General features: G+C 30.8%; 3 protein-coding genes across 3 annotated transcripts in view; 2 read left to right on the forward strand and 1 right to left on the reverse strand.

Annotated features, from left to right (window-relative positions):
- Positions 1–1,256, forward strand: part of Mtl (Rac family small GTPase Mtl) — a 10,564-nt gene extending 9,308 nt beyond the window's left edge. The window contains exon 5 of the mRNA XM_067267968.1: positions 1–1,256. This exon is cut by the window's left edge and continues 2,071 nt beyond it. The gene's annotated coding sequence lies outside the window, so the exon portion shown is untranslated.
- Positions 1,257–8,637: 7,381 nt separating this feature from the next.
- Positions 8,638–9,603, reverse strand: LOC136973236 (uncharacterized). The gene has a single exon (XM_067267943.1). The coding sequence runs from the start codon at positions 9,601–9,603 to the stop codon at positions 8,638–8,640; it is 966 nt and encodes a 321-aa protein (XP_067124044.1).
- A 7,141-nt stretch (positions 9,604–16,744) lies between these two features.
- On the forward strand, positions 16,745–48,852 carry LOC136973240 (mannose-P-dolichol utilization defect 1 protein-like). Its single transcript, XM_067267947.1, has 5 exons — positions 16,745–16,883; positions 20,869–20,934; positions 25,846–25,978; positions 44,156–44,360; positions 47,848–48,852. The coding sequence occupies exons 1-5, from the start codon at positions 16,799–16,801 to the stop codon at positions 48,082–48,084; spliced, it is 726 nt and encodes a 241-aa protein (XP_067124048.1). The 5' UTR covers positions 16,745–16,798; the 3' UTR covers positions 48,085–48,852.
- Positions 48,853–72,089: the final 23,237 nt, after the last annotated feature.

Here is a 72,089-nt window from a genome sequence, read left to right on the forward strand (position 1 = left end):
TTTCTTTTTGTTTTTTAATGGTAAAAAGAAAAATATGCAGTAATTATTTGCCTACATCTGTTTCACTGATATTTTATACGACAATGAAGTGACCTTGCAATTTTTCTCCTTTTAACGTATTTTATTAAAGGCATCATTTTAGAAATTATCCTTTCAAAAACATTGTAATTAGTTAGTTGTTGGAAATAAATTAGTAGTGTGTCAAATTTAATTGCCTTTAATATTAATATATAAATAGTAAAATCACAGCTTAAATTTGAAAGAAAAAAGTTGTGATTTTATTAATAATTATCAAAATATTGGCAAAATAAATCATCAGAGGTGGAAATAATAGATTTACAGTAAAACAAATTTATAGAACAACTACCATCGCTTTCATAGTTTAGAAATTATTTTGTAAATTATTGGCTGTTGATGGAATATTTTGTTAACTGCACTTGCATATTTGCCTTTGATCTCATTGTTCAAAATGTCACAATACAGCCAGTATCTTTGCCCTTCCAATCAAGTGTTTTCAGCTCTAGTTGATGCCAATGGCAGTAAAAATCTAAGTTTAGCATCTGTTATAAACAGCAATAAGTGTTTTATGTATAATACAACTTTATAACTATAGAATTTGATATGTGACATTTTAGTGTATCATCATTTTTTGCCAATATGTAGAATTCATGAATCATTAAAATTCTCAGGAATTTTAATTGAAATGTAATTTCATTTAGTAACTTTTGTGTCATTCGTGTATTATTATACTATATTTATATGGTATTTTGCAGAAAATGTACTTAAATGTAAAAAAAAATGAAAATTTAAAATTTTGTATATTTCAAAAAAAAAGAAGAAGAAACTTTTTTAATCTTTATTTAAATTTATCCAATTGGTTTATTTTCTATCATGTATAATGCTAATTATATCCTTGTTGCAATCTATCAAAACACTTAAAAAGAAAAAATTTGTTACATTTTCTATGTTGTGCAATAGAAAATTTAAAAGAAATCACTTGTTCTCTCGAATTTGTAAAATGAAATTTGTTTCTTTTTGAATCCATGAACTGTAATTCATCTCTAGCAGAAAAAAAAAGAGAAAAATTGACTATTTTTTGAAGTAATCTAGTTGAGCCATTAATATGCAGTGCAACTGATTAAAAAGATGCCATGAATGGATGCCATGAAAATATATCTTTGTAGCAATTTTTAATTTATACTGTTCATTTGCACAATCATTAATGAATAAATTTGTATGCTGACAGTTTTGAGAAATTTTCTGGTTTGTTAACTTTCACATTTTAATTCACATACAGTAATAAATATTTAATAGTGCTATAAGTTTGGAATTAGAATAATGTACAAGGTGTACCTTAAAAAAGAATGTTAATAGTTATAGTGTGCGTGCAGTCGCTACATTAGGGATTGTACTTTTTTTGAGAACTCCACATTTGGGTCACGACTTTTTGCAGATAAAAGTTGAATACTTTTATATTCAATAATAATAATAATAATAATAATAACTCTCCCGTGGTCACCACCTGGTCGTGGTGGGAGAGCCCAGTAATTTTACTGATCCATAGGGCAATGCAGGCTGGAGCATAAGCTCCTGGTATGGACACCCATGCCAGTAAGGTCTATGGGGAGAAATGAAGCTAAGAGTGACCACGCCCACATTCTGTGGAGATATTCATCATGGTAATAACTAGATCAAAGTGTGATACCGGCTCGGACGTCGCCCGGGTTAACAAGGTCCGCGTTCGTGGGTTAGGCAGAGGCTCACGTTCGAAAAATAGGTCACAGTCTCCCTTGGTTACCGGTGGCGAAAGCAGCACCGGCCCAAGCATGGCTACTGCAATGCCCTCAACAGATGTGAGGAACCAACCCAGCCTTGGTGTTTCTGTGGCAATGCATCCACAGACCACAAAGGCTGGAAAACCACGCCAACGGATGAAATGGACAGTAGAAATGAACGAGTTTATCATCCGTACTTATTACACCATCACAAAACTCGAAACAAACATGACAGCATACAGACAACAACTACACCATAGATTCACACAACAGTATCCTCACCTCACTGTCACGGAACAAAGGGTTGTTGATCAAAAAAGAACAATTATACACAACAACCTTATTCCACAAACAACACTTGAACTTATCAAACAACAGGTTGCTGATCAAATACATCAACAGACAGAAACATCTAACATTAATGAAGATCATGTAACCTGTCAGGATAATCCAGCAACAAGCATTGATAATAACACACATACAACAATTACCACTAATGATACTACAGACACTTCCTCATCCATCACTGATAACATAGACTTGGATTTAGTTAATACGCTCTCACTTATATTTCAGGAAACACTCACTAAATATACAGGTACAGATCCCACACAACGACCACGAATACCAAAAATCAACACGTCAAAGGAAGTAGGAAAAACACTAAATTATGTAAACACTCACTTACTACCACACTACATTCATTCAATTTCTACACTTGCAGACATTCATACATTAGTTTATGCTGGGGCAGTCACAGTAGTGACACACCATGGACTGAAAGTACAATCACAGACAAATACACAGAAAACACAATTCTATCACAAGCCTGCCTGGCAGAGAAGAATAGAAACACAAATAAATGACATTAGACAGCAATTAGGCAGGCTAACACAATACACTAAAAACAACATAACACCCAAATTAAGGAAACAGCTCAAAAACATTTTCAAGAAAATAAAAACACACACAAAACATGAACATCACAACACACGCATTACAGAATACATTGATACACTAAAACAAAAACTTGCTGCCAAAGCACGTAGACTCAAACGATACAAAACATGTACACTACGAAAACAACAAAATAAATTATTTACAAACAATGAAAAACTCTTTTACAGACAAATTAATAACAAAGCAAACACTGATACACAGCACAGTGGCACACCAACAGAAGAAGAACTCACAACATATTGGTCTTCTCTTTGGTCCAGTGCTGTCACGCACAATGCTGATGCAGGCTGGATCGAGGAGGAGAACAGAAACTTGCACAACATACCAACTATGCCCTGTGTTGAAATAAACATACATGATTTCCAATACACTGTTAACAGAACACACAACTGGAAGACACCTGGTGTAGACAACATTCACAATTTCTGGTACAAAAAGTTTACATCACTGCACCAGGAACTAGCTAAACATCTAACACACATCATCATCAATCCACAAGACATGCCAAATTTTCTTACTCAGGGCATCACCTACATGAAACCTAAAAACAACAATACCACAGACTCTACACAATACAGACCAATTACATGTCTTCCAACACTCTACAAATTATTGACATCCTGTATTGCAAACAAAATATACAAACATGTTGAAGAACACGACATTCTAACAGAACAACAAAAAGGTGGTCGTAGAAACCACAGGGGATGCAAAGAACAGTTACTCGTAGATTCAGTCATTCTACGGCAAGCACACAGACAACACAGAAACATACACATGGCATATATAGACTACAGAAAAGCATTCGACAGTGTTCCACACAGTTGGCTGCTACATATCCTACACATGTACAAAATACATCCATCACTCATTGCATTCTTTCAAAACACTATGCAGCACTGGAGAACAACACTACATCTCAGGGCCCATAACACTTCCATACAAACAAACCAAATTTTTATTAGGCGAGGAATTTTTCAAGGAGATTCCTTCAGTCCTCTCTGGTTCTGCTTAGCCCTGAACCCATTATCCAACATGTTAAACAACACGCAATATGGTTACAATATCAGACACGAAAAAACAACACAGTATACACTGTCACATCTCATGTACATGGATGACATAAAACTTTATGCATCCACACAAAAACAACTTCATCAACTCCTACAAATCACACATTCATACACCAAGGACATACAAATGGAATTTGGCCTAGATAAATGCAAAACAGTTCACATAGAAAAAGGAATCCTGAAGAAAGAAGATTTTGCACTTGGAAATGGAGACATTATTGAATCCATGGAAGAAGGCGAGTTCTACAAGTATTTAGGATTCCAACAGGCCAAACTAACAGAACATACACAAATAAAGCAAAGATTAATTAAAGAATACCAAAGTAGGTTAAATGCTATTCTCAGAACACAATTAAATGCAAAACACACAGTTAAAGCAATAAACACATATGTCATCCCAGTACTCACATATTCTTTTGGAGTTATACATTGGACTCACACTGATCTTGAGCAACTCCAAAGGAAAACAAGAACAACACTTACTAAGCATAAACAACATCATCCTAAATCCGCCACAGAAAGATTAACCCTTCCACGTAAAGATGGCGGACGTGGCCTGATTGACATAGTTAACCTTCACTACAAACAAATACAGTCACTGCGAGAGTTTTTCTACAAAAAACAAGAAACATCACAATTACATAAAGCAGTAACTCTAGCAGACTCGAATAACACACCATTAAACTTACACTCACATCATATGGACACAACACAACATATAAAAAGCATAGACACCATTAAGCAATCGTGGGCTCGAAAGGCACTCCATGGCAGGCATCCTTACGATCTGGCCCAGGATTTTGTTGACAAAACTGCGTCAAACAGCTGGTTAGCTCGGGGATGCCTCTTTGGGGAGACGGAAGGATTCATGATTGCCATACAGGATCAGGTCATAAATACTAAAAACTACAGAAAACACATACTCAAAGATGCAACACTCACAAATGACACATGCAGAAAATGTCACATCATGCCAGAAACTATACAACACATCACCTCTGGTTGCAAGCTCTTGGCACAGACAGATTATTTACACAGACATAACCAAGTAGCAAATATAATACACCAAGAGCTTGCAAAGAAACACAAATTAGCAGACATCCACGAACCATACTACAAATACATTCCACAGACAGTATTGGAAAACAACATGCACAAAATGTACTACGACAGAGCCATAATCACAGATAAAACAATTTACCACAACAGACCAGACATCACACTCATTGACAAACACAATAAAATCACATACATTATAGACATATCCATTCCAAACACTCACAATATACAAAACGCATGCACTGAAAAAATTAGCAAGTACACAGAACTCGCCCAGGAAATAAGGCATCTGTGGAGGATGGATAAGGTGCTTATTGTACCTGTTGTTCTCTCCTCTACAGGTGTCATACCACACACACTACACAAAAGCCTGGGCACATTACAATTGAATAGAAACACATACATCACACTACAGAAGGCCACTATATTGAATACATGTCATATTGTGAGAAAATTCCTGAATACAGACACACACACTGATACACTTCTTTAATTTCTGTTTTGGTTACTATGCCTTGACTTTGGTCCGGCATAGTACACAGCCACCGGTGTTAACCGAGTATATCTCACTTAACCCAACAAAATAATAATAATAATGAATGACTCCTCCCAAATTTATTAAGTTAAATGTAGGAAAACAAAATTGCAAAAGAAAATGGGTCGATTCACTTGATTTTTAACAAACAGCTCCAGAGAGATGTGTCATTCTGTAGTTAATAATTTTTATGATTCTAATAATATGAATGAAAACAACTCCATGAATACATTGATTGTGAAAACTAAATTAATTTATGTAAAATATTCTTGCTGAAATACATTATGATAACACCTGCTTTCAATTTTCATTATTATAAAGAATACTTTTAAAAAAGAGCCGTTTGTTCTGAAGTTTTAGGAATTTATATAAAAGACTTATGCAAATAATAAAGTTTCACCCGTGATATTCAAATTTATGTAAGAAAGATATTGTTTAAATTAGAATTGATTGTAGTCTCCATGTGATCGAATGCGGGTTTTGATTCTCTTATGCATTATTTCACAAAATTGCACTTTTATTCTAAAGATGTTATTCTGAGCTTTGTCAGTCAAACTTGCAACTGAGGCACTTGTAAGTGCAGAATCGAAAGAAAGCTGACATGTCATGATAATGATAATGCTTTTAATCATGCTCCAGATATACTCACACGGAGACAAGTTAGTGATCTAGCAGGTCATGAGAGAACATTTACATCCTAGGCTTCTAGTCTCCAGTTATGTGAGTAGAAAAAAAACACCTTTTTAATGGAACGAGCATTTTGAACGTTCGTTCCATTTTTATTAAGGAAATTCATTCATTCACTGTAGAGCATACTCTACAGTGAATGAATGAATTTCCTTGATGAAACTTTTTAATAATTAATTTAATTTAAAATAGATGCTCTCTACCTCAAATTAGTAGTGGCTTGCCCCTGTACATCACACTTTTCTTTTAACAATAGTCGTGCCGGTTATCTTAGTTAATCGGGGCCCGTCTGATCTCGTCTTTCATTTATCTAACTTTTTGAAATTAAGGAAAGATGGACGGAAAGTAAGAATTTATAGGGGTATATATTTTTCAAATTTCTGTCCAATTAATACTAACGGTATAAGATCACAGAGGTCTAAAAGCGACGGCCGGACGGCCGAGCTTAACGGTTAAGGTGGCAGCCTACCGCCCTGGGGTGGTCCGCCCGGATACGTCGGGCCCCTTCCCTCACCACTGGCCGAACCCATAATGGGCTTGCTTAAAGAGGCCTTCGTAGTGCCCACAAAGTGGAAAGAGTTTTAAAAAAGCCGTTAAGATACTGCCTGGTGTTAGCGTAGGCATGCAATTTTTAGTTTTTATTGGCATGCCTTATAAAACCAGTTCAGATAGATATTGTGCAGTGGTTGGCTGCCATAATGGCCAGTGTTCTTTATAAATGGTTTGCAACTGTATGCGATTTACGGTACACAAAAACATGATGCGTAGAGATTGTCCATGTAGTCAACCATTCCAGTTACATTCGTTTCCATATAATGAAAATTTAAGAAGAGAGAGGGTAACCAGCCATACATGATAAATAACTTTCCCATCATTAGATCACAAGTCTATACAGAATGATTACTTGCAGATAGAGTTTGTGATGGCTCTACATTTGTCTTAAGTACACAATTGTTTTGTGACAATTTATTAATTAATTAAAACTTTACCTGTTTACCACTTGAAAAATAATTATAGGAATTAAGACTCCTATAATTAAACATTTGGTATTCATAGGCTTCAGTGGCGTGAAGTGACATTTGATGATAGGGAAGCTGCGTTTCCATAAAAATTATAAACAGTGGCGTGTCGTCCATGGAAGCTGTGGAAGCACTGCTTCCCTTGTATTTTCTAAAATATAAATTACATATTGTGCGATTATTTTCATATTTTAACGTACTTTGAATTAAATTAATTAAAATTAATATTTTATTATAACTGCATTGTGTATCTTATTACAAATTTCTATACTACATGTGAAAAACAATTATAAGATTGCTATTGTATATCCGAATATAAATTCGTACATGCATAGTCCCAATGGAAGCGCTGTACTGTGGAGTACGGGACAGCTTTCACCGCCAAAATATTTGAATCGCGTAAAGCAGCCAGATCACACGCATTCGTTTTACACAGTACCAACTTCGCGGTTTAACTCGTGGATGCTACGCACCAAAATATCGTATAACGCTTCCAATGATTCTATCCAGGGCCGGCATAGCTTCCCTATCATCAAATGCCACTGCACGCCACTGGTATTTTCTCTATTATTCATCTCTTATTTTGTCGCCCAGTTGACGAAAATACATGAACCTTCTCTAGAAACTTGTGGGCAAAGTTGCCAGATTTGGCTACCTTTTTTTTTTTTTTTGGTTTGGCGTAAAAAATTTGGTGCCTTGCTACTTTTTGGGCTACAAAAATTTGGCTCGCTACATATCTATTTATAAATATATTATATATATTATTTTTGTTTCAGTGTACACATATTGAAAAAACTTAAACCAACACCTTAATGTTCGCTGAGAGATTTATTAATTTAACTAACGTTTTCGGCTTACTCAATAAGCCATCTTCAGGTTTTAACTTTCGAAAAAGAAACAATATCGTTCCATTAATAGAATACAATTGTTTGAAAAAATTCAAATCATTAGTAACGGATAAAAAATAAAAACAAACAGGATGAACATGGTAATATAAATAAATAAATATACAAAAATAAATAAAAACAAAAAAAGAAGAACATAGTAATATAAATAAATATACAATAAAATCGTAAAAGATACAACAAATGTAAGATAAAAAAAACGTTTTACCCGTGCCCATATATAATACTATCTATCCTAACCAGAAATACTTCACCATTAAAATATACTAGAGCTCACGTGCCTCTTATAAATTCTTAACGGCATATTTCCAAGCCGAAGGAAGACCTTCTGCGTCCCTTGCGTTAATACATTTATCTTTTATCTTGCTTCTGTAAATTTCTATCTTTTCAGCCGTTCTTGCCAAAGTTGGGGAGTGTACCTGCTTTATGATTTTCGCCTCATTCCAATGTACCAAGGATCCCTCCGCCTGCCCCATCTGGGCTAGTACTGTTGTGTTGGAACCTTTTCTAATATCATATTTATGTTCCTTGATCCTTATTCCTAGGTTTCTAGTAGTAACCCCTACATAATCTTTATTAATACCTAATAGCTGGTTCTCGTAGGGAATCTTATACACACCCGCCTTATCTTCTTTTTTTAACTAACCCTTTATCGTTTCTAAGTATTTTATACAAATTCGGAGCTCTTTTTAAGATCACCCTTGTATCCTTAGTGTTTGCTATTTCTTTCATAATCCCTCCCAGATACTTATTGTATGTAAATTTCGTGTATCTGTAAGGCCCGTGCCTAGTGTCTTTATCATTACTGGCCTCAAATTTTCTAATAATTCCCTCAATGACTTTCCTCCTATAACCTAATGTTCCTGCTATCTGTATAATTCTTTCTATCTCTGTATCCCGGTCTATCACATTCTCACAGTATAAAAAGGCCCTTCTAACCAATGCTCTAAATGCCGCTAACTTATATTTATAAGGGTCATTAGAGCTTGCAGGGATATATAGTGGGCTATGCGTTGGTTTAATGAATACGCCAGTGGATATATGCCCTTTGCTAAATATAACATTAATGTCTAAGAAATGTACTATCCTGGAGCTTTTCTGCTCTAGCTTCAGGTTAAGGCCCTCTTCGTTCTCGTTAATTCTATCTACAAAGCTAGCAATTACTCGATTGTTCTTCCATATTATAAAAACGTCGTCTACATATCTCTTGTAGAATACTATATCCCTTTCGAAGCCCCGCAAAACCTTTTCTTCTACTTTACTAACCACAAGCTCGCAGAGGAGCCCCGAAATTGGGCTTCCCATCGGTACTCCCCTTTTTTGCTTATATACTTGGTCTTCGTACGCGAAGAAGGATTCGCAACATACTAGGTTAGCCATTTCTATAACCTCATTTCTGTGTTGTGTTAACGTTGGGTTATCTCTGAACAAGAACTCCATAAGTGCTTCTACACAGGACTCAATCTTAATAGACGGGTACAAACTTTCGTAATCTAACACAGTTCCCACTTCTTCATCCTTCAAAGCGATGCTTTGTAGCTCTTTAACTACCATAACAGGATCCTTTACCACTAATTTATTATTTTCCATCCGTGAGGAGAGGTACTCTTGTAATCTTTTTTCCAGGAAAAATGTAGGTGCTCTTCGTTTTTCCACAATAGGCCTTATTTCTTTTCCCTCTTTATGAGTTTTGGCGAAGGCAAAGAGTCTAGGGAGCCCTGGTCTAGGGTTCCGGCATTTACGGACAAACGGTAAGATCCTCGCTAGTTTGGTTTCCTCCAGTTTTTTTAACCCTTCTATCAATAGCTTGAACTATTTTACTGTTGACTTTGACACATTCCGTTTTTCTGATATATTCCTCTAAGGCTCTATCATATGTTTGTTTTCTCATTATGACAATTTGTTTGCTTTTATCTGCCCTTGCCGCAATCAAATTATTCTCTTTTAACCATCCCTTGGTATACCTGATGTCCTTGCTATAGCCTCCTCCTTTCCATTTATGTTGATTTTTTAACACAGTTTTCCAACGAAAATAGTCCTTCTCCACCGGGTCCAAACCACTAATTCCTCTTTCGATCTCCTGGTAAGACGTTTCCCATATCCCCGCGCTCTCCGGGACGAAGTTCGGGCCTTTGTTCAGCAGCTCTTTTACCCTATTGGGTACTTCAATTTGGTCCCATACTACGTACGTTGTAACGTTCTTCCTATTATTTTTTGGAACCTGCTTATAGATAATCCACTTCATTCTCTTACTATAGCGTTTTTTTAAGTTCTTGTAAACCTTATCAGTAAAACGTGCAACTCCTAAGTTCATGTCCATAAGCTTATCAGGCTTTTCATTAAAAACTTTGTTTTCCAAATCAATGAGGCGTCTCAGGTCCCCATATTTTTTGTTTTTTGTAAATTTAATGGATTTCTTAAGGCACGCAAAACAAATTCTTAGTTTTAGCGAGCTGCACTCTTTCGGGATGCAGATTCTATAAATGGACATCGGAAAAACTTTGTTCACCATGCATTCTCTTAAAAATTCCAACTTACAATTAGCCTTGACTAGTTTCAACGCCAACTTCCTATATTCTTTATAAAGTTCAGCCGGTGTCGGGCCATATCCGTATAAACCACACTCGTACCCAGCACTCGTATTCAGGTTTATACGGATATGGCGACACCGGCTCTTACCGTTTGTACACATATTGGTTATAGAAATCTATTAGTCAATTTTCAAATTACATAATTGTAGTTTGATAAGTCCTTTGAAATAGTAATTTAAGAATATTACATAGGAAAATTCATTTTTAGTTCGTCTTGGCGAGATTATTTGTCGTGTAATTCGTTGCATTCTATTTCGCATATAAAATGAATGTTCTCGACGTATCAGTGAATTACAGTTTATGCGTGTATTTTGAGTCTTGCGATTTTTATTTTCGGATTTAATTTATAAGCCTGTTTCAAGCCTGTAAATTTACCAAAAACATTCGTTCTGTGAATAAAAGTTACTACTGAAAAAGCACGAAAAGTATGTTTTTTGATTTTATCGTCAAATCTTAGGTTATTTATGAAAAACATCTATTTTTTGAAATAGAAAATACATATAATATTATAATCACATTTTGTATTGTTTAACATAATATAGGTTCTTATATTATACATTTCATATGTAGTTCGGATATGTCGGGCCCCGTCCCTCACCACCCGGTCGCCCCATTGTGGGCCTGGCCGAACCCATAATGGGCCTTCTAAAAGAGGCCCTCTTAGTGCCCACAGGGCGGAAAGAGTTAAAAAAAAAAAAAACATTTTATATGTAAGGATAGGAAGATATAATAAGTAACTCAACACCATTCGTAGTCTTTCCAGCAATAAATATATTATATACTGTAGGCTAAATAATATATTAGTAGATAGATAGGTGTAATCTAATCAGGAAAGAAGATTATGATTTCTGCCTGGATGGTTCTGTGAGCGCCGCTGGAGTTTATCGGGTGGGTGGTTCCCTTTGATGTAGAAAGGGAAGTGACCAAAGTTGACAGCTAGGATTCTCTCTTTTCATTCGCCAGTGATCCAATGATGGACAATATAAATAAAATCATTAAGTATGCCAGAGATTTTTATACAAGACATTTTTGCATATACTGTACTGTATTTAGTTTGTGACATATTGATATTCCAATTGCATCAACGAACACTAGTGCAGCGTAGCTACTGTATCTCCTTAAAACCTATAGAAAAATAGCAAATCGTGAAGATGCTATTAAAAAAATACGCTCTCTAATTCTCAACCAGTTGGGCGCATCAGTTTTTTTGTGACATGTTAAAATATGCATTTCAAATAACACGCGAAAGAAATATTTTCAAAAACGTTAATGAAGTTTGTTTTCCATCCTCTGTTATTAAAACAAAGTGTAAAGATTGTGCAAATGAAGGAGGACCGAACCATTATGTTTTAACTGTTTTTATGATAAATATCGCCCAAAATGTTGTCATATTCTTGCGAAACAGTAATTGTATTTATTACATGTATATTTTTTGTGCCGAAAACTTTAAATTGTTGAAACAAAATAATTTTTGAATTCTCTGATATTTTATAAATAATAATAAATTTTAAATTCAATAATTAAAAATGGCATAAAAACTGCACATAAATTTAATAACAATAAGATTAAATTATAAATATAGAAAATAAATTCTCATACAGAACCCGAACCCACATATTAACGCACTTCACGCTACGCCATTAACGGGTGCCTTCTGAATGGGAATTAATAGTTCTAGAAAAACTTTAATCGTGATTTTCTCGAGAATGCCTGAATAGTGGGTCCTGCGGCTATGGCTGAGTTAAAGTACGAGTAAATACTACGCTACGCGTCCACAAAATTTCGTCGAAATCGGTGACCGGGTTCCCATTGTTAGTGATTTTAATTGTTACATTTTGTTCTTTTGTAATAAAAAAAAAAAACAAATTGCTACATTATATTGCTCGATTGCAGGCAATTGAATTTTAATTCTTGAGAACAAATAAGAAAACTCAATTGTTTTAAAAGGAAGATTACTTAAGTTCAAACGAAAACAAAATGTCATCTTCGATAGAAGCTAATTTTGGAGTTGAGAGCTTTACTATTCGTATGGATATCAGCGAATTCCCACCAGAAAATGTTTATGTTAGTACTGATGGAGGATGGTTGGTGGTAAGTGAGTGTGTAAATATAGCCTGTACATCTTTCAAATTATGAAATTATACATAAATCAGTATATTTTTATAGATTACAGCAAAAACCGACAATGCTGTGTCGAATGATATAAAATTCGAATATCGCCTTCACCCAAGAATAAAGGCCAATAACATAAGTCAAAAAATAGTCGACGGGATGCTGATAATTGAAGGAAAACTGTGAAAATCCGAGAGTTTCAAAAATATGAAATTATAAATTTATTCTATATCAAAATTTTTCATTAATTTTAATTATCCAAAATTATTTTCTTCGTTTTCAAAGATAAATATATTAAAATTTTTTTAAGATGATTTAAAAATTGATAAAGTTATTTTTCATAGATAACATCGTTGTTATCCATTAAATCCGTTTTAATTATTGATTGATAAGATTTGAAACAGAGTTCTATTAGGCAATTGGACTAATGATGACTGGGCTACCTAAATCTACTCTCGGATGAGAGGAGATTCAGTCTATCGTCTGATTCTAGACGGCAATTGATGTAGGGTTGCCGACAGGGTGCAAACTATGTCAAGAGGGTCGAGCGGTCGCGAAGGGTCTATGTGGGCGATCGACACTGAGACAGACTACGGTTACAAGAAACCGTTTATTTGACACGAAAGAAGCTTACAAGATTTTCCGCGATCTTGGAAGTTTTACGTCGACAGCGGCCTCTGGGTCTTCCGCTCATTTCCAAGATAGTCCTATTTTGAAGGAATGCCATTGGTTCGCGAATGGCCAGTTCCCTCGACGTCTCGACGACTCTGGGACGATGCGGTCGACTTCCGTTGATGGAAAGATGTCGATCCGAGGTTCGGGAGACGGAAATGAAGATGGGCACGAGACACATACACAACAATAGATCCGTCACTTGGAACTTTCGGAAGAAGAAACCGTCGCGTCCTAGAATTTTCAGGTTTTATCCGTTTTCCTCCGATTCCACTTTCCGATATTAGTCTCTCCTCGTCACCTGGGAACAATTCGAAACCTTTCGGGGGCTCGGGAGAGGTCAAAATCGAAGTTTAATTCGATTCCCATCCGGAGATAGTCGAACTTCGTTTTTCATTGTTCTACTGTTTAAAAGTTCGCGTCGTTTTCATTAAGCAAAACTATTTCTAACTTCTATTTTTTTTTTTTCTCAAAAAAAGATAATTTTGTCCTTAAAAATAAATGATTTTAACGCGAATTTCAGTGAGGTTCGGACCTGTCCAGAGCCTTACATTGATATGGCGCGAGGTTAGCAGTGCTGTTCGTCCTGAAGATATTCAGGAAAGGGATCGATATCTGACTTGCAGTATCATAGTGTGGGCAGGCATCATGGTCAATGGCCGTACGGACCTGTATGTGGTTGACCGAGGGACCATGACTGGCCAACGGTACATTGACAAAGTTCTTCTCCCGCATGTTCAATTTTTCCGAAGTGCTGTCGGTGAAATGCTTTGTTTTATGAATGATAACGCGCTTTGTCATCGCACACAAGCTGCAGAGGAGTGTCTTGACAGCGAGGATATTCATCGCATAGTCTGGCCAGCTCGTTCTCCTGACCCGAATCCGATTGAAAATGTATGAGATGCCTTGGGGAGACCCTGGTCGATAATATCCACTGACAAACAAGGAGACCCTCATCCGTGCAGTGAAAGGAATGGGAAAACTTGCCTCAACAGTCCCTGGATCGTGTTATTCTAAATATGCCACGTTGTGTACAAAGTTGCATCGCACTTCACGGTGGCCATATCCTTTACTGACGTGACTCTCAAGATTGTTTGTAGTAAATATTGTGCATTTTTTGTACAACCATGTCTTCCGACAATATGCACCTTTTACAAAAACACCCTCTTTTGACATCCTGCCTACTTCCTTTGAACATAATTATTATATTAAATCATGTTGAACATGCTGTCAATACTATTGTTTTCTTCTTGGTCTACAACCACATGTAATTTTTCATATACATGCCCATTTCTTCGTCCTTAAGTTTTGTCCACCAGTGTATATCTTGCAGTAGCTCACCGTCGAATTAAAACAAGTTTCCCTAGAAATCGAAAGATGAAATAAAACTCGCAAAGTACGCTGAATCAAACTTTTGGTTTCGGTTTCAAAGCCCAGTTTCAGTCGAACGTTGTTAGCGGAATGGATCAGACCACTCGATAATAGGTGAGACAGACTTTTCTCAGTTGTGAAGAGGGTGAGAGCTAAGGGGAAAGAAATTATTCAGAAGCGATACACCTTGTCCTTTACCAGTTATGGCTTTGTAATCATGGTCTTTTGATTATGATAAAACACCGTGGCCGAATCAGAATACAAATATATTTTTATTCTGTCGCTGTAAATCTCTCAGAATTTTCATCCGCGCCTATAATTCATTCTTCTTCCCCAAAAATGTTTTCCCTAGGTTCCCCCAAGATATTTCTCCTCTTGAGTGTCCCCTGGACCAAAAATTTCTAAATATCTAGGAAATTCCCCCAATTTGGCAACGTTGCATGAAATGCTTCGTCGAGGGGATAAATAACTGAGAATATTCGTGGTTTCTATGGTTTCTCCGGAAGACACTCGTGGAGTATTTTGCGTGAAGTTTATCCATTTAATCCAATAAACTACTGTACTAAGGTTCATTTATACTATCTGACACATAATACTAACGTTCCGATAACAACGTTAGACGTGCATATATTCAAACCAGTGCGGATTTACTTTCAAAGAGACCTCAAGCAATTTAAATTTTCGAGCTCCATGCAACTAAAAAACTAATTCTCTAAACTAATTTATAAAAGAATTTATTAGTTTAAAAAGACATAAGTAAAGCACGTTTGTAGTCGGACACCCATTGTTTATATCAAACTGCCAGGCAGAAACTCTAAACCGCGGAAGGAAGTCGTCCTATGATCGGTGGAAGATCGAATTCATCTTCTATTTTGACTTTTCTCCGGCTCCAGGTAAGAGTCTCGTTACGCTTAGTAACCAGGGACCACCACTCGGGAAGCGTGATTGAGGGAGAGTGACCAATCAAATGGACGAAAGAAAGAACGGAGATTGATATAATCTTCGACAATCCCACCACGCACGTACGAATGGATTCTAGATCATTACTGACGCGCAATTAACTGATTGCCCCTGGAAGTCGGCTTCTTACAGAAACACAGCTTTCCTATCATCAAACGTCACGGCACGCCCACTGTACTACAGTAATGAATTTGTAAAAGATTGGTTTGGGTCACCTATTAACAAAGACCCTAGGCAATTACTTTTTTGTCCATAGGATAACGCGCTACTGTTAATCCGGTGATTATGCATAGTCGCCGACCTATACGTAAATTGTATTTAGATTTAAGTCTGTATTGAGAAATGAACATAAAACACTTTCGTAACTTAAAACTTGTGACAACATAATTAAACATGTGCCAATTTATATATATAAATATATCAACTCTTTTCGCCCTGTGGGTACTAAGAGGGTCTCTTTTAGCAAGCTTATGGGTTCGGCCAGACCCACAAAGAGGCGGCCGGGTGGTGAGGGACGGGGCCCGACATATGCGGGATAGAGCGTCCAGGAAAAATAGTGTATTGAAACATAATCCTGTATAATATTAATAATAAAGCGGCCGGATGGTTGAGCGGTCAAGGTTAGCAGCCTACCGCCCTGGGGGACCCGGCATCGAATCCGGACGCGTCGAAAAATACCTAGGAATTTTTCGGTGGGTGGTCCGTTTGGATATGTCGGTCCCCGTCCCTCACCACCCGGCCGCCCCATTGCGGGCTTGGCCGAATCCATAATGGGCTTGCTATATGAGGCCCTCTTAGTGCCCACAGGGCGGAAAGAGTTACAAAAAAAAATAATAACAACAAATATAGAAAATAGATTCAATGCAGAGCATAAAGTTATATTAATTCCTTTTAAATTTTTTAATGAATTTTATAATGATTTAAACATAACTATATCTCTATATAAATTATTTATATTCTAAATACGACCAGTTGTGTTTTTATTGGAGTACAAAGAGGGAGCCCGGCTACTCGCGGTCAAAACTGAAATGCGCTTGCGTAAACGAATAGCGTGATCATATGTTGATTACATCGTTTCTATGGCGATATACGTCGGAGATCTTCTATCCTCTTTAATTCCTGCACAATGTCTGAAACATTTATCTTCAGGCGACATTTCCAATGGTATGGGTTAAGAAAGTTTAAATGATTTTTTATTTTGTTATTAGTAATAACAGAGTATATTATTACTATATAAAATATATGTTTACATAACACTGTATGTGTCTGAACACACACATACAGTACATGTGATTTTGAAAAGAGCTGACAGCCAAAATTTTAATCAAAATATAACTGTTTTGACAATTTTGATGGAATTCTCAAGTACAATGTCTACAGAAATGATAAAATAAATTGTTAAATATGATACAAGATTATTTTATCACATCTATTTTGTACTTTTGATCATTTCGCACTCATTGTACTAATGTAGTGAAGTGTAGAACGGCGATTCCCCTAAATAAGACCCCTCAGTGGGGTCGTTGATTCTTCTTGTGTGATTGTGTAAACAGTTTTTCATAAACATTATTACTTTGTATAAAAAATCCTTCAAAAGTGTTTTGTATTTTTTTCTTTTGCTTTTTGCAACAGACAAGGAAAAAAATATACAGCACTCTGAAGAATATTGACAATTAACGATAACAACAAGAAAAAAAGGATTAGTGGATTCGTATACAGTAAAACTTCTCTAACTCAAATATTTCTTTAATGCAATGAAAATGAAGCACTCTGTATGTCTCGATGGAGTAGCGTACGGATTTAATGTCTCCAACCTGAGTTTCTTAACTCAGATTATCTTAGAGTCAAAGTTTTTCATGGCCCTGCTGATTTATGTTTGACTTCCCTGACTCAAATATTAATATTTCTTCCATCCGGAGTGATCCTAGTTATCAGATTTTCTTGAAATTTTTAGACAATTAGTTGTATCTACTCTCCAATACCAATTTTCAGACAATGTTCCAGTCCAAAGCAAGAGGTCCTCTTGTTTTATCTCAACAAGATGTACAGTACCTGCCAAACTGTTCAATTTTGTTAATTACATTAAACAGTTTACTGAAAAGCATTACGCAGGTTGTTTAAAACAAAAAAAATCAGTATTGAAGATTCTTTATATAATAAAAGTACAATTCTATTCAGAAGTGGCATTTTTTATTCTATTGTTCTCTGACTCAAATCGTCTGTAGCTCGAAGTTCTTTCCTGTCCCTTGGAGCTTTGAGTTAGAGAAGTTTAACTGTATATGAAAAAATTATCCAAAAAGCCATAATTGTAAGAAAATGGAAATTGGAATTATTGGCGAAAAAAAATGGACAAATGCCAAGCATGGTGGTCACATGGACAGAACCCTTTAAAAGTGGACTGTCCACGCCAAACACATACGGTTGAAATCTTCTTATAATATATAACATACGTAGTAAAGCAGTACCATAATGTAAGTTTTTTGTATTATATTGAACCAAAATTATATAATTTAAAATAATAAAATTATTGAGATTTTGAACATTACTATAAATTAAAATTTATACTGATAATTTTGTAACTTGATCCATTGATGCTAAATTGCATAATATATATCAGTGATGGATACAAGGGCGCTACAGGGTCTTAAGCCCTTTCAGTCGATACAAAAAAAATTAAAATTTATTTGTTCAAATTACAAAATGTTTTTAAAATCATTTATTGCACCATCCACAATAGAATTGTACACATTCTGACTAGTTCTTTATTCCTAAAATTTGTAATGTTTGTGTTTCCTCCTGTGCACATGTTAATAAAAGGTATAGTAATTATTCAAATACTTTTCATTTTCAAGTTAGACTTATTCAAGTACAGTACCTCTGGATCCATTACTGGTATATATTAAATAAACTTGTATAAAGAGAGATAAGATAATGTGTGTTTATTTTTCAGTTCAGAACTATTTGAATTAGTTACTATGTACTGTATATTAAAAAACATTTTAAGAAATAAACATTTTAGTTTCCTTTAATTTTTTTTTACTGTTAATAAAATTGCAAAAGATGTTTACTTTCTAGGTTTATATTTGTTGACAAATTTTTATTTTAATTTGGTAAAAACTGATTTTGTTTTATAATTTCAATATTACTAAGCAATTTAAATGAAACAGATTCTTACTGTAATAAATTTATAATTGTTATAATTTACATTCAGATAATAACTAGGTATTTCTGATCTTTCTAATTAGAACCTTTTTTTCTTTTTGTTCAAACACAATGTAGTGCAATCACTCGACCACTTGGCATTTTTCATCATTAACTTTTATTCAGTTGATACAATGTACTTGACATTTTTCTACTTTAGAGAATTAAAAATACATGATTTTTGCATTTCTACTATTCGTTACTTTATTATTTAATGAGTGATGTTATTTGCTACTTTTGTTTTTAAAAATATAGTCACGTTTACTTCAATTTTATTTATTATTTATGGACTTTCCCATTGATTCTGCATTTAACATTGATTCCGAAGATTCGTAAAGTAACTGCTTCAGTAGATCACTCAATCAACAACATACATATAATCTTTTAGAGAAGTAAAAAAGGTTTATTAAACTGGAAATATCTGATAAAATTATTTAATTAATTACCTTTGTCAGGTTGCTTTTCCAAAAATTGAATATTTACAATTATTAATGTTAAATAAAACAAAAATATTCAAACATTAAACATCGTTGAATTTTTATGTTTTTAATTATTTAAAGAAGTTGAGGATATTTATTCGGATTCAGCACTTTTTGGGATTTTAAATCCCATCTACAGATCAACAACATTTAATTTTCTGACAATTTGAATAACTTTTTGATTCTAACCAACAATACAAATTCAAACATTTCTTTAACAACTTAACAGATATTTTTAAATTAATAATTTTTCATGTAAATACAAAAATTATAATAAAGATGAAAAAATATTATCAGAGTATAAACTAAGAAACAAAATAAAAAAAACTAAAATAGAAGTCAGATAAGGTAATAAGGTATCAACAAAAAATGGTAAAAAGCATAAGACCAAAATAACAGTAAATAAAAACAGCTAATTTGGAAGTAATGACAGATATTTAAAAGTATTAAAAGGAAAAGTTGGAAATTTGTATGGTATAAACAGCCAAGACTTGGTGAGAAGCTTAATCTGGAGTTTTCAGGGGGAGGCTCATGACCGTAGGGAAGAAATAAGACATATCTAAGGATTTAGTTTGTTTCCTTCACTTTTTTTATTTATACCAGATATTTGGGATTGGTAGTGATCAACTCAGTCATTCTAAATGGTAAATATCTTGTATTTTTTTATCAGAATTGTGGCATCTTTTCATTGAGAGCAGCTTTCTTTTCTGTTTCCTGTAGATAATTTTTCCCCATTTGAGATTGTTTTTATACTCAGACATTCTGTCTTAAGTGTGCAATATTTGCTGCCAGTACTCTGTCCTTCCATCTGTTCTGATTGGGGTGAGAGATGCCACTTTGTTGCATCTTTTGATATCAGTTCTTTTACATTTTTAATCTTGTCATACATCATTGGGTGATTTTATAGTCACTACTTCCACATTACTTTTGTTTAGATGTTTGCAAAGGATTCAGGAGACTCCCAGTCTAGTGACAGTAATCTTTGATTATTTTAATCACAATGCTGGTGTTTTGTTGCTTGTGCTGAGACCTTCTACCTGATTTAATTTGTACTAGGTTGTGATGAAACCCATAGAGCAGTGGTATTCAATCTATGGGTCACGACCCCATTTGGGGTCGCGCTGTTAAAATGTTTGAATACCATTGCCATAGAGCATAACTGTCTCTGTGATTATATTTATTTGTTTACAAAAAGAACAGAGACCACACTGCTCTACGGATTTCCTCACAACTAATCATATTTGTAGTTGTGTCTATATTTCAGGCTATTTATTTTTTTTAATATTTAGTCATTGCTACAACAGTCAGATATATAATGTAATTTCTTGAAGTTTGAAATGTAAAATAATTTTAATATATAATCAATTTTAATATATATATATGCATGTGTGTATGTGTTGATTCAATAAAAATAAATCATATGAATAAATGATTATGTAAAAAAGGTTATATTTTTAATATTTTTATAGCGGACTGTCTGAAAATTATTATATCCAAACTCCTTGGTTCTGGAATTGTAGCTGCTTCTACTCTAGGTATGTTATATGTCTTAATTTATATTATATTTATACAGTTACATCATTATATTAAGTTTATGGATTTAATATGAATTTTTTATAAATTTAACCTTTTAACCTGTGGGTGAAAAAATGTTTCTTTATCATATGGGTGTTGAATCTAGGGGACTCATAATCACAATTATTATTTCAAAGCATTAGGAGTTACAAAATACTAAAATGTCATACAATTAGTATTTATTTATATTACAGTTAAAAAAACAATCATCACAATATTTATTAGCTTGTTATGCCCGGCTTCGCCCAGGTTTATAAAGTACCCCTTGCAATAATTTTATACTCAGCATTATTAACTGTAAATTTCAAAAATATATGTGGTAAAACCCATTTTAAGAACATTATAAGAATGCCCATAAATTACATGGGAAGTATGTCCTGTTAATAGCAAGTTTATAGAAAAATTATTACAATTAATTTGGTTTATTTGGTCACGGCAATGCGACACATGGGCAGTCTGTCAAGGAGATGCCTCCCAGGAGGAGTTTTATAGGAAACTGGAAATAGTGTAACAGTTTTGACTCCATACAGGTAAGTACTATGTGCTACTCATCAAAGTAATAATATAGTATGTCTAGATTGGTGAATTGCTTTTTGTCCTTAAGTTACAATATGAAACTATGAACACTAAGTTTTGGCTCTATGGAGGACTTATCATACTATTGACTTGTTAGAGTACTCTGACATGAAACGTACAATGGGGATAAGAATTAAAGAACATAAGGCGGACATACTACACAAAAGGCTCACAACAGCTCTCTCAACATATGCCACCGATCAAGAAGTCACGGCGGACTTTAGCGCAGCCCGCATTATCCTCACTACTAACCACCCGGAACATCTCAAATTATTGGAAGCTATGGAAATATACAGAGCAGGATGTAACACCACGTGCATCAATTTTAAATACGAGTTGGCCCTTTCAGCAGCATGGCAGATCCTGCTGGAAGATAATTTTTAAACATTAACATCATCACCACTTCGAAGCGCATGCGCGCTGCACGGACCAACGATTGTTTCATTTGAAAATATGTTGGAACGTTTTCATGTGGCAGAATTCGAAACACGGTTCTGTCCAAAAGGAATATATTCGAAATTCAACGATCGGCATAGATTTATTATTACAAAGCCTGAAGAAGAGCCTAGACGAGGCTACGAAAACGTTTGCGACCCGAATACTAACCACTCCGGTTATCTGGTTTTTACGTAAGTGTATTTTTTGTATGAATAGTGTGTGATAGAGCAAAAACTTAGTGCTCATAGTTTCATAGTGTGTCTACTTCATGCTATATCATTGTTACAATTATTAAGTGAATATAATATTTGTTTTTTTGATTTATATCCTTTATTTTATGCATTATATTTAGTTTATTATTTTTTAAAGTTTTGTTCCAATAGATGGCACTACATGTAAATCCATCAAATATTTTTGGGTGGTATGTATCATGTGATAGTAAGAGCAGAAATAGTTATGAATTAAAAAATACTATTTTATAAATTTAGAAAACCTACTGGTGTTCCAATTAAGACTATCAAACAGTAAACCCAGGTTTGTCTTATAACTATGTCTGTTTTAATCAGGAGATAAAGTTCCATTGGCAAAATATACTTGACATTAGCAAATTTAAAATGACAAAGTAATAAATATAATAAAAATTAAAGGGTGTACTATAGATTACTATCTATGGAATTTCGGGACTTTGAGTATATATCCGAACTGAGGGGACTGAAACGAGTTCAACGGTACCTTACTTTTGGGCCGGAGACAAAAAAATAAGAAAGTTATCATACTTTTTTCGGCGATCGCGCGATGATCGGGAGTCACGTCGCTCTCTCCGCTAAGCCTATAGCGTGTTTAACAGGCAGTCCGGCAAGTTGGCCATATATACCTTCAATAATGGCATATGTTGATCCATGAGCACACTGATCGTCTACAGTTGGAGTTAAGTCCTTTTCGCACATCCTTGCTAGTCAATCTTGGGGGCTATGGCCCCCTCAGTCTCGCTATCGCTCGCGGTTGGCTAGTACTACGAGCTGACTGCGCTATCGCAATTGAGAGTCGAGATGCTTGAACAAAAGAAAAAAGGAAATGGCATTCGACTGTTCGTGCAATTTCTTGCCTTTCAGCGTGTTTTTTTAAAAATTTGTTTGCAGACTTTACCACGAGATGTAGCACTAGCAACTACAGTGCAGTCTGTATGAAAGCATTAAAAAAGTATGATACCTTAAAAACTATGATAACTTTCTCATTTTTCGTCTTCGGTCCAAAAGTAGGGTATCATTGAACTCGTCTCGGTCCCCTCAGTTCAGATATATACTCAAAGTCCCGAAATTCCATAGATAGTAATCTATAGTATCCCCAAATTAAACACACATAGTACACTCCTCAAAATGGTTTGAGGAATGTATTATAACAGACATGGGCAAATGCGGCTCTTGCTGAAAGTGTTAATTTCCATTTTTTATTATTGTTTTTACAATTTTATTTTTATAATTTTGTGAAAATATGTTTGTTAAAAAATTCAGTATTTGTTTTATATTATATAATAAAATCGCGTGCCTTACCAGACTATTCACCACGACAATACAGAACTGCGGCTCACATGCATTTTGCAAAACCTACATTTCGGCTCCCACTGAACTCTTGCTTGCCCACCCCTGTATTATAATATTAGTGAGAGGTGTATATGTAAAAACTGGAGTGTTCCTTGTTTACGGTTTAATTTTTATTTCATTCATTTTAAAATTGCTAATGTCGAATATATTTTATGTATTTTTGTAACCAGATGAGGGGATGTTTTAATTCTAAAATGCAAAACAAGTAAAAATTTATTTTGCCAACAGAACTTTACCTACTGATTAAAACAGATATCGTTATAAGACAAACCTGGGTTTATAGTTTGATAGTCTTAATTGGAACATCAGTAGGTTTTCCTATTATAGAATTTCTAAGGTAGGTTAGGATATAAAGTCTGCCATAGTGATTTAGTTTCTAAATCATTGTATATGTATATATTTATATAAAATATTATTATTTGGATGTTAATGACCCTGGCAGCAGCTATTATAAATTTCTTCAAAATATTGCAATGATTTAATTATTTAATTGTTGGAGATTTTTACAAGTAGATTATAGAATACAGTATTACATGAAAGCATCCCATTGTCAAGGGTAAAAGGTTATTTACCTCAATCACTTTTACAATTACATTTTGTGGAATTTTTTACTTGATCTCAGGGAGAGGCAAGTTTCCCATTTCCCTCCTCGTGGATGTCCATGTTGGGTATCCATGGGGAACAGAAGAGAATATGTGAAATAAAATAAATAACAATGAATTAAAATAAATAATACAATAAACATAAAATAAACAAAACCAAGAAATTGTGTATTTTTTTGCAACAAAAGCAGGACATTTTCTAGCATCTTACTAATGGGAGTCATGTTGAAGTTGGATGACTGAATTATAGAGAAAGACTACAAACATTCTTAAATGTGATGTTTACTAGCCATGTACTGTACCTTACCATAAGTAATTTTTACGTAATAAAAATTTTAAAAACTATCCAGAACGTTATGGGTATCTATTATATGAGATACCCATAAAGATCTGTTGTGAATATAATAAATATTTATGAGTATTTTAAAATATTTTAGTACTAAGAAACTATAAAGATAGTTTCTTTTTATATGTAATTGTTCAGATTTCAATTACATAAGTCATTAACTTGTTTGAATGAAAAAATTTATTTAAATCAGAAAACAATAATTCTTGAAAATTAGTTCATGAGAATGGTAACTCTCTTCAATGTTGGATTATTAAGATTATTATTATAGACTATTGCAGATTAATGTAAAATCAAAACATTTATTTATTTTTTTATCTTTAGCATGTTCTACTTTTAATCCTTATTTATATAAATACATAAATTAATACATAGGTAGATTAAAAAAATAGATTACAAGCAGCGGCATTTGAAAAGTAATTAATGTGGAGGGAATATTTTTTTCTAAGAGTGGAGACAGATGGTACTAGTTGTCTTACAGCGGTTGTGCGGGTAGGTAGTGTAAGTTCACTGACATGTCAGAGTGATTGAAATGTCAAGATGCTTAGAAAAGTGGTCACGCTTGGAGGTGTGAGCTGTGATTTGTTTCTTATGGGCATCTGACGCAAACGCCCTGGCATGTTGAGTGATGGTGTCATCCTCCTGCATGACAATGCCAGGCCCTATACTGCTTGCAAAACTCAACAATTGCTGCAAAAGTTCAAGTTGGAAGTCTAGAGCCACCCCCATACAGCCCAGATTTGGCACCCAGTGACTATTTCCTTTTTCTAAAAATGAAGAAACACTTATCTGGAACAAGGTTCTCTTCGGTGATGTGAAAACAGCTGCCGAGAACTGGCTCAATGGGCAGGGACGTGATTTCTAACAAGTCGGTCCTGTGTTCAGATAAATGCCTAAATAGATTTGGTGATTATGTGGAAAAGTGATTGGCAACTATGCCTCTTAATTCCCTTTTGTATTTTCTGTCTATTATTAATAAATAATTTTTTTATTACCCTTGTAACCTTTTCTTTGGATCCACCCTCATATTTCATATTCCACATATATATATGTATGAAATAATTAAATCATTAATGAAAAGAGAATATGCTGTTTTGATTTATATTTAAATTTATTGATTTTTTAAAATATTTTATTGCTTTCTGTTGTTAGTTATGTCTGTTTTATAAAATTTTGTAAATGTGTAACTGAATTTTAAGTACTTTGAGTAAAGTTTTACAGTATTATTACAATAAATTTGTCATGAATTTGTATACTTAGAATTAAGTGATTTTAGTTTAATTAAACTTTCAATTTTTTATATTTTAGTCAAAGTACCTCAAATATTGAAATTATACAATGCAAAAAGTAGTGAAGGAATCAGTTTTTATGGTGTTCTTTTAGAATTAATTAGCATGACAGCTACTACTTCATACAGTTATAAAAAGCAATTTCCATTTAGGTAAGTGAAAATTTTTATTGAATTTGTAATATTTATATTTAATTTTCCAGATATTTTACAGATAAGATAAAATATTATATTCCTGCAGGTATTGGAAGAACTTATATTACTATGTGGTACCATCAATTATGTTTAATTTTTGTTGATGTACTGTATAGTGGTGCCTCATACTTCAAATTTAATTTGTTTCAGGAGGCCATTCAAACTCTGAATTGTTTGAAGTCCATATCAATTTCGCCTTTAAAAATAATGGAAAGTGAATTAATTTGTTGTCAGACCATAAACAATACCCATTTCAATAAACTTAAAAAGCAAATACTCATAATATTCATAAAAATAACACAATTAAATGCCCTAAATAATAAAACATGAAAACAATAAACAAAATACATAAATAATATATAATGAAATGAAAATTGCATACTGTACTGATTGCACACTTTTGACTTTAGCATCTTAAACATGGCTGCCAGATCTGCCATGCATGTATCATTTCCATGCTTCAAGATAAGTTTTTTTTCCCCCACTTCAGTTGTTGATATACAATAATTAAGCTTCATTACTTTCACACACTTCTTCAAATAATTTCATCCATAAAGTGGATATGAATGAATGAATGTTCAAAACAGCATAGTTTTAAAGTTACAGGATGTTTAATGTGTCTCCATTGAAAATTTTTATCAATTAGGGAATCACATTATTGCATCCTGTAAAATAATTTGACACAATCCTGGTATTTGTGAATGTTCATGCCAATCAATATGATGAAGGATAGAATCCTATCCTTCACCACATTGATTGTGATTAATCCAATTAGTGGCAGTTATTTTCAAGTTATTACAACTATGCTTACAACATATGTTTGTATGCACTTTTATGGTTGAAATTATTCAGAGAATCATTCTTTATATAATCAAAAATAAAATGAAAAAAAGCACTGAAAACATGAGAGATGACTTGTGCACACAACACGTGGCATTTAAACAGCAATTGCTTTTTTTCACTGCACATGCGACTTGAAGCATCATTTGAACTATGGATTGAATTTCTATAAAATTTAGTGTTCGAACACTGAAACATTCAAAATTAGAATTGTTCAAAATACAAGGTATTTTCTTCTCATTTCAAATCACTTTTTAAACCAGTTGTTTAGTTTTTCAGAGAATATCACTTTTAAAAAATTTATTATGAATTATTTTTTTTTAAATTGATACTAATATTCATTATATAAAATATATTGAAATTAATTATGATTTTTAGAAGATAAATCAAGTGGCGAAATTGTCATTAATTAAATGATTTACTACATAATTATAATTTATGATGAAAAAATTTGTACTAATGTTATATTAATTAATTTATTATATATGAAATTATCTAGTTAGTATCTAACCCAGCTACAGTATAATTAAATTTTTATAATGTTCTGATATAATTTACTGTATCAGAAGATTATAAAAGGTGGAAAATTTGCTTTGTTCAAATAAATACAATGATAAAAGTAGTTGTAAACAGAAGTGATCAGAGTCCTTCATAAAAGTTTGATTTATCATTATTTTGATCAAAGTGAATTTTTATTGTTAAGAAAAACTTGCCACATGTGAAAATAAAATTTATTTATTTATTTTACATTTAATTGGAACTGTCGATGGACAATGGAATTTCCACTCCCATATAACAAAATTACCCAAGATTACAATAAAATACAATTAAAATTAACAACAAAAATACCGTATTTTACGGATTATAAGACGCTATGGACTATAAGACGCACCTTAATTTTTAAGCAATTTTTAAAAAAAATACTTATAAGACGCACCTGAATTTTGGAGGCAATTTTTCGAAGAAAAAAGTGCGTCTTATAGTCCGTAAAATACGGTAAATACAATAAAAATTATATAATAAATAACAAGAAATATATAAAAAATAAAATAAGGAAGGCAAAATGATATAAGGACAAAATTATAAAAATAATAGAAATACAGTGATACTTCTGTTTTCGTCGATAATCTGTCCGAAAACAATCGGCAAAATCCAAAACCGATGCAATTATTTCCATAGGAATCAATGTAAATCCAATTAATTCGTTCTAGGCACTCTGAAATACATACCAAAAGCATATTTTATAGAGAATAAATATAGTGTTTAATACTAAAAACAATAAGAATTTAATATAAAATGAATATAAAACACTAATGTAATGAATAAATGAACATTTAACATGACATTCGAAGGGCTGCCGGCTATGGAAACTTTCTTTGGTCCCATGATTGAGCTGAAAGGAAAGCAATGGACTTGTTTGGCTTTTTTTAGACTCTTTTTGCCCTGTGGGCACTAAGAGGGCCTCTTTTAGCAAGCCCATTAAGGGTTCAGCCAGGGGCATAATGGGGCAGCCGGGTGGTGAGGGACAGGGCTCGACATATCTGGACAGACCATTACCCAAAATATTCTTGGGGATTTTTCAACTTGTCCGTATTCTATCCCAGATCCCCCAGAGCAGTTGGCTGCCACCTTGACCTCTCGGCCATCCAGCTGTCATAGAGGAGTTGTTTGGCTAGATGCATGGGCTAATGCTCACACAACAAGAAACGATGCAACACTGAGCATAAAAATGCATGTGTCACCTTTTGTTTTTGCAAAATTAGCAGGGAGGTCATTTGGGCGCGCCAACAAAATTCGAGGCAAATTTTTCACGAAAAAAATCGACGATAACCGAAGTCAACGAAAACCAATGTATTACTGTATATATAAAGAAATAACTGTAAAAACAATTTTATTCTTAAAAATTTAGAAAAAGGTAGTCATTCTTTTAAAGCTCAGCAGAAATCAACTATAATCACTTTATTACTGTGGATTTAATTTCCATACATAGTAATAATGAATTATGTTAACCATTTATTAAATTATTAGAAAATCAAAGTAAACAAACTTCAAACTTTTAAAACTAATTTAGCTAAAAATAAGAATAAACAGATCTTTTGAAATCTAAAAAAAAGGGCATTTTTGAAAATATCATTTCTCATTACTAATTCAATATGTAGATTTTCATTAATAAAATAAATTAAATGGCTATATATTTAGTATAGCAAACAAAGTTTTAAATTTATTTAATTTACAATAAGTTGTTTTTGATTTTTTTTTTAAACTATATATAGTTGAGAATGAGGAAAAATAGCCTCAAAAATAATTTTTATTAAAAATTTCTATTTATTCTAAAAAATAAGATTTAACTTTCCATATAAGAAAAAAAAAACAAAAAGGATATTATAAAGGATAGGACAAAGACTGATTAATATCTCTTTTCGTAAAAAAGAAGAGAATTTTATGATTGCATAACTTACTGTAGTGGGGGGTGTATATTATCATACATTAAATATTCCAGACAAGAAAACATAGCTGTTTACTTAAATGATGTTTTTAAATCTTAATCGTAAAGTCTTAATAGTTAAAGATATTTATCTTGCTCTTTCATGATGTAAAATCTACAGAAAACACACTGTTTGAAGAATATTCAGACAGCTACTTTTCATTTATCAACTACAGGTTGTTCTGTTACACAGGATTCATATATATATATATAATGTACAGCATATCTCTTATTATAACACATTATCAATTATAGTCTACAAACATCTCATTTGCAATTTTCATGAACTGCAATTGTAAAATTAAAACTGAAGTATGTTGTATTGATCTTCATCTAATAGACTAGGTTCAATTAATTGATAATTTGGATGATTTCAGAGGATTTGTTTTTATCTATAAGAAATGTCCCATATCACAGATTTCCTTCTCTTACTCACTATTCATGTTGCCATCTTATTGTTTACAAACTGATCTTGACTTTCTGTAATACTTTAGCAAATTAGTAATATGTTATATCTGAAATAATAACTGACAAGGAAATGACACTGTTTGGGGACAAAGGTAGCAAAACCAAACCAGGTCTTTCGGAAAGATGTTAAAAAGATATGTTGACAGCCAAAAATTCAGGTCCATGGCCAATATAACAGATATGAAAATGCTGACTGCTGACGTGCATTAACTTTTCACACTAAGGATACTTTGTTTACAATCATTTGTCTACTTTCAGTTCTTGGTTCCAAGATTCAAAAATCTTATACAGTATGCAATTCTTCAAATGTGGATATTCATCAGAAAGACCTGCATCATTCAAAACACCCTTAGTTGCAATTTCTCTAAAATTGTTAATAAAATTAATGTTCTTCTCTTGCATTTATGATATGTGCAAACTGTGGAGATGTTTCTGCCTTATCATTGTTTGCTTGTCCAGTTTGTGTAACTGGACAAGCAAACACACCCTGTACCTAGCATTTTCTGTACATTGACAAAATTTTTGTATTTGAAATCTTTGCATTACATTATTTTTATACTTTAATAACTCTTTACCAGTTTAGTGATGGCACCTAAACTTTTGTGCGTCAAACTTATCTTTTTATGGGTGTTTGGATAGATCAGGTTTGGCTTTGCCACCTTTCTTTGTGAGTTTTTGAAAGATGTCAATCACATATAAAAATTTACATCTAGCTCTTGTTCTATGTATTCTCCGTTTGTTTTCTTGGAGATACATATTTGATGAAAATATTCAAGCTTTCTGTGGTGTATGAAAATTCATAGTGATACAGTTTGGAAAGAGTAAATGGTATTTAAGGAATCTCTGTGATTTTGTGAACGATGTCTATTCAGATTGTTATGAAATAAAGTGGGTTATCAGTTAATGAATAGTTTGGACTGTGAACAAATCGAACAATGAACACTTTCGCAAAAGATTTTTATGTTTGGATAACGAACACCTCACAGAACAAACACAAGAAGTCATGCTGCATTTGAGATTTGTAAAGCTGTATTTTAATGGCATCTATAAATGGTTTATGGAATAAGACTTTCACAGTTCTATACATAACTTTTTCTGCACTGGTTAATTTCTGTTCTCTGAATATTTGTAAGTGCTTTTCTGAACTTTTTATTTCAAAAACTGATATTATTATGGGACCTAAAAAGAGTGGAGTGTCAAGAACTGTGTTCACTATAGAAACTAAGCAAGAGATAATGGCCAAGGTAGAGAGTGGGCGGAAGATGTCTGATATTGTAGGCAGATGACTTTAACAGGTCTACAGTAGATAAATCTTAGCTAAGAAAAATATAATCAAAAAGACTCAAGCTGATAAAGGAGTAACAAAAATTGCATCTGAGAAACAAAGATGTACCATCCATGAAAAAAAATGGAGTTAGTTTGTTATTACATGTACAGTGATACCTAAGTTTTCATCGATAATCCGTCTGAAAACAATCAGCAAAATCCAAAACTGACGAAAACCGAGGCAATTTTTTCCATATGAATCAATGTAAATTCGATTAATTCGTTCTAGACACTCCAAAATACATGCCAAAAACACATTTTATAGAGAATAAATATAATTTTTAATTCCAAAAACAATAAGAAATTAATATAAAATGAATATAAAAACACCGATTTCAGCAATCTTAATGTCGCCCTCCTATTTTTCAATGATTTCCTTCTTCAACTCGATTGTGTTCCTGGCCTTCTTGGAAGGGCTGCTGGCTCTGGAAACTTTCTTTGGTCCTATTGTTTGGCTAGAGGCATGGGGTAATAATGATTACACAATGAGGAACAATGCCCCACTGAGCAGGAAAACGAGTGGGTTGCCCTTTATTTTCGCAAAATTAGAACGAGGTCATGTGGGCAATCTACAAAACCCAAGACAAATTTTTCTCAGAAAAAATCAACAAAAACTGAGGTATTACTGTAAATAAACATAGTAAGAGAGTATATAATTTTTTATTTATTTTTGTGGGTCTCCAGAACAAATTAATCAAATTCCCACAAAAATCTACGGTAAATTGATAATCAGTTAACAAACAATTCGTATAGCAAACATAGTCTTGGAACAGATTATGTTCATTAACTGATCACCCTGTATATGGTAGTGTGTTCAGCTGTTATTAATACTCTTAAGCCAGATTAATAATACAATATGAGATTGTGTTCTTGTTTTATCCATACGGTATTAGTATTTGCTTCCACAACAATAACATTAATATGAATCAAAGAAGATATTAACTGTGCACTGAATACATGATTCCTGCATGTTTTCAGTATGTTAATGCTCCACATTGTTAAGATCAGCCATATCTAGATGATGACTTGTCCTTCCTAGCCATCTTGAAGGCAGTTTTTCTATTACTGATTATTACTCATGAAAAATGAATTCAAAGAAATTACCTAGATAAAATATGCTATTTTATCTTAGAGTGATAGGAATGGTGATTAAATTGTCCTAGTACAACAATGATGCAAAACTGTTTGTGGCCTCAAGAGGTTGTATATTTCTGAAAATTATGCATTATAATTTATAAACTATTCAAGTGGGAGTAAATTTAATTACATAGCTTGTGTCTTAAAATGTATTTTGTCAGCACTATGTTCAGATCTAACTTACAGTTCGGAAAAGGCAAGCTACTTTATTATAAACAATAAAATACATTAAATATTGTAACAAAATACACATGAAAGTTTTATCATGTGAAAGTAATTAAATGTATTTTATTTTAAATATAGGTTTCATTGTGTTAACATAAAACCTTCAACATTATTGAGCAGTAAGTTTGGAGTTATGCAATCTAACTGAAAAATGTAACACAAATCTGGATAATGACTCTTAAACATAGATGTTATTCATCTCAAAAGTATTAAAAACTATCATCTGCAATCCAGTCCAAGGTTCTCCATTATATTATTGTTCAAGTCTTAAGTCAAATTCATTAATTTTATTTCAGATTTTTTTTAAAGATTACATGTACCAAGTGCACATATTTTGTGATTGCAATGCTTAATAATTTTAATTATTACAGTTCCATACAATTAATTTTTTTAAGTAAAATGCTAAATACAAGGTATTACTAATTCACTAGTAAATTCCTGTTGAAATTCAATAGGAAATTCTGAAGAATATAAATAAAAATATATGTTATAAGCATTATTTTCCCATTTCTCCTCTTCCCGTCTCTTTCCTTCTCGTCTTTGTCTCCATTCCTATCTAGTGAATATAATAACTAATATTAATATATTATTAATGCTGCAATGAGCAAAAGCTGATTGCTGTATAAACTAATTTAAATATTGCATGTGAAAATTATATAGAAAGTTATCAATGTTAAATGATTTCATGTTCAAGCACTATTTAGTACATGCTATAATTCATTAGATATTAAGAAAATAAATGATTCTTTTTACCATATATCATATAATCCATGCTCTACATGTTTAAACCTAATCTTTGTTTTTCAGTACCAAGGTGAGTATATTAATTTTCTGACATGTTCTACATTAATATATATACGATGTATTAAGTAGCTGTATCTCTCTCTTTATATATATAGTCATTCCCAGGAACATCTATTGCATAACTATGAGAAGTGTATATTTGTCTGTCACATATTTAAATAATTTTAACATCACATTCTCTGAACTGATTTATACTAGAATATCAATAAGAGATTTTAATTGTTAAAAAAATATAATATTTAGGATATAATATTTAAATTAAAGATTGTTTCTTACTATCAAAAACTGACATTTTACTGCTTTTTCTTCTTAGATCACAATAATTAAAGACCTAAGAAGAAATTTTTTTTCTAATATAAAATTTTATACAAATAAAAATACAAATTTTAATTTTATGACAGAATTTTTATTAAGTTTAAAGAACATTAATAATTAATAATAATATGTTGAGTACAGTACTGTACATATATTTGCTTGCAATGTTTTATACTTAAAATTTTATATAAATTTGGAAACATACAAGATATTAATAATATAGTATTATTCAGAGTCAAACAAAGCAGACACTTAAAATTATAGAAAAATTAACTTCAATAAAACAATTTGGACTATTTAATACAAAAAAAGGTGAAGTACAGTACATCTTGATATTTTTTAGTCTAAAAGCCTGTCCTCAACATTTACTTTACTTTTGAAAACTTTTCAAAATCTTAAGTCAGTAAAGAATGAATAATTGTTTGTTTTTTATTAATATTATGACAACATGGCTAATATCTGTTGTAATTACAGTAGACCACCCCTATAACATGGGTTCGTATAACTCAGCGAAAAAATTGTGATCGTATTTGTATAACACGCTAAAAGAAACTCGTATAACATGGTAAAACGTCGTCACCGACTTGTGTCACGACAGGATTGGTCAAATCTGGACCAATAGCAGACATTGCACAAACCTTTGAGTTTAAACAAGCAGCCAAAAACCATTTATTATTTAACGGCCATAAAAATTATATTTATATTAATGATGTCTCCAAAGTTCAGCGAATTTTTCGCAGAAAAATAACTTATTAGGAAACATGCACCCGCCATTCGATGAGCCGCTCTGCGACAAAAACAAGCTTAAGCAATGCTGTCGTCGAACGGTGCACACCTTGTAAGTAATCCTACAATTTTTTGTTTATAGCATAGTTTATATGGATTATTTCCAAAAAATTATACGTGTTTTTTTTTTGGAAATGTTGAGTCAAATTAGTCTAGAATCAATTAATTTTCAAACAGCCGTAGCCGGTAAACTGCACACGTGCCGGGCTGTGATTGGCTCATGTATTTAAGTGACTCGTACAACACGGAATTCATATAACACAGAATGTATCTACCGTGTTACAGGGGAGTCTACTGTACATTAATAAAATATGTACTGTACAGTACTAATATCTATACCAATAATAAACAAAAATTTCATTTCATTTTAAAAAGTAACAGTTTGTTATTAATTGTTAAAATCATTTAGAAATAACTTATAATGATATATATCATATATTTAAATGATTTTATGGCATAAAAATGAATAATTAATTATAAACCTCAATTATGAAACAGTTTCATAAAAATGTGCTTTTTTTAAAGTGACAAGAACAAAAATCTATAATTATCTGATATATATAACAATATCTATATATTATTATATATCAAGTAATTATAGCTCTTGACATTAAGTAAATATAATTGTAATTAATAACAAAAATATTTTAAATAATTCATTTGACATTGCTTTCTAGGAGTACAGAAATTTTACTACCACCAGAGTTGCCTTAGTACTTTCAGGCTAATTATCTCATTTTCAGAGGCAGCAATATTTAAAAAATTCTGTTGTTTACATGAAAATTGTAAATGTTTAAAAACATCTTAGTTGCAATAAGTAAATGTAACACAATTCTATGTTCCATTATGCAACTCATTTTGTAGTCATTACATGCATATACTTCTGTGCATTAGATGCCATTCCACATACATAGGAAAAGTTTCTGCAGCCTTGACACTAATACCTGCTTGTAGACCTTTTCTAAAAGTACAAAGTAAAGCCTCTCCATGTAAGCTACATTCTTTTTTCTGCTAATTTCCTGCAGTATACAGGCTCTGTCCCACTCGACCACCTCCTTTAGGTTTTTCTCTGCTAATGCCATGGTTCTTCTCCCTTTCTTTATATCCTTTTTGTGCTCTTTAAATCTAAAACCCAGCAATCTTTGAGTCACACCAATGTAAGATTTTTTGTTTTTAACCTTATCTTTAATAGGTATTTTTATAGATTCAGTCTTTTCTTTTACTAATATAGTATTTAATTGTACTTGAAAGTACTTATAAATTTTACATTTATTCATAAATAAACTGTTATAAAAAAATATTAATATATTTAATTAATTTTATCTGTGATTTTTATATTAATTTCTATTCATAATAAGTATCACTGTACGAAATTACTAGATTGAATTAGTTTTATGTTGAACTCATTTTTTTAATTTAGCAATCAAATTAGTCATGGACCCTTCTCATCAGTTTTCATAAATTCTCACTAGATGGCATTACTGTTTCAGTTATTGTTATCCTAAACTTCATCTTTTGTGGCAGCATATTATTATTGACAGACAGTAGTTTAGATATTTTCTGCATAATAAAATATGGAAGAAAAATAATATTTTATTTATTTTGAATTTTAAATGTGAATTTTTATTGATTTTAATCTTAAAATAAAACATAACTAAATTTTAAATTTGAAAAAAGAAAGTAAAAGCATGTCAATGTATTTACAATTAAAATTATATGAATTATTAATGATATTATTACACAAATGCTTGATAATGGACTCAGATAATGACCATTAAGAAGCCTATTAGCTTCTTTAAGGATTAGAGAATGTCAAGCCTTCCATAATCCCTAATAACCTTACTCAGCTGAGATTTCCATATTTTAGTTGTTCCTGACTTTGTTAAGTATGTTAGATTTTTTCAGTAAAATATCTAACAAGCTTTATTTAATTTATATATACCGTATAAGGATAAATAAAATAAAATTTTTTACATATTTTAATTGAAAAGAAAAAACTATTAAACATAAAAAATTCACAGAATTTGTGAATAGAAGTAAAATTTGTTTTAGACTAATAGAATAAATGCAAAATCAAAAATTTGTAATGAAAATTTCTTCAGAAAATAACTACATACATAGTTTTATTGGGTAGTTTATAAAAATATCTTCTTGATTGAAGAACAATAAAATAAATGTAAACCTTTGGTTATAACAATTTCTTTTATAAATATTTAATTTATTATTGTCAGATAAATATTTGTTATGGTGAATCTGGGAATGTTGCTCATTTCATAAAGTGGGCAAAAATTTGCATAAGTTGGTACATCAATTGCTGATTTCGTAAATTTGACAGTATTTATGCAAACTTCACAAAATTGGCAATCATGCCAAGTGACACTACTCCATCATTCTGGTAAATTTATGAACTTGTGTATCATTATTTTTCAATTTTTAGCTCTTTCTGCCCTTTGGGCACTAGAGGTCTTTTATTTCTTACTATTGAATACAAGCCTACAAAAATCTCCTGTAATTACTTGCCTGGATTTGATCAAGGATAACGCAGAGTGGTCGTCTGACACTTAACCACCTCAAACATTTGGCTATCAAACTTATACTTTTATTTTATCTTCTTTTTGTTTACCATAGTTTTAAAGTTTCTTAATTTAATAGTTTAAACATCAAATGCAATAATCATTATAAATTCATTTTGTACATTAATATAAAAATAAAAAGTAATAAAATAATTAGTGATTAAAAACTGTTTATATTGTAATTCTATTTTCTCCCATTTTGCTGATGAAACTGGAATCAAGTATAATGTCATTGCCCTTTTATTATTAGATTAAATTTATAAACTACTAAAATGTATAGATTTGTTATATATAAAAACATTATAAAAAAAAGTATAGAATATCAATTAAGTAATTTTCAAGTGAAGTGACAACATTAAAATAAATCTTCACTTAACATTTTGTATGTTGAAGATTTATGTGTGTAAGTGAAGATTTATTTTTTTTAATGAGTAAAACTAAAGTCTGTATCTTATTAGAAAATATAAAATGCAGATTATGAACACAGTAGTCATTTCATGAATTATGAACACATATACATATGTTAAATTGCTCAAGGCATTTCTTTTAAATTAATAATATGATTTTCTGGTTAATGTTACCTTAGGTAGCCAAGAAGGTGGCTCATCTCTAATTCCAGCAAGGGAACAGTGGAATGCACGTTCTAACCTAACCTAACCTAACAGATTATCCCTATTCTAATAATTTGGTTGCTAATAATTATGGTAATCTATTAGGATAGGTTAGGTTAGAACGTGCATTCCACTGTTCCCTTGCTGGAATTAGAGATGAGCTGCCATCTTGGCTACCTAAGGTAACATTAACCGATTTTCTTTGGTGTTCAGATTTTAATATTTTTTATTTTTTCAATGTTTAGAAATATTTTTCTACTCAACACAGATAAATTGATTTGATATATTTGTATATAAATAGTTAATAAAATTATTACATCAACACTCCACAAAACTGCTCATTAAGGAAACCAATTTTTAAAAAAAATTATTTTTATTTTAGGAACACTTTTGAATTTAGTTGAGCCATTATCAGCATTAAATACATTACACTCTTTAAGAACAGTATATAGAACAAAAGCTGTTTTATTGAAGCAGTTTATAAAAATATCTTCTTGATTCAATATCACTTCCTAAGCCTTTTAAATTTCCGGTACTCCATACGAAAATTAACCACTAACTAACGTTTTCGATCGCCTCCGTGATCTTCGTCAGGTTTTATCGACGGTTCGTATGGAGTACCGGAAATTTAAAAGGCTTAGGAAGTGATATTGGATATTGGAGTACCGGTATGAGGATTGTTTTCTATCTTCTTGATTGAAGAACAGTAAAATAAATGCAAGAAATTGTTGCAATTTAAAAAAAAAGATTTTTTTGAAATTTGTTTTCTTAACAAGCAGTGTTTTGAAGTGTAGATAATTATGATGCCATGTTAATAATTAATATTAATGGTTTGGTTTAATTATAATTTGCATAATTCATAAATTTTGAGTGTTTAAAGCATAGTCAATTTTAATGATGAAATGTGTCACTAGTCAGCTATAAACGTTTTGCGTCATGGTGCTAAATCAAAATATTTGTCATAAATCTTGATAATTTTTAAATAATTGAAATATATCTAAATATTAACTACTATAATATATTCAAAATTCTTTAAATACAGTGATATGTTCATAAATATGTGTTTTAGAAGATTCTAAATCATATATACTGTGTATATATAGATATAAATTGAAAATACTTATAAATTAGGCCTATCAAAAATTAGTTGTATTCAATTTTAACTTTAACAAAAATATGTGAAATGTATATTATACAACTATAATACAGTATAAAGAGTATTTGTTGTATTTTAAAATTCTATTCAGTGTACAAGATATATATTCTAATGCCTTCTTATTAGAAGATTAATTTATGTATTCTAAATTTAAAAATTGAAAATTTTAATATTTTAAAACTAAAATACAGTACATATTATTTTGAGCAGTGTCATATTTTAGTGTGTAATTTTATTATTATTTTCATTTTAATATTCAAATGCTCATTTCTGCAATTACTATATAACTGAAGATAGTTTTTCCTAGAAACTTAGCTAATTAAATAAATACTCTTTCTTCATTTTTGATATTATTATCTAATATTGCTGTATGTTTTGATCTTTCTTATTTTTTTTATTATAAAATTTTCATTATATGTTAGGTGTAAAAATAAATATATTTTTTTAGTAAAAAAATAGTATTTAACAAAAGAAAACACAATAAAAAAAGTAGATATGAAATTTAAGCCATTTTTGTAGATGAATACAATTTATATAAAATGATCAAAAATGTTTAAAGTTAATTTACTATTTTTTATGAAAATTTTTCATAAAAAATAGTAAATTAACATTTCAGTATTTAAACATGTAGTAGAAACTTGATTATCTGAACTTGATAGGACCAGGGGTTTTCATATAAACAAAATTTCACTTAATTTGTTTTTTTTTTTTATTTGGGTACATTAAGTACCATGCATTTAAAGTTTCACGAACAATAAATACTGTATTTGAATTAAGTTTATTACTTAACTCAAATACTTGTTACTCATTAATTTACTCAAAATCTAATGCAATGTTATGTATATGGTCTAAGTTTCACGTTGCTGTGATCGACAGATGATTTAGCAGTTTCCAGTTAAATGGAGAGTTTGGTCTCTGTGTACTACACTCTGTGGTATATACAATGCTACATGTTCTGTTTCCATTTATTTACTTTTTTTCAAATCATTTTGGATTAATTTGGAATTTCAGATAATCAAGTTTCTGCTGTTAGCAATTTTATATCAAAAGAAATATACATTTCTATGTAGTTGAACATGCCCTATATACTTTTTTGGAACATTTCCAAATTATTTGAAGTCTTTTCAGTAGTAATATTGAAAATTTTATCTATCTGTATAATAAATAATACATTTAAGATTTATTTTTATTTTTTTATGTTTGAAGCATAGATATTAATATGTATATGTATTTTACATGCATACAGCAATTTCAATTATATTATTGATTAGATGCTTTGTCGTGAATTAATTCAATTTCAAAATTTTTTTTTTTATTAAAAAGTATTTTAAAATTAAACAGAAAATTTCATCATAAATCAGTTATTGATCCTTGAAATCAATCAATACATAACTCAAATAATCTGTTGTGTAAATTGTAAAGATAATCTATGGAATTTGATGCAGAAAAATTACCATTTTTTGAATTACTTTTACTGGAATGAATAAATATTTATAAATACTAATTAATTAATAGGCATTCTTTTTATTATTACATATTAGTTATAAGTTATTGTAATAATTACCGATGTTTCTATTATGGAGGGCAGTACTAAGAATTCTCTTTAGCTATTTTATATAATTATAATTACTTGCTTGGTAAATATTCTTTATTTAGAAAAATAGTTAGTTTGAATTACATATTAAATTTTGAATTTGTTAGTTTGCTATTAATGTATGGTATATATATTAGAAATACTTATTTTGTATTACTATTATATTTGCCCATAATAAATATTATTCTGTTGGTAAATAATGTATTAATTGTAGTAATGAATAGAGTTATATAATTCTGAGTAAAGTAAATATAAATTTATTGCACTGACTATATAAAGTTTTATATAAAAATGAAGTATCATGAAAAATATATATATATTTATAATTTATATTGAAAGTAAAAAATTGTAAATATTGAAAATATAATTTTTGATGTTTTCTACAGTTACAAACTCGTAAAACATCAATATTATTGTAAGAAGTTTTTAAAGTTTTTATTTTTAGTCTCATTTATTTCTTTCATTTAATAATTAACTTTATAACGTAAACATTTAAATAAAGATAACAAAAATATAGCTTTTATTATATTTTAAATTTTATAATATTAGATGAATATAATACTTAATAAAAAAAAATTATGTAATCAGAACTTAAGTAAGTGATATAAATAATAAAATATTTTATCAGTAAACAAATTTCATACTTTTAATAATAGCGTAATTAATTCTGACATACATTAAAAATCTATATAATTTTTAAAAATAAGCTTCTTGTAAAATGGATAACATTAGTTCCAAAACTGTTTAAGATACTGCTAATAAAGCCATTTATTACTTTCTAATTTAGCAATAATATTTACATTTAACATACCTTTTAGATGATTTATTTCATTATTTGATTAAATATTTTTTTTTCTTTTTTTTTTTTACTTATTCAAAATTATTTGCATATTTTTCATGCTTCTTTCTCATTTAAATTTTTGAAAATGTTAATACAGAAGCCATTAAGATAAATAAGATTTATCTTAATGGTACCTGTAATAACAAGTATTGTATCTTACAAAGTTGAATAATCTTGTTAAAAGACTTATATTAAATACAATGATATTTTCTATAGGAAAAGTTAGTTAATAATTATTTAAATATCAAATAGAAACCAATCTGAATTCTATGGAAGATTTGTTTTCAATGAGTCTTCAAGTAAATAGCGGTATTCATCTAATAATAATAACAAATGTCATTATATTAGTGGAAAATTTTTAAATTTTATCTATGTTATTTTAGATTGAAAAATGTTTTATGAATTTTAAATAAATTCTATAAATAAATTCTTAATGTTTTTGTTGCATATATGAACATTTTCCAATTTCAATCAACATTTCTTTTGTATATAATTTTAATTTAATCAGTTTTAATGATTTAACAATAACACAATTTTCACATTTTGTTTTTAGTATTTTAATTTTTCAAGATGATTATATATATATATATATATATATATATATATAGTTGATAAACTAACATTTAAGTTAAAATTGTTCAGAGATATCTAGATTAGAAAATAATAATGCTTACAATTACTGTTTTTTATACAGTAAAATCTTGTCAAGTTGAAGTTTAAGGGTTTAAAAAAAGTCTCAGCTTCAATTAAGAGTTTAGAGTTGAGTTTAATACAGATTTTTCTCAAATTTTTCTGTGATAAATTTCCCATTATTGAGCTGTTTCTCAAGAATCTGTTCACAGAATGATTAAAAAAGTATACAGAGTATATACTGCTTTTGAGAACATTGTTAAGGTGCCCCATTGTGTCCCATTTTACTTATGCAGTATGTGATGATAAAATGAAGATTGTAGACTCATCAAAGGGTGGATAGTACATGGAAAAATAGATTATAGTTAAAAGTACTGATAGTTTTGACTTAACAAGACTTTATTATATGGTAAACCCTTACACTATACCCAGGACCTACAGACAGCTTTGAGTTAATACAGTACTTTTACTGTATATTAATATTAAACTTTAAATAGCTATATTTCAAATAAAAATATTGTATTTGATACTAAATTTTTATATAATCTGAATATAACACACACTATAGTATATTAGGTGTAGTTTGGGAAATCTATTGTTTTGGATGTGTAATTTAAAAAATCAAATTTTTTAGTTTATTTTCATAATATTTCAATAATTTAATAAACTTAATATAATTTAATATTATTTGAATATGTTGAAAATGATTATCTAATTATTAGACGAACATTTATAAAATAATAAATCAAAATTTTTAAAAGAAACATTAAATTCTAAATGAAATTTTATAATAATTATGGAACATTTCATTAAGAAATTTTGATTTATAAATGTTATGTAACATTCTACTGTAAAATCTTGTTTACAGTTTTATTTATTTACTAAGTGTTTATATTTAATATTTTAAGACAGTTTTTAAAAAAAGATACTAAATAGAATAAAAATAAGATAAAAAATAATGCTATAAGAATTCTTATTTTTCAAACTGAAATTATAAATGTACAGTTATCAGAAAGTATACTAGATTCTCTTTTATCAAGAGAATATCTAGTATTTTGTAAATGCTAGGCATTTTTATTGTTATTTCAGATAATTACAGAATGGAAATTGATATCTGCATTCTTTAGTCTATTTTTAAATATTATATTATGTTACTTTTAACTTTTCATAGTTTCATAATTCACTGTTACAGTAAAACCCTGATTATCAACTGTACCGAACTATTGGCTGATGCTGTGGTGACTATTTCTTTTTACTTTCCCTCTGTTATATGTAACAGAGGGAAAGTTTGGTGATCAGTCAAAAAAATGATCCCCCATTAAGCTTTTTGCCATTTTATAATTGTTAAAAATATAAAAAATTTTTAATAAAATATGATAACAGATGGTGCCACTAAATGTTGCCAGGAAAGTTAAACAACTGTATTTTTAAAAATTCTTTCTGCTCTCTAGGTAGTAAGAACTTTTTTCAATGTCTGCAGATTTAGTCAGGCCCACAAAGAGGAACTGAGCTGGACATATCTGGGACAGACCACCCATGAAAAATGATGCTGAGATTACTGTAGGGCTTTACAGCAAAGATGGGAGGAACTAAAATAAAAATCTATAAAACTTTTTAACAAAAGTGTAAAAGAATAACACACGTTACATATTGATTTGTTTCTGGTGTCTTTCACCATTTAAGTTCAATATGAGACAAATCGTTTGTATTAGAATAATAAATACAATAATACACATCTTTATTCATAAAACTGCTGTACATATTAGCTATATAATAAATGATGTAAAAAGTGTATTTGTTACATCTGATTAAATTCACTAAGGCATAAAAAGAGGATTTAAGTGATAACATATAAATCTTTTATAGACGCAATTTTTAATCCAAAATGTCCATGACTATCCACTTTATCTGAATTTTCAGTTATCTAAGGTGGCATCAGTCTTCACTACCTCAAATAATTGGGGTCCTACTGTATTTTGAAATCATATTATTATACATGATATAAGAACATATTAATATATAATACAATGACTGTCATTACTAACATCTAATATTTAAAATAATCTAATGATATAAAATATATAACATTATAATATTTCTCTTATATTTTTATCAATTATTATAGATTAAATTATACATTTGATATATGAACTTTTTTAGCTTTTAAAACTACATTTTATTTATGAATGTTTATTAATATTTATCAAATTGTTCATTTCAAAGTATATTTTATTTAATATTATCAGTCATTTAATGATTTAATTTATAATATACTTGTTGATAACAATTACATATATTCATATTTTTATAAATTTATTTGTATAAACAAAAAATTTTATTTCAGTGCTTGGGGAGATTCGCTTTTCTTGATGATAGAGACTGCAACCATTGCATATTTAGTACTTTTCTACAGTGGAAAATATCACAAGGCAGTAGCATTCACCTCATCGTACTCTCTTATTCTCTATCTTTTGATGAGTGGTTTAACACCCATTAAGATTTTGTGGACTTGCCAAGCATTCAGCTTACCAATTACTGTTAGTGGAAAGGTTAGACTTCTTTTTCTAATTATTAAAGTAATTTATTTATAAACTAATGTTTTTTCTTTCATTTTTGAAACGAATATAAAGTTTTACTTATCAATTGTTGTGCATCTGTAATTGAAATAATCTAGTTTGTGATATAGGTTATACAATTATACATCCATGTGATAAATGTATCTGAAGTTTATTTATTTATAAATGCATTCATTAACTAAAAAAAGTTGCGTATCAAAAAAGTAAATCATAAATTTTTAGTAGTTTCTTTGTATTAATTAGTGAACACTGAATCATAATTAATTTGAAAAAAGTTGTTTTAATTTAAATGTTTGTATAATTGTATTCAAATTGATAAATCTAAATTAAAGAATGCACAAAATGCTTTAAGCACATTCGAGTTAAAATGCTCGAAGCACCTAAGAATAATTTAAAAGCAAAATTAAATAGGTAAATATTGATAGTATTTACACAAAAGTTATTCCTTTTTACAAATGGTTAATTGCCAATTAATTTTTATACCATTTTAAATTGGAGAACTTTCCCCCTTTCTTTATTCTTTTAATATAATAAAATAAGAAGAAAGAGAAAGCTGCATTAAGAATAATTTATCACAAATAACCTGCAGATTAAATTAATTAGTTTGGTCTTGTGTATTTTACTAAACAATTAAATAAAAATATTAAATCAAATTTTGACATTATATAATTAAAAAGAAGTGCATTTATTTGTAAATAAAAAAAATTGCATAGTAGTACATAACAACTGAAAGTACATATAAATTGATATTGCGTATAATATACAATTTATATGCATGTATATAGTTGTCTATGCATTGTATAATGTGCATATAAATAATATAGTAATTATAAATGAAAATTCTAAAACAATGCATTTTATTTGTGGAAGAAATAATTTACAATTAAAAATTAAGCCCTATCTTTAAATAAATAATGAATAGCATTATCAAAATTTCTAAATTAAGTAAAATAAATTAATGAATTACTAAAGAATCAATTATAACCTTTTATTATTTAATTTTTATTTATTACATTTAAAGAATAGAAAATTAATTATTTTAAATTTTGTTATTTAATTAAATTTTAAAGTAATTAAACTTTTCCATTTTCTTCTTTCCAATAAGTAAGCATTTATTTAGATTTTTGTTTATTTTTATTAGTTCAATTTATAATTAAAGTTTATTTTTGTACATAAAAGTATAAGCTTTTTTGAAGTACAATCATAATAATTAATGAAAATTTTGGCAAGATTACTGCTATCCTTTTTTTTAAATCTAGTAATCAGCTTATTGAGATAACTGCAGCAATATCTTTCTCCAATCATTTCTGCACTGTTGATATACTCATTTGTCAGATGAATTTCTATCAGATGAGAATGATTTATTAATTATTAATTTGTTGATATTAAAGCAGATTAGAGTTTTCTATTGGTCTGCCGTAAACTCATTTGGCAATTTATAATTAAAACAAAAGCCAAGCAAATGAATGCAAAAATAAAAAGATGATATATATATATATATATATATTTCTTGCAGAAATTATTTGACTTTCTGCAAACTTTCACTCTGCCGTTTTTCCGCACCTTTACGGTGTTCGTTCAGCCAACTCACGTGTACTAGCATTTCAGACTTCAAATATAATGGTTGTCAACACCCAAGGGATCCACACTCCAATCACAATGTAATAGGATTTCGACAGGCAATATGTGTGGTGAACAACCACTTTACTGACTTCACACGATGACAAATATCATAGCGGTGGACCAATATTTGAACAGTGTCGGCGTATGATGTTCTCTGGAGATTTGTTGCATGTTTATCTTGCTAACGAAGTTGACGGTGTTTTTCTCACCGTCTCGAAAACTCTTCATGTAAACTAGGATCACTGCTTGTGGAAGATGTAGTATCCGTTTCGTGCATAAACAAACTAGATTAATTATAAAAGTGTTGAAAACACCGTTCCCTCCGAATACTCGATTTACTTTTTTGGGTTGTAAAAGGTTCAGTAGAACTTCAGCCAGCAGACTTTCATTATTCTTAGGCCAAACTGTCAAATTTTAAATTATAGCTTCGTGACCAGTTTATAATAGTAATAACAATTCACGTTTGTTATTTTTCTCCCCCCGGTGATTTTGGTTATAATTAGTTTTCTTAAAGGAATTTTTATTTCATCTGAATAAATTTACTCTCTCTTCAGTTACTAATTACACCAGAAACTTATATAGTGTACTAATTTATATATTTAATATTCCAAACAACTATTTAATTTTCTACTTTATCAGTAGAGTAAGAAGCGATATAAAAACCGAAAAATATCTTCACGAAGATAATATTGTTGATATGCTGTGTTTACAAAGTATAAATTGATATTTTATACACTAGATGGAGACACCATTTAAAACGTTGATGGACATTCACCAAATTGAAATTAGCATTTTCGCCATTTAAAATATGTTAAATAAATGTGTAGTAGTGAAACTTTTTAATCATTCATTCAAATAATTAAGTATTGTGTAAAAGTGATGCTTATCTGTTTTAAACAATTTATTTATTGTATTAAAATTATGGTAATTCTAACAACTTACAATAGAAGTTAATTGAGGTTAAGCTAATTACTGAAGTTTACTTTTAAAAACAATGGAAGTAACGACAATGATTGCGAATAAAGAAGAAAATTTGCGATGAATTCGTAGTGTTTGTATTATATGTATATATCTTTATTGAAAAAGTTTATATTTCGTTTTTAAATAAGATTAATAATTATTATTTAAAATAAATTTTTATTATTAATGGCTATTTAATCGGTCTAAAAAATATACTCATATTAATTTTTATAAGTTTTACCATTATTTCTACCAGATTGTATGTATTAATACTCGTATAAAATTATATTGCTATATACAGTAAAACCTGTCCAAAACGGAAAAAATATTCGATGCCGTTCCGGTTTACGCAGGTTTTACTGTATTACAAATTATATTTTCTCCATTTTAACGCAAATGCTTTTTATTGTTCTAATCAAAAATTCTTACTGTAAATCTAGAAATTACAGTGTAAATACTTAGTATAAATGTTTTTTGTACGTAAGAAAAAATTTTAAAAAGTTTCGACCTGATTAACTATCCTAAAATGAATTAGATCAACTCATTTTCTAGGCCAACTCGAGATTTTCAAAATAAAAAATAAAATAGAGAGAGAGGAGAAAGATATTTATAATAACAGCTAATAAATGTATGTATCGATTATATAATTTCTACTAATCTAATCTCGTCCAATTAAAATTTGATTATTTGGACCAATTTAGTTTAAAAGTCTCAAATCTGAGATAGTAATGACTATTGATATTGTAATCATGACTAAATTACTCTGTGACGGTAATTGGAAACAAATTGTTACCTGCGTTCTTATTAGGGCATATTACCTTTAGTTACTTTATTAACTGTTGATTTTTTTACCTTTTTTTTCTGTTTTTCTCTATAGTTACTACAGGCCCTGGCTAATTACAAAAACGGACACACGGGACACTTATCTGCCGTTTCCATGGTTCTTCTGTTTCTGGGAGGTTTGGCTAGGATATTTACTTCGATTCAAGAAACTGGCGATAGCCTGATGATCGTCACTTTTTGTGTAGCAGCATCGGCTAATCTTCTACTTGTCCTACAGATTTTTTATTATTGGGAAGCTACGCAACGATTTTTGAAAGGCAAAACCGATTAAGAAGAAGAAAAATATTCCATTTTAGCCGATCCGTCCCATCTTCGTCACTTTAAGCTACTACATTCGACGAGATTTATAAAAATTGCAATACTTTACAAATTGTTAAATAAGTGAGAAGCTAATTATTAATTGTTTCGAAGATTTTAGCTTATACGATTGGTTATTGTAATTTTTAAATTATATATATATATATATATTAGTTAAATTATACAAGTAGTAATTTTGAAATCTCCTGTAAGACGTAGGCGACTGGTTTCGATACCGAAACAAAACTAAAAATAATACATTAAATCGAATGTACGTGTTAAAAAAAATCATTAGTAAAACGCAAATAATAAGTTTAAAATAGATCTTCACTCTTCGTTATCAATAGGAGACTGTTTTATGCAGGAGATTTCATTAAAATGTGTAACGAAAAGTTCTGGATAAGTCAGAAAATACGCGCCTTATCGGACAAATTTAACTATACTCATTCCGTCATTGCAATAAAATTAATAACGATATGTATATAATATAATATATAAAAAACACCTTACAAACTTTACGTTTTAAAATATAAAACATTGACAATTTTCTTTATATAATTATAGTGATAGTGGGAGCAATTTTTTATTGTTTAATCTATTGTTTTAAAGTGAAAACGTGTCGTTTTTTTTCTATCACGAAATTGTACGATGGATTTTCCTTTACGAATATTATTAGAATGTATTTATACTAAAACATCATTTTAGCTTTTCATCTTGAATAAAATTGAGTATGATATGGTCATTTGAGTTATTTATTTGAAATAGATTAATAACTTATATGACAGATTCAAATTATTCTGATATTCTCAGAATATTTACGCGGTATTTTTATTATTATTATTATTTATTTATTTATTGCTTCTGTAGTGTTATGTAAATTGAAATGTTATAATCAAAATTTGAAAAGCTTAAAAAGTACTTAATATTTTAATCATTAAACTTAGATTTTTTTAAAAATATATCAGTTTAAATGCGTGTTCTAAAATTTGGCCTAGACGTATTCGAGATATATCTAAGTTGATACTTTTTATAAGAATTATAAGTTTTATTAGTTTAAAATTTTTAATATAAATAAAACTCGTGACATATTTCTTTAAACAATTGAATTTTTACATAGATCATCAATTAAGACACATATACACATCGAAAATCTTGGAAATGTTTCTTACTTCGGAATCTTGACTGGCAGCATTTATAGCTTAAAATATTTTCTTTTATAAATTCTTACGGGAGGAATATTTAAAAAAAAAATCAATCTTAGATATATTTTTAAAATTTATAGTTTGATAAAAGTATTGCTATAAATCAGTGCATAATCATACTAAAATCGCAGTATAATAATAATAAAAATCGCGATGACAAAATTTAACCGTATCACGTTTTAAAGTTGATTTAATACTTCTCAATCTTTTCTTGCCGTAAACCTGAATTAGCGACCTTGCTGAAATAAATGTCAGTTATTTGTAACGTAAAAAATATAGAAATAATAGCAGAAATTAACAAATACTTTACGCTACATCAATTACTAATTTATAAAAATTTGAACATCTTATAAAATCGATTAAAAAATGCTGTTTGAGAGGTTGATACGTTGGCAGATATCAAAGAGAAAAAATACATAGGCTATTTGATTATCGTGTGAATTTTATTGATAACAACTAGATTATAAAATGTAAAAATCTATAAGATTCGTCATTAAATAACATACAACTGTAAGGTATGTATTTTAAACGTTTTCTGTTAAACAATGATTGATAGTCTTATAGTTGTTCAGATCTATAAAAATGAATATTAATAAAATGTTGTGTGTATTTGTTAGTACGGCAATTTGTTAACTAATAACAGTCTAAATATTAACGCAGTGTTAAGTAGGATATAGGCCTACTGTACAGAACATTGTCGTGTTGGGTTGAAGAAATGTCGCAACACTAAGATTCTCATGCAAGTCAATAGTTATCCTGTATGTTATGACAATGTAGTGATCCAAAGCGGAGAACAAGATGTAGAAAGTGATAAAGATATCGATAAAATATCCCCATAAACCGTCCACAGCCGCCCAGGAAATGGATCATAACCCTAACGGCTTGATGTTCGCCAATGTTCCTTCTCCGCTTAAACTTGTATAAGGACAGATTTAGCTCAGTGAGCAAGAAGTTATGATCTGGAGCCATTTGTCTGGACCTGTGTTTTCTTGCAGTATTGTCTGCTGCTAGCTGTGATTTACTTCTTTCCAGACGACCATTCACAATATAAGAATACTTTGAACAAGCTAAGGAACCTTTCAAGTTGTCCATTAAATGTTTTTCTCTTCAAAGATCTAACCAGCAAAAAATAACACTGACCTATTAAAATATTATTATTTCCCCTGACGACACCCAAAACATATTAGGCTATCAAATTTTTATTTAGCCAATAAATATAAAAATTTCTGCTTGAATATAGTAGCGTGGCTCTCGGATATTCCATCTTTTTAAGGTTTAAAAAAAAAATAAAATAACAAATTAACAGTTAAATTTCCCTCGTAAAATCTTTTATTTAACAAGTTTGGTAAAGTTGGACCATTGTTTTATCTAATTTTGGCATTTAAATAATATAAAAAAACAGCTACATAATTAGCGGAATGTGACAAAAGAACGAACGGATTAAGAATTAAAGCTGCTTGAGTATGTAAACAATGTTCAGTTGGGAATATTCGAGTGCTGAAGAAGAAAAGTTAAAAAAGCTTTGCGTTAATTTGATTAATTGGAAGACGTAAGGGAACAGCACACGTTTTTTTTCCTGTTCTCTGCCTCTATAGTGAATGACGACTTTTACAGGCTTCATGTTATTAGAGGGGGAGGACACCTAGCAATTGAAATTGGCAGCCATTTCCTCCTCATCGGTTCAACGAATTTAATTTATTCTCTCTCTCTACCTTTATTAGGAACTTTCTGTAGTTTCCTACATTATCAATAATGTCCCCTTTCAACCATGTACTACTAGGTTTCCCTTTTTTCTACCCCTCTAAGCATGGCACAATGAGGATCAGCGGAATAGTAATTAGAGCTATTCTGATTCACAATTTTATCTATCAGTACTGTGGGCAATTATGACAAAACTATCATATCTGATAAAACAATCGAATAGAAATTTTTTACTTTAAAATATGTAGAAAAAACATTTTTATGTTGCAAGAAACTGAACTGAAAAAAAAAAAAAATATATATATATATATATATACATACAAACTTATATACCGAAAATTCAATCATAAGCAAACAGTTTAAAGGAATGTATAGTATAGAATTTCAAATATCATGTGTGATAGGTATAACATAGTTGTATTATTCTCCTTACACGGTATTACAAATAGAAGGTAAATTTCGAATCCGAAGGAAGAGAAAAATTAGTAAACGTGAGTTCCGTCTCAACATATCGTTTGTAATTCCTTGAGTTTCTCGTGTCGCAAGACATCCGAACAGATGGCTGTATTTATTGCGAGATATACCCTATGCTCTTCATCTGTGGTATTTCTATATCACAGTTTTGGACTTTAAATGCATGAAAAGTCGATTCGGTTAGTCGTAGAATTTAGCAATATGCCATATATAGGAGTACAGAATGTTAGTTGAATCGTAAAAAAAAAAAAAAAAAAAAATTGTTTATAATACTAAAATGCATTTTTATATAATATATGCTTATATATACTTTTTTTAAAAAATAATAATAATAATAATAAATAAAAAACCATATCGTTATAATAAATGTCTTATGCATATTTATAAGTAAGCTATGTGGGATGTTTTCATCTCTTTAAATTGCATGACTAAAAAAAAATAATAATAATCTCACCTAGCGCTATAACGAATGATGCATTTGACATATTCTATCTCCTCCAGACAAGATGATGATGTGCACAGGACGGTCTCCAACCGCCCACAGGTGAGCCTTTCACCTGCAGGTGACATATCCCTAGCTGGAGTTGGATCTAATCATGGAGATTTTTTTCCGGTTCCAATTTTTATTCTTTTGATTTGTTTCCAAACTAGATAGTTCGTCCAACTCCTTTCCATAGCGGATAGATGGTTACAAAACCAAAATACTTTTTAAAACGTTTAAAAATTGTAATTTATCTATATTTTCTTGCATACAGAACATTTTCTCAAAGCTTCGTCGGAAAGGGAAAGGACAATTGTTTTAATTATTAATTAATTAAGCTAACCTTAAAAACAAAATATAATTTCGTGTTTAATTTCTTATTTTTAATTTTTTAAATAAAATTTTAATATTAATTAGCTTTTTTTCTCCAATCAATTATGTCTCCGGGTATGCTAAATGTTAATTTATATATGCTTTAAGTAGGCTTATGTTAGTTTAGATATTAAATAATTTTAAGTTAATAAGATGCATACTCCATTATAAATTAAAAAAAAAAAAAATTAAAGTGAATGCTTAACTAACTGACCTAATGACTAGAATGTGAAAAGCTCGAACGAACTTGCTTTTTTTTTTTTAACTTAGTCTAATTGCTTAGATACGCTCCATTCTATTATAATTTATTAAAGTTAAACCAATGTTAACATTAAACGAGTAAATGCCAAATAAAATTGATAATTCAATTAAAATTTAATAAATTCGTTCCATTCGCTTTATATATTTACGTCATATTAAAGTATAATTTATAAAATGATAAAAGAATTGCAAGTTGGCAGAATTTAATTAGCATTAAGACTTGCTTGAGTATTTTAATATGAAATAGAAAAATGATATTGTGTTTCTACTGTCTCCCATAAATATTCACAAAGATAAACTTTGCAATGTAAACTAGAAAATGATTGAAGCTAGTTAAATTTCTGTTAGAATATATGCATAAATAAATTGAAATGTTTTAGATATTAATACTTTTCATCGCGTAGTTCTCTGTTTCCCTCTTATTTTAACACAAAAATACCATTATCAAAGAAAACTAAATCATTGATAAAAGTAAATGTTACGAAATTTTGTCGATATTTTTCATTTTTTAAATGCAAACATCGCTATTGAAAATGCTTTTCTAATCAACAGTTTCAATATTGAAGAAAACAGTTTTCATCACTTGGGCATATGAAGATAAACATTCGAAATTAAAACGAAGGTTATAGGAATATTTAATGATAAAAACAATTCATAACTTAGGTGACAACTTCCGGAGTTTTCGAAAATACTGTAATTGAATAATGTTATCGGAACTAAAACTGATAAATATGTTTTAAAGTTATCACTCTTTTTTTTAATTTGTTAGTTAATTATCATTTAGATGATAATTATTAAGTTACAGACAGTTTTTACTCATTTCGGTGCTACAGGTGGTGTCAAAATCAGGAAACTTGCGGTATCCTCTCGTCCACTACAATAGCTTCTCTAACGCCTGGCTAACTGCGCATTACATAGCTATTGGGGGAGCCATAATGAGATTAAGTAGCGACGAAACTTGACAGCTGGTCCCAGTCCGCCCTTTGTCGCCGAGGAACAATAGCTTACGAAATTCCATCGGAAATGAAATAACGTTTTGTCAGATGCCATGTGTTGGCCACAGCAGCATCTTCGGATGCTGTAGAGGAACCAGCTGTGTTCGGAACAGCAGGCTGTAGCAATGATGTAGAAAATTGGCTGCCAGTTAACGAAACACAACGAGGTATCACTTACTCCCATACAGAAAGGATGTCTTCCTCCTTCCAATCAGCAGTCGGGGGACAACCCACTTTATCAGCCTAATCGGCGGAAGATTAATTAAAATTCAACCTGTTTTATTCTAACTTTAAATAAAAATTTCAATTTTTAAATTAATTATTTAAAGAAAAATGGTTTTAATTTTTATAAGGTGACGATTATTGACGATAAAAACTTTATTATTATTATTATTATTAGAATTTCGAATGCGAATGAAACGAGTTTAATTTAACGAATTTACATTAGTTATAATAATTTCAATGAATGTAAATTAGTTAAAATAATTATAGGCAATAAATTTCAAGATATATTAATTACGCCTTGCACCTTAATGGACGAACTTGAAAATTTTTGGAAAGATGAATGCGATTAAGTTAAATTTGTTTACTTTAGTTAAGGTTGGTTTAGTGCCTTAAGGGAAAAGGGGCCTTCCCTGATCTCTGCTAACAAAAACAAGACTGAAGGAACAAACACCTGCGAATAAACAACTTGATTGCCTGATGTCATTGAGTAAAGTAAGACAGTGTGGTCAGTTCGAATCGAATGAAGAAGGCAAGGGACTGCATCGCCCCGAACGGAAAGCAATAAAGTTGCAAGCAATTTAGGAAATGGAATTTTTATTATGCTTTCTTCTCTCCAGGCACATTTTCAATCTCCAAATAGAAGTTTTTCCAAAATAGATGCCATCCGCTAATAAATAAAAATTGTTACTTATTAAATAATCGTTTGATGCATGATTACTAAGTACTCGTTTGAGAGTGAGAGATCGGAATATAACTTTTTAAATGTTTAAATTTAACTACTACGGGGTATTTGTACGTATCAAACCCGTTGTTGTCTGCTATAGTAGCGTTTTGTTTTCGTAATGCGGAACCCATCATTTTGCATTATAATGCGCGTATCACGCCACGAAAACTTTTAAAAATTAATTTGCGAGAGTACAGATCTTTGCTACAACTTATGAGAATGCGAACATTACGGAAGAAAGAAAGAAAATTAATTTCCTCGCCTGTTTTTGACATATTTGTGGTTACACAAATTTAACCGTGACCTCATTTACTGCCTGGCTAGGTTCTGCCTCGTTTTTCTTGTAATCTTGTAATCTCGATACTACAGAAAATTATGGTCAGCGTTAAAAATTCATTATAATAAACAAATCTGAGCCGGGACGAGTAATTTATTACTCACGAAACGCCGCAGACTTATGCTGGTTATTACATCTCGGTCTCTACATAACTCATCAGTGATTCTGATTTTAATTTAGCCCGAGATGCACTCCTGAACCTGTTGCAATTTATGCACTCGCGTAGATGTAAGGATTCTCTATACAAATCTTTAATGTAAGGTTTTTTTTAATATATAAACTTAGATAGGTATCTTAGATTCGACTTGAATATATCTATTAAGCAAACGGAATCTAACTCGTTTCTCGTGATAAAAATCCGTATTAATAGTGTATAACATTGTGGTCAGGGAAACTCTTAAACAGAATAGTTTAATAATTTTTTCAAGTAAATGTGAAGATTTTGGTTTTTATTTTCGAGTTGATATCCAATATTGGATGTAGTTACTCTTCGAGTGCAATACATCACACCTCTGCTACAGATACCCAACCAGGTGGGAACTATTCTGGCCAGTTCAGGTGATAGGGTCTTTTGTTCTGCTCTACTCAGATTCGCTTCTGTGGCAGGAGTTGATTGAATGCCTGCCTTAGATAAATCGATATCCCTCTAGATTGCAACTCGCATTAATGGTTATAGAAGCCTCGATGCATCTCGTCCGGGCTGGCCTGATTATTGTCCTCTACGATATATTGCATCGCTTGCATTCTGCATATTCTATCGCAAACAACGGAGCGATTAGTAAGTCTAATTAAACACGTTGAATTAATTGAAAACCGTTGGATAGATTCGCTTTATGTAATCTATACCACACGGCCATATACCATTCGAACGTTACCTCCGTAGGTAACGTTCGAATCCAAGATTTTGTATGGAACGTCTTGGATGCGACGATCAACCTCTTGGCCCGTTTCATTTACAACGATACGAAAGTATTTCTCGCCGTGTCGTTAGAGAACGAATCTCATTAAATGACTTCCCATATTCCAGAAAAATGTAGCAAAACGACAAAAACGACGCGGCATCAATAACCGGTACAGAGGCTAACATGGATGTAAATATTGAATGTCAGTAGAAAGCAGACGACGTGAGTAATCGGCCTATCTGTCAAGCAGGAGCCGGAATGTATCTGTACCAAGTTCCGTCGTATCATCAGTCGAAGGCTGCGATTGACATATTGACGATGTCAAGCTTCCGACGTCGCCGAGATTGTCCATCGGTGACGAAGTGGGCCAGCTGTCGAGTGGCCAGCCTCCGGGCTGATGTCTTAGGGATTTGGCTCATCTTTCTTTGCATTTGACAACCGGTATTTATTAACTGGTGTCAACTCGGAGCAACCTGCAAAGATTGTCTCGTAAGTTCTCTTCCTCCACCCGGTGTCAATGCGCGAGATTCGAGAACGAAGGGTTGCTTCATGCTTTCCTACTGTAAGCCACGCTTCGGGAAATTCTCTGACGTTCCGTTTAACCACGCTTTGATCCTGTCAAACCAGACCAAACTAGGAAAGTTATAATTCATGTCGTTGTAAATTTATTTTTAAAAATCTATTATTAATGGATTGATAAATAAAAAAGTTACGACTATAAACATTTTTCTCTGATTTTGCAATTAAATCGTAATCGTGTAAAGTCAGTGGCGCATTGTAGCAAGGCAGATTCGAATTAGGGGACCCCATGTTCAGTGATGACTTCAGACATCTTTTTCTTAAGGGAATGTTTCGGGGAGAATATCTCCTTATAAACGATTGGTTCGGAACCCCCTGTTGGCGGAGGCACCAGCAATTGCCCTTTTTGCCCATAGGATAACGCGCCATTGAGTAAAGTGTAAGTTTTTCTTTTAAGAAAGTCTCTCCATTTTATTAAATTCGGAGAGATGAATCGAAATAACAAAAGAGAAGCTTGGTTACTGAACATAGCTAATCTGATACAAAGAAAAATCCCATAAGAGGCTGACCTCACTTTTCCTAATGAATAAGAAGCAACGATACATCGAATATCTCTTTTGTTCGGCCTTGAATAACCTGTTATTTTTAAGAAAACCATTCCATATTATAGCGAGACGACTTCATTAAGCGGATCACCATTCACTAGTAATGTTTTATTAGTATATATATAATCGACTAACTTATTTAATAAGACGAAAATATCGATATAAATGCGAAACATTTGAACGTCATCGCTTATCGGTACGATAATTGGGATGAGAAAATTGTTCTTTCATTGATTTATAGGAAGATACTCGCTTGAAAATCTTTCTCCTTTACTCAATCTTCCCACTTTACTTTCTGCTATGGCACTATTATAAAAGAGCACTGCCAGATGTCGCCACCAGTTCATCCCGATCGACATCATAAAGGTAGTATCTATCGGGGCGGATGCTATACTTCTCCACAGATAAACCTTATCTGCAGTGGAGCTACATTCGCAAAAATAAGCTTCGAAACCGATAAATAAATCTACTTTTTTCTTTTTACTCTAAATAATTAAGCATATATTACATAAAAGGTTAAGAATTTTTAATATTTTAAAGCTATAAATCCTAAAAAAAAAACACCAGTGTTTTAACCAAAACACGTGACGTGATGCAAATTCTACAAATGCATGCACTCTAGATTTAATAAATTTATTTTATTTGCTTTTAGAAATCCTGGAAGCTCTTGTTTAAACTATTATAATGATTATTTCATTAATTTTTTTAAAAAGTTGGATTAATTTGAGATGTTTAGACGTTAAAATTACAAAGTACAGTACGTAAATATCGATTTAATAAAATAAGTAAAACGCTTGTAAATGTTTGAATAAATTGCGCTAATGAATTTAATGAAAATTTGCTACTCGTTTGTTAGTTATGTAACCAACATTAGTAATTATTTCATTTAGAAATGGAGAGCATCATCTGAATAAGAGGTTTCGTTTTCCTACCAAAACAAAGGGTTTAGTAAGAAGAGAAGATAATGGACAAGTTACTGTTCTGGTAATATAGAGACTGATAATCCCGGAATATCGGAGAGAAACTGGGAACAGTTATCAGACTTCTGGTAAACAATTATTTTAATCTTCCCCATTCTGTAAAATATTACAGTTTTACTCAATAAGTGCTTCATCTACTCAATGGTGTGGCTTTATTAAAGAAAAATCGATATCCTTACGATTTTTAAGGAGGCTAACGTCCTAGACTTTACGTAAGTTAGATTAAAATTCGCTTTCGATACTTATCTCTTAACATTATTGCATGAGTAAAGAAAAAGGAAGCGGACATAAACAGGGTATCTCAGATTGCATTCTCTATTCTGTAAATGACTTAAAAACTATTACACACTCGTTTGACCCGTCTGACCTGTGTTCGTGGGTAGAGCTAGGTCAGATGGGTGCGTGCGTGACCATAGACGTACGACGTGTCTTATGACGTCACTGTGCACATTTTCTGCTATAATTAAATTTGAAGTGGGGTGCACGAGTTGAGTTGTTCCGAAGGTACGTTGCATTGTAGCTTCCGAGTTGTAGACTCTAGTCACGCTTACGTCCGCCCTCCGAAGCGGGTCGGACAAGGGAAATCTGCTCACAATTTGTCTCTTGTGTTCCTGCTGGCACTCACTGCGGGACCTCTAACAAGATTAGGGATAAACATATTGAGGCCATGAAATTCAATTCATTTGGAGTGTCAATTGAATTTCTGCAAGTGTGATGTAACAGTGGAGTCCATCACTTTTCTCTTCGCAATCATCCGTCAGTTTTGTTAACTACAGCAGCAACCCAGAGGAGTCATCGTCTTTCATTAAACATTACTCTCCCGTGGACAAATTATTTTATCTCCGAAACCACTTCACACTTGGTGGACAATCTTTTATAAAACAAACTTAAATTCATTGTAACTGTTTATAAATAACAACAATAATAATGCGGGTTTCTTTTTGTTATCTTACTCTGTTCCCTACTTTTAATCATATATAAGTTTTGTGGGTGTTAAAAATTGAGTTGAAGCGAAAGTTGAAAGTTTAAATTAAAAAAAAAAATGTAAACTTATTTTAGTTTAAAAATTTAGATTATTTCTATATGACATAAATATATTTAATGCAAATTCGATTTAATGAGTTATGGAAAGCTTTTATAATTCTCTTCTCTCTTTTGACCCGAAAGATTCATTTGTAGATTGCCTTCGCATTGTTTATTTTCAGAAGGTAAAAGAAAGATTTTTTATCCGTAAAGATCATTTTGGAAATGAAAAATATATTTTGTCTAGACAAGTTTCTTTTTCTATTCTCTAACACACTTCCAATTCCTTTGAGTGACTCTGTGTTGGCAATTCAAACACTCAGACTGCGCTTCGGCATCACTTCATCTGGATGCGTAAATGTTTTCTTTATCTGCATCACTAGTTTGAGAAGTTTACTTCAGGTGAAACTCCCAATGTCAGTATGAATAAGATCCGATCTGCAACTCTTACTGACTTTTGCATTTTTCTTGTACCAGAAAGTTTCTTTTAATTAGAGATTTTTTTAATGTTTACTTAATAAAAATTTCAAAATTCTGAGGTGTAAATATGTCTCGAGTAGTTTTTACAGTAGTTCAAAGTGGATAAACGTAAAAAAATGAGCTTGTAATAGGCAGGAGTAAAAAACTTAGTAAAACGAGTGCGGGTGGAGTGATGCGGTGAAATTATTGCAGAGGTTGTGGGCCAACCACATAGTACGCTCGATTACAAAGTCGGTATGCAGCGGGATTATCCAATTATCGAAAGCGTAAGTTTGTTGCTGCGAACGAAAAACTTCTCCCGTGCCTTGCAGGGGAGGAAAAAACATTCAGTCCGGGTGGTAATTTAAAAATGATTAATCCGACACCCAGAAGGGAGCCCGTCAGATTCCAGGGTTCGGCCAACTGTGAAATGTTCTGTTTCGTTTTCATCGCACAGACCTGGGTTTTTGTTGGCCACAATGGGCCGGTCGGTAATTTCTTTTTGCGTTTATGACGGTCATTTAAAAATTTCCTACCTCCCTGCATATTTTCACGCATGGTGACCATGCGGCATGTCACCCTCAGAAATAATTTTTCACACAGCTCTGACTTTTGTGTGTAAATTTTAAAATTTTCTTCCTCTCCCTCATCTATTTGAGTCAGTGCACGAAGCATGAGGAAAAAACCAAGTGACAGGGGTCGATTTTTTCCATCGCTCCTGTCAGCTGGCTGTGCAGTTAGGCGTGGCGACTGCCCAGCCGCCTGCGTAAAAATATCTTAGGACAATCTCTAAGTTTTTTTCCCCCTTCTTCTTTCCTTTCTAAAGAAAAACTTAAAGGATTTTTTTTGTTCTCCTCTTCTATTTTGGCTTTCCAATTTGTTCGGTTAGATGGCGGCAAGAACAATGATTTTGGAATGTAAGCTTTTATTCATTAAACGCTAACGGAATTAAAAATTGTTCAGCAGAAAAATAACACATTAGATCTAGATTAAATTGACGAAAAGTTTTACAGTTTTCATTAAAATTTTTATTCTTTTCCAACAGAAATTTCTTCGTGTGTTGATCCATTAGCGCAATCGAAAAATATAATCACGTAATAACTGCCAATGTAAACTACACTTTTTCTTTTTTCTATTATTAAGGCAATGATAAAGTTTCAAAAATTTAAGTAATAGGATTCTGACTCGAAAAGAACAGAAAATTTTAATGTATTATGATCATAACCTCTTACGTTTTTTTTCTTATTTATCGGAATAAATCCTTATTTATCGTCTCGCTCGCTTGAATTTAAAATTTATTTGATGCTTGTCGAGGCATAAAAATCATAGGAAACTGTCGTTTTAATTTTAAAAAAAGACGAAAATTTATAGAAAATATGTTTATTAATATATTTCTGATCGGAAGCTAACTTTATTCATAATATTATAAAGCACTCAGCAAATCATTATAGATATACGTACTTAACACCTTACTCTTGCCGAGAAAAAATATATTTATTTGCAACAAACAAACAAACGTTTTCAGCTAACTTTATTCTTTCATATCGCATTGTTTATAATATAAATATTTATTGTTATTTTGCCACTAACAAAATAGAATACTCTTTTAACATTACAGATCGGAAACAGATTTATTTCCAATATCGATATATCAATGCAGTTTTATTCAGGTGGACAAATATATGCAGCTAGGGATATTTACAGAAGCAAGAGTCTATCTGCATATGTCAATATGCGCTACAGCATCTAAATTGCTTGCAGTGTGGACGATGTACTGAAGCTACACGTTGGATGTCAATACGATTAGATCTATATACATATACATATACATAAAGTCAGTCTCTCAGGAGTTTTCTTGGTTTCGAAGTTAATCTCCGTATTACCCGATTAACTTAACTCGCTAGTTTAGAAAAGTTGGTGGTACTACTTATGAAGCCGAACTTAATTATGAAAATTAATCATTGAAATCATATCCTTAATTCGGCAAACTAATCATGATTTATATCATTTGGGAGTGAGCCATCACAGTTAAAAGCACTCTTTGTGGTTGATGTACTCAGGAATCAATTCGCTTTATCCACAGCGGGGTGCGATGTCCATTCTACAACTACCATGCTAGACCAAGTGATTAGTCGCAACACAACCGGAAGTGCAGGCATGACTCTCCGATCAGATGCAATGGCATCCAGCAGGAAGCAGTCGGCCAATCACTCAGCAGGGACAGTCAGACTCACTTCGTCATCTGCTGATGGATTGTTTTAGTATTTCAGATTGGCCGGATTTCGACAAATGACTTATAACGATTATCTCCATAAACCCGTCACTCGTATCTCTTCGGAAAGAAGTAATTTGATAATTTTCAGGTGCAGAACGATGATGACTCTGTCTGTAACCAGATTGCTGCATTGTGCGCTTCCTTTTGGGTCATTAATCATATCAATAAAATTTCAAATTTTATAAAATGAAATTTTACTCGTAAATGTAAATTTCGTTATTAATTTATTTGCTTCGATTAAGTACTGTATTTTTCTATAATTCGATTTATTTCGGATTTTCCTCTTTTTTTTTAACAATTTGAAAATAGTCAAAATTCTTGCTTCTAGATAAATATATTTGAATTAATTTAAATCATTACATTTAAATCTAATTCGAAAACTGTCTACAAATCACCCTCACAACTACTATTGAATTAAAATCTTTTCAGCTTAGTTTTGGTTGAAGAAAAAGTCTAGATAATCTGATTTTCCTTCTATCGATCTTTTAACATCTTTATTCCATCATGTCGTATAATATACCTCATAAATATAAATAAATTTTATTTTAATCAATTATAACGCGAGATTTTATTATTTATTCAATTATTATCTAGGTCTAGTTTTTTTTTCATGCAGATCTATTGTGGAGTAAATGTGCATTTATGAAACTATCAATTCAATTAATAAAGTGCGAAATCTTAAGTTTTTATATACAACGACCATTTTATTAAATGTTTCCTTTAGTGCAGATTTTAAAAATATATGCCGATAGCATCATAATTATTAGAATTCGTGCACTACAAATTAAAGTTTGTTTATATATATATTTATTTATAAATTTCATATCAAAGTACAATAACTCGAGTGTGACACAAGAACTAATATCTGGCATCAATGATCCAGAAGCAGTTTTTAATCGACATCAACCAATAACCATCGATCGAGGAGTTGGACTGATGCGACACAATTGGAGGAAGGAGAACACCTCGCCAAGATTTCTAGGATTTCCTATGAACAAGAATCCTGACAAATCGAGTATTTATTAGTCAGTAAGCATTTTACTGGTTTCGCTTGTACTCGGGTTATCTCTTGGGAATGTATTCACTCCCGCCCTTACATTACGTCATCACTAAAGTAAAGTTTTCAAAATTAAATTTAATGTCCAATCGGGGTTTATTTTGTTACAGATTGACTAGGGTTAATTCTATTAAATTTCCTTGACGATTTAGTTTCTTCATTCTCTAATGTTACCAAATAACTTTAGTTTCCTTTTTTTTTGTTTGTTTTTTTTGGTTTTTTTGAGAATGTTGCCAATGATTTATTTTAATAAAACAAAAATGTTTTCTTTCTTTAACGCAGTTAGATTATTTTGTAATTGATACTTTTGTGGAAAAAAAATTCGAAAAGAAAATATATGATTAAATTATAAAATTCTATACCTAGTTTCGATCTTTCAATAAGCTGCCAAAAACTTATGAAATTTGATATTTTCCCTAGCTAACAAAGTTCAAAAAGTTAGAAATATACAACCAAACAGTCGGCCTTCCCTCGTATCGACTTTATAAGCTAAGCTAATAATGGAGTGTACTTTTAAACCTGCGTATTATTAGTTTAGCTTTCACGGACTTTCTGCTCTGGTTTATTGCTGAGACAGAAATACCTGGCCACCCCTTTCTGTCTTCTGTAAAGTTATAATTGAATCTATTTGGACGAGTCACAGCTGGAGGAAGGGACCAACTTAACTCTACAAAAGAGAACGGTACGGAACGGAACGGGAATTCAATCATACCACCTGGTGCACTTGTCAATGCTTTCTCGATACGCTTACTTTTTCATTGATTTTAAATACATTCCCATATTATACAGTTCATTACCTGGCATTGATTGACGCATTATTTAAGCGTATTTGGTTTGTTGTGTTAGGTGAATATATCAAAAGACTCGGCTGACATAACTGGAGTGGTTAACTTCCGTCTCTTAACGAGACTCGGAGGCATTGATGTAGCAAAGTATCATAGAGTGGTTACTTACCACTAAAAGTAAGTGAGACGAGCTTCTTTTGGAAGAATAAGATCTCATCTAATTCCAAAATATAAATCTATCAAAGTATTGCTGCAAAGAATTTTTATAATTCGGTCGTGGGTAAGATTAATCTATAATAAACAAACAATCTTAAATGTTACTTCTTAGTTTTAAAATTCCTCTTTGACATCACATTTTAATTACTATCTTAATTAATGGGTTTTAAATTTCGTTAAAATTTAATTTTAATTAATTTTTTTATTTATTTGTTCGTATAAAAAAAAATATTTTCTTACATTTAAACCTCAATAAATTATGTTAAGTATTAAGAAAAATCAATCGATATACGTCTCGGTATTTAAGACTTTAACGGATCATTTTAAATTTACACTTTACTACATATTTAATTAGAAAAGAAAATATTTTTTCGAATTTATGAATTAATTTACTTGTTTTAGACATTAATAAGCTTCCAATTTTACTATTATCTTGTTCCCAAATGAGTTTGTTTGTACGTGTTATTAATAAGTGTTGTAATTATTTATATATGCCTCTTTCTGTTCTGTCTTCATTTTTTATGGTATGTTGGTTCAAAAATGACGGAGTTTAACTGAATATCGATTGTATGGTCCGCTTCAATGTACAAAAGCTATGAAATACGATGAAGAACCTGTTTGCAGACCGCACATGGAGAAATTACTAACTCATCTGTCATGTTGGTTGGACAGTTTCAATAGAATACCGCAAAGAAAAGTTGAGGAAATTTACGAAACCTAATACAATAGCTTATCTGCTACGTCATTAGCAGAAGCTTGTCTCCCCTGGTGATCACAACATGAACAAACATATCCAGGAAAAGATGGATCTGTGCGTTTTGATTTTCTTCTAACTCGAATCATATTACTTGTCTGCCACCTCTGGAGAAATTAGTATTACTTTTTTTTCCTTCTTAATTTTATTAAATTGAAATCAATTGAAAGAATTTTAACGCAGAAAAAAAAAAATATATATATATATATATATTTCCGGAACTAATTTAGAAAATACCATAACCTATCCAAAAATTATTTATGCTTTCGAGTGTAGTAGCAGGTTATTCAACTCTACATTCAATTTTATTTATTTATGTTTTGATATTATCTCGAATAATATCGTCTAGAATTTATTTGTTGTGCATATTAATTTCGTTTTTTTAATACTGATAAATAATTCCGATTTTGATAGAAAAGAAAAAATTATTCTGTGTAAAGTTACAAATCTTTTTGAATTATAATTGGAATATTTATTACTACAGTATCAAGTTTTAGTTTCTTATTCAAAATTTAACGTGGTGAATCTGTCTAAGTTGGGTTACGCCTATTCCGAAAACGATCTAAATAGGCGACTTTTACTGAAATGCGTTATTTAATTCAATAAGTTATTCCTTTAAATTGATTTATATTTATTGTATGATGTCCAGAGCGAATAGGACTATCTATATAAAGAAAATAACCTCGGAAGATGTCTAAGGTCAGGGGCAGAAACTTTATTGATCCGATTGGAATGTCAATGAATCTTTCTGGCTCCATGAACATCCATCGTTACAGAACCAGGAAAGTCATAACAATAGCTACAGTTCCCGTTTCAGAGATGAACCCGCCATGTTCCGTTATGAAAGGCAATGCAACAAAGTTGATTTATTAATGCAATAGATGATGGAAAACGGTCTTTTACTTAACTTATAAAGGTTATAAAATATCTGCAGAACATTTATATTCTATAAATTTATCTTGTCGGTTTTTAATCATCTAGAAAGTATATAGCCTATACGTATATTATAATTATAATCATCATCATCATCATCTTCCACAGAAAGTAATGATTATAACCATTGGGACGATTGATGTTGAGGGTTATCTAAATATTGGATCGATCTCTATTTTCTTCGCCATTAATAATAACGAAAAGTAGGGATAAGTGCGAAGAGAAATTGTTTTAAACATCACCGTACTAGGATATACATCATCAAACACCACCCCATGTAATTTCCATCCATGTAGTGGAGGGCATATACGAATCACGCCCTCTGGCGAACGTTGGAAACATCAAATTGAAATCTACTCAGTAGCTAGCGTTACATTCACACTAACCCCATTTCCCAAGGGGATTATGGGAGGGTGAGAGGCGTTCTTTCGTCACCTCGCGACCCACCCACGTCACAAGGTGTCCCCAGCAAATTATATGGTGGCGAAAACGGGCGGTCACGCAAAGTGTCGTCGGACTATCATAAATTTTATCAGTAACTTGGTCTTGCTGTATGTAGTAACTGTCAAATTGATAAGAACAAAATATCATCTATTTTTTTCTTTTTTACTGATGTGTAAATTGGGACTCTGAATTTAGTCTTTTCTTTAGAAGATAAGTGAATTATTCATGATCATTTGTACTTCTTTATTTCCTTCTCCGATAAATCATCATAATTTAAAGTTGTTTAGTGCCTCTCTAAGAAAATATGATTGAGTAGAATTGAGAGGAATTGAGAGGTCATTGGAGATACAGTATGTCACAAAGAGGTGTGAAACATTGCCTATTTACTCTACCCTCTCTGACCGTTGACTATAATTAGAGGTAGGACGAGATACGAAGAGGAGGAGATGAAAATGGCGGCCAACGGTTTATTTAGCTTAAAGGTGCGTGCAGACATGCAGCAGGTTTGGCTCTCACACACCTGACAACCCTGTGGTTTAGACAAGCAAACTTCGAACTCTTGTCAATACCTGCGAATGGGGGGTGTTTTTCGAAGCAACACCCTTGTCGATACCACATTAATGGGATGTATGATATCGATTGAAGATTATTGGCTGGAATTTTTATAAAGAACATTATATTTTGAAGTTCCGAAGCTAAATTGCTGAGTATGAACTTAATTATGATTAATTATTATAAAAAGTGTAACATTTTCTTGTTAGAAAGATTTTAAACGAGTTTTTCGCGTATTCTTCTGATTTAATTACCAATGAGTTAATTTTATTCAAGAAAGGGAACGTCTAAAATTGAAGTTTTCAGGAAATCATCAAACTTTATGACCCTCTAAAAATTCCTTTAAATTTTTTATCAGCCATGAATTCCAAATAGCTAAACCGTGATGACTTCTCTTTATTCATAGTTACGGTAACTAAGTTTATTTTATGGATTGGTCCTGAATTGGCATCTTAGTATGAATAAAAATTTGAGAAAAAAAACTTAAAATCTCCATTTTATTTTTTAAGTTAACAATTAATAAATTGGATTGCGCTATTCTTATATGAAGATATGGACTATCTACAAATCCTATGCATAAGAATAGTAAAAAACTAGTTTCACAATAATCTGATGAAGAGCTTTAATTTATTACAGGAACCTGTTAGACACTCCTTAGTTTTTTTCCCCCCTGTAAACTTTGCGGTAAAATCAAATTTATCTTTCAAGCAAATTTAATTATAGCACATGGTTGAAACTATTATAAATCTTTAGTTTTTGAATCCAAGGCATGTTTTAAAATATATTCAAGAACAGTAAAAAAAAAAAATGATAATTAATGTGTACTTATAAAATATAGTCTTTTTAATGTTTTATAAACTTTTATAATTCAAATTAAAATATGTATAAATTATTATAGTTGAATTTATAGCTTCCTTAGGAAAGTAAGCATTTATTTTCGTGTTTACTCTATAGAATTATTTTAAGAAATTTAATGAAATTCACTTAGAAGTATTTAAATGTGCTCTTTTACCAATTGCAATATATTACAATCAAAGTGTAATTTAAAAAAAATAATCACAAGCGAGAGTAAAAAATAAATAATAAAATTGTTAAAATAATATTTTCTAATTTAAATATTAAATATCTTAATTATGTTGACGACAACTACAAATTTCAAACGGAGTATTTATAAAGCCTCATTATAAAAATAATTCTTTATTTAGCAAAATAATAATTTTTAATTGAAATGCATAACACTATGATCATACTAATTATTTATTGATATGTATACATGAATAGAATAAAATAAATGTATACATCAATATACATTTATCTGTCTAAAAATCATTACGACATTTTTATAACAGATGTTTAATAATTTGTTTATAATAGTTGCAACAGATGCAGCCCAATTAATTTTTTTTTTTAAATTCTTTTCATGCTCATAAATTTTCAAGATAAACCAAAAAGAATAATGAAAATATATTATAGGCTATAGGCCTAAAGTTCCTCTCAATACTTGGGGATGTCGAAATAAGGTATTTTTATTATTTACAAATAAAAAATAAAAAAATACTGAATTTTAATAACCTTTCCTTAACATGTAAATCATTTATTATAGTTACAGGATAAGATTTTTTTAAATATACAGATTGCGTAGGCTTATCATACATGAAAACAAATTAGTTTCTATAAGCTAAGTTAAACTAGAGTCTAATATATCTTATTATTAGATATAATTAGATAAAAATCTATTTATTATTTATATTTATTTTGAGTAAAATTTACGATAAATATGAATTATATCTGAAAAATCTGATAAAACATTTTTTTTAAAGAGGAATATCATCTTATATTAGTGAATTAATGTACTATACGATATAGTACGTTTCAGAGTGTTCTAAACATGGATAAAATAGTAACATGACAGTGGTGTACCAGGATTTTGAGAATATGAGTGATGCTCAAGGCAGATTCGGAAAACCAAGGCACGTGCCTCCTGTCGTTTTTCGGAGAATGTTACTCAATTATCTTAGAATTGCTTTAGTTACCTAATCTTACCTGATTTGAAGCCACGTGATACCCGTTATTATATTTATTTTTATTCAAAATTAACAAAACTGATTGCTCAGTATCAAAGGGTACTGAAGCACCATAATCACCCTCCCCGGATACTCCTCTGGAACATGAATTTATAGACTAGAAACAAATTTGGTTTTAAAATAAATAAAAATAAAAACTTATCATGTAAAAAATAATTTTCTTACACTTCTTAAATTTCATAGTTTACATTTGTTATTCTATTTTTGTTTGATTATAAATGGAAATTTAGCACAGAAATGACATTAATGCTAATTTATAAATCAAAATGAATATTTAAGCAGTCAATACTGTATCTTATTCTTCATTTAATAATTAAATAAACTACATTTATAAATGTGTAAACAAGTAACATAATGTAGCATAATTGTTAAAATGCTTTTAAATCAAGTAACAGAACGGTAAATATAGGTAATATGTTCATGAAAAGCATGTTTGCATGTACCGACTACTAATTTTACTTTTTCTATTTTACAATTAACAACAATATTTATTTTCTTCTAGTGTAAACATTCCTTACCCCCTTCAAATTACCTCTGTAGCATCCTAATGATCGATAATTTGAAGTAATATTTCAAAACATATTTCTTCGAAAGTAAACTTGAATTCAAAGAATGCACAGGAGAACAACAATCCTGGGCAAAAATGTTAGAAGTTAGCTGTCATCTTTGCAATCAGCTGATGTGTAAACAGGCAGACTGGATGAAAGCAACGTGTCATTATTCCATTAAACAGTGGGACAGAAGTACGGTAGAATTAGCTCAGTAGGGAGGCCTGTCAACCGACCTCGCGACCTCCTAATTACAGAGAATATTGTCTCACAATACGAACAGTTTGTTCTCTAGTCTACTCTTCTGGACACGTTAACCTCTGGAATGACAAGTACTCGTCCGGTTATGTATCAAAAGTTGTTAGTTGCAAGCCGTACAAGTAATACTAGTTATAATTTTAGAAATAACGACAATTCAAATTTAACTTAGAAAATAAGTTAAACCAATTATCGTTAATAAACAAAAGTTCAAAGGAAGAAAACTAGATTTGTTGCTTTTATATGATCAAGTATATTTATCCAACTAACTGAAGACTGCTATTCGAATCGAGTTGAAATTTCATTAGAACGTCCAATCTAACACGAAAATAATGAAATGTCTTGTAGATAAGGATAGAGCCTTTGGCAGTTGATAGCAATGAAATATTTTGTGGAAAATCTATTAAAATTTATCCTCGTATTCGCTTGCAATAGGCATAAAACCCAAATTATACACTAATACACTAATTATACACTAATAAATTCTGCAATAAAATTTGAATTCAAAATTCAACAATAAACTTTTCATAAAAATAAATTTTGCAAATTGCATTTGAAATATGAAAAAAGAATTTTGTTAATAAAATTTATAAATATCGAAAATTATAAATTAGATTAAAGATTTCTATATTAATAAATGAAAACTGTTTTAAAGACTGATTCACTCTGCACCTGTGGGTGTGCAAGTCTTTCCTCTTCGCAGCGAACAATCTGCCGTCGTTAATACAGTTCTTCGTCTTCGATCGATTCAACAGGAAGAACGGTTTAGTCCTCACTGCTCGTGTATGAATAATTAAATAATCTTTCCCGTCCTTAACAATCGCGACTCGGCCCTGTCGCTGAATAATTTTATGAGGCTAGGTCATTAGAATTTCTCCAGAACGTTAGAAAGTCCCAGCCGGCAACCACCAGGGACCTATCAGAATAGCACACTCTACTAGAAGATGTATAGGCTACACATCATTAAGTGCAGATAGGACAGAAGGTAGACTTCATCTTAATTCGAGTCAGTTGGCTGGAAAAATCGCAAATTTTACCAAATGCCAACTTAGTCAAAATCATTAGATCAGAAGTGACGTCTTTTCATTTCATTGGACTGTTTGTTGTTCACTTCCAACAAATCGAAAGGAAGAATTATAGCTTAACGATTTTGATTAGACGTAAAAAAAAATCTTTCGTGTTATCTATATGTTTGAAGTCTGAATTTTTCTACTAACAGAACAGAATGAAGTAACATATGAATAATTCATAAACTAAATGATATTTTTTACAGTAGAAAATACTCTACGAAAACATTAATAAGAAGCGAATTAAATTATTTTACTACACCCATTTAAAAATGTCCTTAACTCACAAAATTTACAAAATAATAATAATAATTAGAAATATCAAATACATATTTGTCAGCAGTAGATTCATATTATTTTTTCAACTTAATTAAACTTAATTTCAAACTAATTGAACAATATGAATTTTTATAGTAGTGACACGAATTATAAAATCATTTTTCTATATTGCATGGCACAAAAATTAAAAATAAAATAAAATAAAATAAAATCGAGATTTAGAAAATATAGACGAATATTCTAACACATTGTTCCAGTTTTTCATAACTATACTTATATTGCATTCATATTATGCAAGTTAATCTTTCGTATCATTAATAAGACTAGCTCTAATCTAATTGTTTATGATAAGCACACACCTACACAATGCATTATTCATAATATCACAATACTATTAATTGATATTTAAATAAGTATAAGGCATTTGATTCCCACAAGAGATTTTGACGATTTTTCAATTCTGAGAATCGCGAATTAATGTTTATCTCGGAATAGCATCGAGAAACATTTCATTTCCCAATTGACTAAAGAAGCGCAGGTGAAATCACGTAAAGCTTTAGACTTTTCATCTGTTTAATAGACACAGAAATGGGGGAGAACTCACCGCATAATTTTCGGGTGAAAATAAGCGGCCTATGACAGATGCTCCGCTGTGTACGTGACCTCTTCCTCTGTAATTATTATGTTGTCACCTGGGAGATCCCTGCAGCACTTTGCATCGTTGAAAACGCGCTTTGGTCCACTACATCGAATATTTTCTCTTTTACAAATGAAATAATTATTAAATTCGCACAGAATTGTCTTTATTATACAGAGATCTTTCCACTTGTAATGTACTGTATAGTACTGTACCCGTAGATGTATTATTACTTTATATTTTATTACTCTAATCACCGGTCTTTATCAGAAATATAGATCATAAATATGCCAAAAAATGATTAATATGTTATATAATCCGTTGTAATAGGTATTATATAAAAGTGAAACATCTTGCGAAGAAATAACAAAGAAGCGTGACAAAACAGCGGTCATTGTAATCAGTAGACCATGAAAAGAGTTAGGCTTATACCTGTATTAATTAATATTTATTTAAAAAAAGAGTTCTTTATATATAAAATAATTCATGTAAATATCTTGAAAAAAGTGTGAATTTTTATATAATTCAAGTAATGATATTTTGTTTCTCATAGTATTTTTATACTATGAAAAATTGAATAAAATCAATTTAGAAATTTTAATGTTGTTTCTAGGCCTGAAAATATATGTTTACAGTAAGAAATGAACTCTAATTTGAAATATATCTATGTATATATTTTTATTAAATAATGTAAGGCTTCACTTTTATAATAGAAAACTAATAAATGAATAAATTATAGGTTCAAGCATCCTTTTTTTTAAATTAAAAAAATAATTAATTTTTCATAAATATTAATACAAAATTGATAAACAGAAAAATAAAAGTTAAAG

Source organism: Centruroides vittatus, unplaced genomic scaffold, assembly GCF_030686945.1.
Source record: "Centruroides vittatus isolate TY-2023 unplaced genomic scaffold, ASM3068694v2 contig_3125, whole genome shotgun sequence".
Classification (NCBI taxonomy): Eukaryota; Metazoa; Arthropoda; class Arachnida; order Scorpiones; family Buthidae; genus Centruroides; species Centruroides vittatus.

Bases quoted from the DNA above. Each gene is read 5' to 3' on its own strand.
- LOC136973236 (XM_067267943.1), bottom strand. From the start codon at position 9,603: ATGGAAAATAATAAATTAGTGGTAAAGGATCCTGTTATGGTAGTTAAA.
- LOC136973240 (XM_067267947.1), top strand. From the start codon at position 16,799: ATGGCGATATACGTCGGAGATCTTCTATCCTCTTTAATTCCTGCACAA. The intron at 16,884-20,868 runs GTATGGGTTAAG...ATATTTTTATAG, and splicing joins TTCAGGCGACATTTCCAATG to CGGACTGTCTGAAAATTATT. The intron at 20,935-25,845 runs GTATGTTATATG...TTTATATTTTAG, and splicing joins TGTAGCTGCTTCTACTCTAG to TCAAAGTACCTCAAATATTG.